Source organism: Schistocerca serialis, chromosome 4, assembly GCF_023864345.2.
Source record: "Schistocerca serialis cubense isolate TAMUIC-IGC-003099 chromosome 4, iqSchSeri2.2, whole genome shotgun sequence".
In the NCBI taxonomy this organism is placed as follows: Eukaryota; Metazoa; Arthropoda; class Insecta; order Orthoptera; family Acrididae; genus Schistocerca; species Schistocerca serialis.
This window is the reverse complement of record NC_064641.1, coordinates 922254747-922326835: the sequence shown is the minus strand read 5'-3', so window position 1 is coordinate 922326835 and position 72089 is coordinate 922254747.

Genomic DNA, 72089 nt, shown 5'->3' with positions numbered 1-72089 from the left:
CATGTGCCGACTATAACACTACTTTCAAACTCCATTAAAACTTGATAACCTGCCATTGTAGCATCAGTAACTGGCCTAACAACTGCGCCAGACACTTGTTGTCCTACATAAGCATTACCGACCGCAGCGCCGTATTGTGCCTGTTTACATATCTCTGTATTTGAATAGGCATGCCTACACCAGTTTCTTTGGCGCTTCAGTGTAGAGAACTACATCGTCTGCGAAGTGTATGAAGTTACTATTAATATTGTCCTTAATGTTATTGATATGCAACTTGCACCAACTTGAACTGTAAGGGCACATTTCCCTAGAAAACGTGTTGCGTCCTCCCTACCAAGAAATGCTCAATCCAGTCACAAATTTCATTCGAGATCCGATACGACTGTACTTTCGATAATAATCGTTGCGTCAAATGCTTTTCGGAAGTAAAGTAATACCACATCTTCGTGACTGCCTCGATACGTGACTTTCTGGATGTCATGTCAGAAAAGAGCAAGTTGGATAGTTTTTTTGTTCAGTGGTGGTCTATTACTATTAAAATGAGAGGCAGCTCAGCTCCAAATTCTGCATAGAGTCTGACAGGGATGGCATTCCTCAGACGAAGAATTTTCAGCTGTTTCTCGACGCCACCAACACCAATGGCGATATGTCTCATCTTCGCAGTCGTGCGTGGAGTAAAGATTAAATGGGAGCAGCACATCTGTATCTCGATACATTTGGAAACGGAGTCCAGTAGTTGAGCTTTTGGTTTGCTACCTTCAGTTTCATTTCTTGTGTCATTCGTTAGTGAACAGAGAGTAATATGGTGCCACTGGCAGCCTTAACGTGTGACCAGAATTTCTTAGCATTTTGTGAGACATTTTTCGATAATATTCTGCAGAACGCATTACCCTCTTGACAGCCATTAGTGCATCACTTGTCTGTCTACAGCCCTTCGCTTTGCTTTGCAGTTATTGCTACGCAGCAGCTGCTGTTAGTGTAGAAGTTTGTATACAGTGACTGTGTACCACAGCGGGTCCCTCCCGCCGTGAAGTGAAGTGCTTCTGTCAGGTAGCCGTGTGTCGAGAGCACAGTGTCGGCCGTGAGCCGCAGCCGCGGTCCTCTCATTCCTCGCCCCTGCTCGCTGAGGCGCTGCCGTGTTTTCACTGCTCCGGCTGCTCGCAGCGAAAGTCGTCGCTCTCCCGGGCTTCCGCCCGAGCTCAGTGAACCTGCGCGTGTTTTGCAGGAAGGAAAGCACAGACACCTACACACTGCTCCCACCCACCTATCTCCCCCAGCTGCGAGCAGTACCGTCACCTGTCTCGTTGGCGGCAGTGACACCTCGAGCACCGAGAGTTTAATTACGAGCACCCTGTGTCTCGGACACGGTACGATGGACGGTCAGACTGTGCGCCACATGATTTGCGTGTTTACTAGTGTCAGTGTCACGACTTGCGGCCCGGCGCCGGTGCATCGTATTAGTATAGCCGAGGATGAGATACGAATCGTGAGGGAATGAATGTTATGAGTGTTCTCACTGCGTATAAACATTCCTCACATTCCAGCGGAAGGGTTTATACCATTTTGGTGTATTTTAGCACGAAAGATTCAACTTAGACTAATGGGCACTCCAGGAAACTATGTAATGTGCCTCGGCATACGGTATTAGAAGACTTGCGTACTGCCTTTTAGTGTGCCTTGGCAGACGTTGGAACAGCTAATTAATCCTTCATTCTATGAGTTGATATTTCAGTAGTTTTGATTAGTTGTGGTTTACAAATTTCGTTTCGTGCAGTGAAAGGACAGAATCTCGGTCCTCGAGATATACTAGGTATGGGTCTTTCACATACTGTACTGCTCTCTCCTCTGTATTTGATACAGAACGTACTGTTGTTCAATTGTGGCTTTGTGTGTGTGCTGACAATTTGATCTGTGTGTCACATCTCGTACAAACGTGATGCATATTTGTAAGTACTGCCTTTAACAAGGGATGTTTTCTTTTAGAGCCTCCAAATAATATTATCAAACTTGGTGAACGTAGATACAGAAGCAGTTGATCAAGAAGGTGTAACTACAGTTGGGAATTTGTTGATGACCTTGTAAATATATGATTGTCATAATTTTTTTAATTTAATTTATTTGTAGAAGACTTACTTTAACATAATTTAGACACACAGAGGAAGTATTGGAAAGTTATATTTACTTTCTGTTAGGTAACCTTTGTATACAGGCAATTACTTTGTTTTGCCTTGGCTAAACTGTCATCTGCTCACATTTATACAGCTATCACAGTGTTTTCCTACAAAATGTCTCTATCAGTTGAAACACACTAATTCCAATATCTCTCAGCTTTGCCATTATGTAGAAAAGCATCATACAAAAAAAAAAAAAAAAAGAAATAAAAAAAATGCATTTGTAGCAGAAGGTAGGAGTGGCACTCAATAAGAAATGCAGCATATTTCTTTTCTCAACCAACGTCAGTTCAAAAAAATGCGCATGAAACACCTTGGAACATGATGAAACTATAGGGGCTGAAGTAGGAATATTCCACCAAGTCCCAATAAGTGGCAGCACTATATGTGACTTCAAAATGGCGTTTGTAACAGAGGTACATTCTAGGGAGGGACCTGTTGAGTTTTGGGTGCAAAACCAGAGCGTTGCAGATGTTCATAGGCACTTGTAGAATATCTACGGAGACCTAGTAGTGGAAAAGAGAAGAGGGCCAGACGAACACATTTGTGACCTCATCAATATTGGAACATGGAGATCCATTGATCATGATAGATGAACCACCTTGCTGCTCAGCTGGATGTGTCTGTTGTTAGTGCAGACACACTTGTCCACCAGTTACGGTACTCAAAGCTGTGCCCCGCTGTGTTCCGCGCCACCTAACTGAAGACCGTAAAGAGCAATGAAGGAACATGTGTGTCAAACTGTCTGCATGTTATGATGCCGACAGTGATAATTTTTGTAGTACTTTGTAAGACGTGGGTTTGTCACCTGAACCAGAAGCAAAATGACAATCTGTGGAGTGGCATCATAACACCACCTCCAAAGAAAAAGTTCAAAGCCAGATCCTCAACCAGTAAAGTCATATTGGTGGTCTTCTGGGACTGTGAAGGTGTTACTGTTTTTGATTACTACCATCATGGTGCAACTGTCAACTCTGAAGTGTATTGCGCTACCATCAAGAAATTGGAGAAGAAAAGGTTCATTCAATTTTTTGTGACAATGAACATGCTGAAGTCGTTTCTTCATGACATCGCATGACCTCGTACAAGTCTGAACAATCGAGAGGAGCATATAAAACTTCAGATTGAAGCCAGCAGGTGCAAGATCCAGGCTGTTGGGTGGATGAGGAAGAATGGTCCAGTGAAGGGTGCACTCTGAAGTCAGCAGGGAATTTATTGATGCAACAAGGAGTTAATGCTGATGTCGACTAGTAGAATGGTATAATATGAGCATACAAGCCCTCCCACTAAGGTGGCAAAAGGCCATTACACTGAATGGATATTATGTTGAAAAGTAGGATTTTGTAACAAAAATCACAGGGAATATTATGGTGCATTGGAATACTAAATAAAACCAACCTGCTTTCAGAAAAATTGTCACATTACTTATTGAATGCCCCTCATAAATTTCAGTCAACACTTTACTAAATTGGAACATTCAGTTGTGTAGTGTGGAATATATTATTTTGTGTATTACAATCAGATCAAACAACCTGCATAGTTACTTTAAGTGTAATAGACATAATGAAATTTCTTTTGACACTTAGAATTTAATGTTAGCTGAGGTTTAGCCTGTAGGGACTACAGAGGCTTGTTAGATGTTTTCTAAAAATTACTGTTGAAATATTTGATAAATGTAACAGCACTTTATGCACTACCATATGCTGTTAGATATTCCATCCATTCAGTTTTGTAATGTTGCACTTTGGTCATGATACAGTTCAACATGGGTACATATACCAAAGAAAGTACTTGTAATGTTAGAGAACATGGTATTGTGTCAACATGTTGGCTCAGCATAAACATGCAAATCTCACGGTATTAAATGTGATATGATCTTTGTTCTGCTTAGCTCAAATAGTGACACACGTATGACTGTTTTTAAATATTGCCAAACACTATCAGTGTTCTAGAAATATCTGACATTGCTTCCACTTACTTGTGTCAGATGTATTGTGTATTCTTTTCTGTCCTTTGTGTCTTGACCAACTATTCATTTTTTTGATCTCAACGATATTAGATTGCGAGGCCAGAGGGTATCTTTCATTTCCTTTATTTAATCTTCTCTCTGATAGGGAGGAGGAACTCCTCGGCCATTGAATAACGAGAACAAGAGGAGATAGTGTCTCCAGATACACTACGGAGATACAAAATAGTATCGCTACTATCAGCAGTGCTTGTGTCTGAACAGAGTGGCAACTTTTTTATGGATGAGCATCATTAAATTTCCGTAAAGTTGTGCAGGAGGCTGGACATTCCTGACAGATGTAAAAGTAATTTGAAGGTGCCATGTGTTTGGAGAAGATTGAAGTGAAAATTAGGGCAGGACACTATGTGGTGGATTGTTGAAAGTATATGAGGTACTGCTGTACCTCCTCCCACATTAGTTTCTTCTTAGTAAACAGTCTCCCAGATGCTTCTGTGTTCAGAGTTTTGTCTTTCATCACAGACCACATGAATGTCTGCCCTGATTATATCATTTGTATTTTGGTGTCCAATACCGCCAGAAAGATCATTGTCAATGTGGAAGAATGTTCTGCAAGTCCACCAACAGGAAGATGACATGAGGTCTAGCCAGCATTGCCAGATGCTCTAGTACCTCCCACCCATAGAGGGCTCCGCGTCCGCGGCGGCTATTCCGCGCAGCGGTTCTCGCTCAGCGAGGACACCACCGCTAAGCCACGTGCAGACAGCGGCCAATAGCCGCCCTCTATGGTTTCATATATAGGGACCCACTCTGCCCTGGTCCAGTCAGTCTGGCACTCGCTCTGGCTTGTGTCTGAATCTCAGCGGTACTGCGTTCTAGTCATTGCTCGTTGTTGACGTTTGCCTGGCTCTGGTTCTGAGTGTATTTACTGTTGGTGTTTGGTGTGGTGGTTTCTACAAGCCGCCATTGTTTATCTCTTCCTTGTTGTGTCAGTCTTTGTCGGTTGTCATTGGTCTGTCGTCCGACTCGTCCTTGTGTTTACCCGGTGGTGCATGCTCCACCGCCGGCGGCTTCCCCGCCTGGCGGCTCCGATCCGCAGCCCAAAGTGTTCCTGCAGTTGATTTTGGTTACTACAGATGCCTGAAGTACCTTTACCTGCAGCCTGTCATTTGGGAAGGCACAAAACTGTCTCACGTCACAAGCCGTAAATGTGGAGCAACACACTTCTTTCAGCCATGTACGTGCCTCACCATCCCAAAAATTTGCATCAGCATTATGAAAGCCAGGGAACAAATATTTTAAGGGTGGTTCATGAGTGTCATCAACTAAAAATCATGGATTCTCCATCACACATTGACATTGTAGCTACTCGCAGCACATCGTGGTATCAGATTAGTATTGGGCCAAATGCAATGTTAAGTAGTAGTGGATATCTCTTTTGTCTGGTGTGCAAGTAGCCGGCTTAGAGAAAATAAAGTGCAAGATACCAGCCTTAGCCCAGCACCTCAGACGTGGAATTCCCTTCCTGATGTTTTAATGTTTTAAGACACAGCCAGTGAGACCTGGTTGAGTTAGTTATGTGTACATGTCACATGAAATGACTCTGGGTTTAGTTTCATTTTAGATGTACTTCACATGGTATTTAAATTTGTTTCTGTTTTGCTGCCTAATTTTTTTCTCCTCATGAACTGTTGTATGTTTAACCAAAGAATACCACTTACGTAAGTAGTTGTGATTTGAGCATCATTTTCTGCTTATATTGTGCAACACTATTGCTTCAGAGAAACTGTAGATTTACAACTGATTCAGGTGGTGCAATATATTTTAAATCAATATGAAAACAATATAGGTACCATCTGAAGTAATGTAACTTGATTGAAAGTAATGTGCCAGTTGAGGTAAATGATGTGGATAAGTGATGCGGTTATTTGTTATATTATAGCTGCCAATTAACTATGAATATTTTACCAATAACAGGTAGGTGGCATAACATGGCTTCAGAATGTAATGTTTTAAAAAAGAACATTAATGTCACTATTTTTACCATGTATTTATTTAGTCACAGATACCACACCATTCATGCTCTTGCTTATTTTCAGTGGTGCTACATACATTTAATATAAATTATGCAGTCCGTTGTAAAATTGCCACACCAAGCTGTTAAGTTTTTTATATAAATGTGCTATTAGCTTGGTGTGGTAATTTTGCAACAACATATATCCATGCAAGCTGAGATGCTATTTTTAATAAGGTTTTAATATAGATTAATTAAGACAGTTACTGTGGTGTTCCCTATCATCATTTTTTGGGTTCCAAACATTGCATTACTCTATGATAAATTGCTAGTTGAATTATGTCACTTCTTTAATCAGTAATTAGCAAAAGATGATTATATGACTGCAGAGATGCTATGGTAATGCTTCTTTATAATGCTGGAATCTAAGCACATAATCATGGAAACTCTGTGAAGCCTAGCTTCCTACTCAATTTTTTTAAAATCACTAAAATTGTTTTGGAATACGAACCTTACCTACTCTATTGCTCTTTTTATTTGTAGCACTGCACTTACATTATTCACTTCAAGATGAATGGCTAGCCACTCACAAATATGAGGAGATACTTGTAATAGTAGATCCATAAATCATTCCAGAGTTCATTGAAGTGTACTGAGAATCTCTGAAATTTTTGAAGAAAAGCCCATTTGGCAGTTTTATCTGGTCATTAAGGATTTCTTATTTTTGTTCACTGTTAGAAATTTCAATCACAATATTTCACTCTCTCTGTACACAGGGCATGTCACAATTCCCATTACAAACATGTAGGGGTTGTAGAAGAAACGCTATACATTTCCAGACATTAGTTCATTAATGGAACCTAGTGGATAAAGTTTGTTCTAGAACCTCTCTGTAATAAGAATTGTGAGACACTCTGGCTTCTTTAGCGACCAGGGGAATGGCATGTGTTGAGTGTAGACTATTGAACCTCAGTAAGTCTACATCCTTTATATCTCGTATGCACATCATTCCACTTGTTACAAAGCAACAGATATTACCAGTATTATTACACAGAAAGAAACTGTATATTAATTTTGTGTGTGAGTTTGTTTCTTGTTATGATGCCAACCAGTCACTTTTATTATTTAGAAGTTTGTTGTTTGCAGTAAAGCTTATTTGGATGCCAGTGTAGAGAACTAAGTTTTTGTAAAGGATTTATAAATTACTGAAACTTTGTTTTGCGGGTAGTTTGTTACCTGGGGGTGAAAAGAAACTTGCTTGCTCTTAAGAAGCTTTGCCTTAGTCTTACTTCATATATGTAAATACGCAATAATATAAATAAGTTGTTATTCTGAGATGACCATACTATTGTCTGTTTAGAAATTTTTGTAGAAATATTACCCCAGTCTGGAGTTGTTGGTCATGTTTCTCTTATAAATTCAATATTGCAATGGTGAAGAATGTGAGTGAAACACATTAGGTAATAGTACAATAGTTCGTTCATAAATGTTTTCAGACTGCTTGTGCCGTTAGTAAGAAAGCATGTATGTTACCCTTATTCTGTCACAAAAGACATATTTTGTTGTTCACAGATTACTATAATGGGCGTAAATATGATTATCATGATGGCTTTGATATTGTGAATACTAAGACAATATTGCAGTGATATTTCCATGTTCCTGTTGTTCAATACCATATCATCAATATCTTATAGCTGTACCAGTAAATTGATGATATTTTACAGCTTCTAACTCGGGTGCATAAAACGGCATCAAAATTCGGACTGCTTTGCAAATGAGCTAATGTGATAAATATTTCATGTAAGGCATAATTTCAAACTTTTGTTTAATATTTTCTTCCTTACATGCTTAAAGTCCATCAAAAGTCTGATCACACATGGAAATATCCAATATTCATTGAGTATTTCAACAATAAACAACTTTGTTTTAGTTCTCCCCTTTTTTGCAGCAGCCTTTCTTTGAACTTATTGTTGTCCACCATCAGTTCCATCTGATGCAGATCCCACACCACATAGTAATACTTCAGAAGAGGTCAGACAAGCTTGATGTAAGCAGTCTCTCTTTTAGACCTGTGGCACTCTCTAAGTGTTCTGCCAAAAAATCACAGTTGTAGGTTTCACTTTGTCTATATGATTGTTCCAGTTTAATTTGTCCATAATTGTAATTTCCAGGTATTAAGCTGAACTGACAACATTTAGACTCATGTATTGTGAAATAGAAATTTAGCGGGTATCCTTTCGTATTCATGTGGATGATCTCACATCTCTTTATTGAGAGACAATCAGCACTCTTTGCACCATACAGATATCTTGCCTAAATAATTTTGCAGTTAGTTTTTATTATCTGTTTACTTTACACAATGGTAAATCATGGCATCATCTGCTAACAATCTAAGAGGAAAGCTGAGATTGCCTCCTAAATTGTTTGTGTAGATCAGAATCAGCAGAGGGCCTATAACACTTCCTTGGAGATCACCAGATATTACTTCTGTTTTAGTTGATTACCTTCTGTAAATTATAATGATCTATGACCTCTCTGATAGAAAATCATGAATCCAATGCACAACTGGGATGATAATACATAGCCATGCAAATTTATTAGAAGTGGCATCTGATGAATAGTGTTGAAAGCTTACTGCAAATCTAAAAATATCAAATCAGTTTTAGATCCCCTATTGATAGCACTCATTATTTTATTAAACTAAAGCACTAGTTGTGTTGTGTTGTTTCATGAGAAAGATGTTTTCTGAATCTGTGCTGACTGGGCATTAACAGATCATTTTTCTTGAGGTAACTCATGATGTACGAACACAGTTTAAGTTCCAACATCCCACTGCAGCTCTGCGTTAGTGATATGTGTCTGTAATTGAGCAAATTACTTCTGTTCCCTTTTTAGGGTATTGATGTGACTTGTGCAACTTTGCTCTTCAAAAGATCCACACCTGAAGACTGTAAACAGTTATATATGATTGCTGAATATGGAATTATTGTATTAGCATATTCTGAAACGAACCTGACTGGTTACAATCTTGACCGAATGCCTTTCTTGTATTAAGTGATGTAAGCTTCTTCTAAACATGGAGGATACCTACTACAACATTAGCTGCCTGTAAACATGGAGGATACCTACTACTACATTAGTAACTATGTAGATATTCCTGTACTCAAATCAAGAATGACTGCCAACATGACTAAGCATGGTTTTTCAAAATTCTTTCAGCAAAGAAATCTAAGCTTTAGAGGTACTTCACCACTGTTATTGTGCAGTGACAGTATTGATTACATCTTGGCACTGTGATACTTTACATATGACCAGAATCTCTTGGGATTCTGTCAGATTTCAGAACAGTTTCACTGTGGAAAGTTTTACAAACCTCTCACACTGAAGTTGGCGCTATATTTCCAGCTTTTGTAAAACTTTTTTTTGCAAGTGTTGGGATTTTACATTCTTTTACATTTGGCATGTGTTTCTTCGTAGCTTCTGTAATAGTCTTGTGACCTGTTTTGTGTACCATGGGGAATCTATTACTAATATATTTGGTATATATCACTCAACTGCCATCGATTTTATGTATATATGAATTCAAAAGACATCTGGTGTAGGCTTACATAGTCAGACTGGAATGAGTTGAGGCTGTCTCAAGTGCTTTTTATCTGCGCGCGCGCGCGCACACACACACACACACACACACACACACACACACACACACACACACACACACACAGTCTCTCTCTCTCTCTCTCTCTCTCTCTCTCTCTCTCTCTACGTTAATTTTTGATGGGTGTGGATCTTACGATATTTAGACTTGCTAAAATGAGCATGTCGACAGTCCGTCATGATGCTCCCTGTTTGCTCAGGATTATTTGTTGATAAGATGTCAATTATGTTTTTGCAACAATTTGTGCTTAAAATGGGCCCCTGAACTAATAATTATTGTTGGGAATAGTTCTCTGAGAATGCTTTTGGTATGATTTCGGATGACGTCTTATGCTTACAATCGACTTGGAGTACATATTTTAGCCAACATGTGGAGGGTAGATTGAAGTAATCTCCATCTGTAATTGTAGGAGGGAGGTACCTATTTGAAAGACTAAGCTCGTCTTTGAGCTGTTCAGCAACTTGTTCACGTGGCTGGTAAAATGAACCAATTATTCATTTGTTCGAGTTGTCAAATATAACCTATCCATACTATTTCGCAGGAACTATCTACATAAATTTCACAACAAGGTAAATTATTACCAACAGCAATAAACATTCCACCACTAACTGTATTTAATCTATCCTTTATGAACACCGTGTGGTCCTCAGTAAAAGTTTCAGCTGAATTTATTTACGGCTTTAGCCAGGTTTACATACCTGCAATGATTTGAGCTTCAGTACTTCCTATTAGTGATTTGAGCTCAGGTTCTTTCCCAACACAGCTTTGACAACTTGGAAGTACAATAGCAACTGCAGCTAGAACTACTTTTGTTCTGTTTTTGCCCTTCACCCTTTTAGACTGATGCCCTTCCTGTAACTTACTGAGACCCCGTAACCTAAGAAGAAGGCCAGTCGCCTCCATGCAGCCCCCACTGCCCAAGTAGTCAACTACTGGGTGTAGTGGACCACTAGTAAGCATAACCCAGGAAAACAACCACCCAATCTTTACCACTTCATCTAGCCACCCAAAACTGGACACACACCGATATCATCGAAAGCAACACACAGTGTTTGTACCGACATGAGTCATCATCTGCAGTTGGCTGCAACCTCTACTCACCATGGTACCCAGAAGCACCTGTTCCCCATCTGGAACAACTACTCCTGGTATGCAAACATACTTCCCTTTCCTTCACAGCCAAATCCCTAAGGAACCCCATTACACACCTACTGTTGGAGCTCCCAACTGCCAGCAATCCCACCGTTGGTGATTCCCAGACCTTAGCAAGTCAAGGGGCTTCCTATAAAACAGTGCAAGTGACAGCATATGACTCAGGATCTTTGTCAGCCACAGATAATGCCCAAAACCTGTCCATCAATGAACTGGGTGCCCCTCCGATTGGTCCCTTGGAAAGTTTTTCTCAGTCTGCCACACCTCAGAATCACTGCCCAAGAGACAACAGCGGTCTCCACTTCCAGCTCCCTGAAATAATATCCATTGACAACAGCAACAAGCTGTGTGACTGAAGCCAACACCTTCCGGATTCTGTGAGAGAAGAAACGCGAACTCTGCTCACATCTGGACGCAGCAATTACAGTTCCTATCCATACTGAAGAAGGTGGACATTTACTCCAGACAGTTAATACAAGATGGACCTGTTCCTGATAAATATATATATACACACACACACACACACACACACACACACACACACACACACACACACACACACACACACACACACACACCAAATATAGGAGATAGAATTTTATTTTATTTTTAAATATAATCTACACTGGTTGAAATTGTTAAATTTTTTACATGCCTTATTTCAGGATTTAATAAAATCAGTAATTTTTTGCATGGAAGGCTGTGGATTGCTGTGTTATCAAGGTTAAATTACGTGTTTGTATTGGTCATGTCCAGAAGAGGATGGGCACCAGGCTAAGGAAGCTGAAACAAAGTTTGAGAGACAAGAAACTTTCTGATGGTAATACCATAAGACGCAGGCTGACAGACTAAATGATTGATGAACTACAGCCATATTGTGGGATGACCATTAGAAATAATACTGAGGATTTGTTGAAAATGAAGCAGACAGTATGGGCTACTTTCTTCCACAGACTGCCAACTGGCGAAAAAACAGTACACCACCTTTGCCCTCTTGGACCTGATTCATGGTGCAATTACTGCAATGCCCAGTACTCAAACAGTTCATACTGCCTTAAACATTCCATCCCAGCAGCAGTCATGGATACCATAAAAACAATTTACAGAGACCTGGAAAATTCTGAATTTCTGAAGAAGTGTGTGCATGGTCAGACTCAAGATCCAAATGAGTCATTCTATAGTCTTATATAGACTCACACACTTCATTGTTAGGATGAATGTGGGGAATTAATCCTGGAGAAAACTGCATCAGAGAACTGGAATAGATGGACAAGGTTTGCATGATAAAACAGAGTATGCAACACAGTTGGCCACTAAAGAGTCTGGAAAGAAGAAAAGAAGAAAAAACTTGGAAAAAGATCAAGATGATATACAGTATGAGGCAGGGTGCATCTGAGTAACTGAAAATTTAAAACATGAAGCATGTATTAAGTGAGTTACAGTCTTTTGAAACTTTAGAAGCCATTCCTGAAAATTTACATTTTCTGTTGCATTTTTCCCTAAATCTCAGAAACCACTTCGAGCAGAGTATCCAAATTTTCAGGTAGTAATAACGCACACACATTCTGAGTCTACTGAAGTAAAAGAAGAACATATTGTTATGTATAATTATGATTATTTAGGATAACATACAAAAAAGGACACAACATTTTAACCATGTAATTAAAAAATTATATTTCCAAAAGCAATAGCTGAAATGCAATTATTGTAGTTCAGTGGACTCAGAACATACAGTTTAATGTCATACATAAGTTTGATGTTGATGGCTAAAGTGGTTTCTGAAATACAGGGAAGTCAATTTGCTGAATTTAACACTGTTGGGATAGGGTGTTCCAATTCCCCTTAACTAAAGAGCACAGAGGATATTTAGAGTGATGCTGCATCAGCTCAGAGAATGAAATGGTGTACTTTAGTGCTCTGCAGCAGTAATAAAAGCTTCCTCATCATACTGAAACGTAACAGTCCAATCAAAACTAATAAAAATGTGTAAATTTTAACCATAAAAAGCAGTTTCTGACGTACAGGTGTATGGAAATATGTACTTGTGAAAAAGTTATGAAGAAAATAATTATGAAGTCTTAATTACACTTACGTATAGAGATCTGTTAATTGGTAGTAACATTTTATATGATGTGAATCTTCTGTAATTAGTAAATATAACAAGTGTATTGTTAACATTTGATACCTAAGTGTTTATACTTGCTTCAACATATGTAGAGATTATAATTCACTGATGTGTTTAATATATAAGACTCTAGGTAACCATTAAATATGTCATTTGTTTTAGGATGAGAGTTTTAATTGTTAATTAATGAAATAATAATTTTAAACAATGTCGAGGATTGTTCGGGATTTTTAAGAAAGTATAAATACTAACAGCCATGTTGGCAAGGGGTCTGACTGGTTTTGGTTTTGAGCAGTGAGCTTGTAGCTGCTCCTTTTGTATTGTAAGTATTGTTTGTCTTTGTAATAATACTTTAATTTTGTTTTGAAAGTATAAGAAAAAACTATGAAACTTAATGCAAGCTTAAACAAAATCAACTGTCCAGTAGTTGTTTTACAGTGACAGTAAATGTTCTGAGGAGCATGACTGCAGCAGATAAAGAGTAACTATGATCAACCCCATTACTATGAGTAGTTAGAGAAATGTTATAATTGGTGGAGGATCTGGGATGAAGTGTAAACCTGTAAACTAATCTTGTATTTTGTTTCAGAGTTAATCCACTTGTAAAAATAATATTCCATTTTTCTGAGAACTGGACAGAGAAGAAAGTGAGTAACACTCAAAGTGTACTTATGTGAATACGCAACTTGGAGAACCAACTGTCTGCAAGTACAATATAATTATTTGAACTTTCACTGTTTGAAATTGTTTTTTGTCTGCATTGTCATTATGGGGGATAATAGAGAGGTTAACAACAATAGGCAAGTTAATCATAATGGGGAGGTTAATGGAAACTGGGAAAACAGTGTAGATATTACTGATAGTAATGTTGTTAATCAGGACAATGAAATCGGAGAGGAAAGTGCCCACAGTAGTGTACTTACACTCTTTCATAGATATGAACCTAATGTATCAGCCTTGGATAGATTAGTTCAGCTGATGGAAGAACAGAAAAAGACAATTGAAAAATCGTTTGAAGAACATAAAACTTTTTTTGACTAGAAGCTTGATTCTATTGATAAAAAGTTAGACAACCATGGAACCCAGATTCACAAGACAAAAGAGAATTTAGAGAAGTGTTGGGAAAAAGTAGATGAGAATACCAAAAATGTGTTGGCTATAGAAGGGGAAATTGTTACCTCAAAACAGGAAAACCAAAAATTTGAAGAGAGACTAGACTCCACAAAAAATTTCAAAAAAGTTGCTACTGTTGAAATGTTACAATTAACAAAGCTCAACAAAGATTTTGTAAAAAAAATCACAGAAACAGACCAAAATATACAAAATTTAACTGAAATTGCAAACGATAAATTTGCGGAGTTAAAAGAAGATGTAGGCACTTGTTTAGGTGAAATTTTGAAGTTCAAATCTAAATTTCAAGAAATCAAAGATTCCATTGCTGTGAAAGCTTTCTGTAGTTACAGTCCATTGTGGAGTAATCTAAACATAAAAACATTTTCAGGAGAGGGCAATTTGATTTCATGTACCAGATTAAAGACAACTTGACTGATAAAATGAGTGATAATTTGAAAATTATATTTTTTTAAAAGTTCTTAGATGGGCGAACCAAGCAATCGAACCCAAAATGTCCTTTAATGCGGTACCATGAGCTTTCAAGAACGTATTATGGTCAGAAACTAATCAAGCTAGAATGAAGTCAGAATTTTTCAATTGGCCAAATTTCAAACCGGGTAGTGGACACATGAAAACTTTTTGTGAACAACAGTTGAGAACTTTAGTACATCTTGATAAATCACTTGATGAAATGATCCAAATAGATGCTCTAAAATGTAGGTTGCTGAATAGGTAACAGTGGAGTCTTGTCTATGGACCTGATGATTCAATTGAACAATTTCTTAGATATTGATTGGATTTAGCATGGGAGAGAAATGACAGATGTAATGACAGACCTGATGATACAGGAATAACAATAACAGAGCTTTCAATGATCATTTCAATAGCAGATTTAGAAATGATGACAGAAGAAATGGGGAGAGGAATGATAGGCAGAGACCTGAGAATAGGAATTTCGAACCAAGAAGTAGGCAGTGAGGGCAAAATCAGGGAAACAATAGTAAAAATTTTGAAAACAGAAGAAATTATCCAGTAAACTGAGACCTGCCTCTTTCGGAGCCTGGCAAAATGGGGCAAATAGACATGGGAATTACAATCGGGTACATTGTAGTAATTTCAGAAGGGGAAGAACAAATAGAACATACCAGAATCTTGTACCAAGAATACAACCTGAAGTGAAGAGAATGAAGTTTGATAGGGAATTTTGGGAAATTTTTTTATCTGAAAACAAAGATGAACAAAAAAGTAAAAAATCCGAATTTGAATTAGAAGAAAACACTTCGACAAATTTCTTTAACAGTAGTAATGCAGTAGTAGCTGTTGATAGTGATGAGAACAAATCTGGTGAGTATGGTTTAGTGAGAATGTTGAGTAACTGTGAAATGAGTGAAAATGCTGGTACTCATGCTGTATGTGTGGAAGCTGATGTTCATGTGGTAGGCAGTGGAAGTGAGAATGACAGATTAATTCCAGATGAAATTATAGTAGATAATAAACAGGAAAATGAGGATGTGGTAGAACAGAGTTGTCACAGTGTTGAGGTTGTTGAAGAAGTGTGTGAAGAGAGAAATGAGTTTGGTGTTGAAGGTAATATTAAATGTGATAATAATGTTTCTAATGAGAATGATTCAGAAGAAGAAGAAGAAGAAGAAGAAGAAGAAGAAGAAGAAGAAGAAGAAGAAGAAGAAGATGATGATGATGATGATGATGATGATGATACTTGCAGAAGTAGATGGATGGTATATGTAGAAGTTAAAGTTGATGATTTGATGCTGAATGATTCTGGATTTTCTGGTGAGTGTTTGAGTAATGAGATAGAAACCAGTAGAGCAGTGCCTGATAGATTAATGTTACCAGTTGATGTTAGTGATGATGTGTCTGAATGTGTTTGTGAAATGGAAAAGATGATCTAATTAGTGATAGATTACTGAGCGTAGTCAATGATTATAGTAGCAAATGTCAGTATGGTGATCAAAAGTGTATGGTCTTAAGTGAAAATTTTCAAAGTGTGCACTCAGATGATAAAATTGCCATAAAAATGTCGAACAGTCTCCTGGTGGTAGTATGTTTAGTAAATCTGTAGAATCTGTAATAAAAGGCATTGATTGTGATAAAGGGGTGAATTTTCGGAACATAGAAGAGGATTTGTTATTTGAAAATGAGATCAATGAAATGGGTAAAGAATTTAGAGGTCCATATATTGTAGTACAGATTAATGACTGGATAGGCAACTGTCTTCTGGATACAGACAGCCCAATTACAGGAATATCGAGAAAGCTAAGAGACAGGATCAAAAATAATGATAATAATTTCACAGAATTTCCAGTAACAGGGATAAGGATAAAAGGGGCAACAGGAAAAAGCAGTAAGTAGATTACCAGACAAGTGTTACTTGAATTTAAGATTAATAATGTACAATTTATACAGGGATGCTTAGTAATTTATGATGTAAATGAAAACTTGATTCTAGGTATGAAGTGGATTGTTAAGGCTAAAGTAAATTTTATCTGGGGTGACATGAAAATAACATTTGTTGAACCAAAAGTGGAATTCATGGGAAAATGAGTATTTTAATGGAAGATCATGGTCTAAGTAGTCACATTAGAGAGACGCAAGAGCCTGACGGTGATAGTTATAGTGAGGAAGGGGAATAATTTGGTACTGATGAGGGTAGTGCTAATTATTATAGTAAACTAGTGTATAAAAAAGTATCTGCAACTGAAAGCCGTAATGCACAGAAAACAGAAGAGAGCTTGAAAATTTTTTGTGGGATTATAATGACATATTTGATGTAAAACCAAGGAGAAGAAAAGGGTATTAGTGTAGTCGAAAGTTGAAAGTTGATAATCTGTTTTTCATAAAACCGTATGCTATCCCTATCTGTAACAGAAAGGTAGTAGAAAGAGAACGTCAGAAAATGGAAAGGTGGATAATAATAGAAAGAAGTTGTAGTTCTTACAATAACCCATTAGTGGTAGTTTCAAAACGAGATGGTGGTATTCGTTTAGTGCTCGACTCTAGACACCTGAATAAATATTTGGAGAGAGAAACTGACCACCCTGAAACTATAGATGAACTACTAAATAAGTCTGAAAATGTAAAATATATGACTAGCCTTGACTTGACTTTTGGATTTCATCAGACTGAATTAAAAAAAGAGATTCTAGAAAATACGCTGCATTTTTGTTTAATGGGAAATATTTTCAATGTTGTGATGTACCATTTCGTTTAAATGTATCTGTAGCAGAATTTATTAGGGGATTCGACTTTGTTTTGGGTAGAGAACTCTTAGAAAAGTTAATTATTTATGTGTATGACATTTTGGTATCAAGTAAGACCTGGGAGGAACATATTCAAATTTTAAAGGGAATTGGAGAGAAAATGAGACAGGGGGGTATGACTTTGAAATTAGCAAAATGTAAGTTTGCCATGAAAGAATTAAAATTTCTTGGCCACTGCGTGAATGAAAATGGGATTTGGCCTAATTGAGAAAAGATTGAGGCCATCGCAAAGTTCCCAAAACTTAGAAATAAAAAAGATTTAAAATCTTATTTTCGAGTAGTAAACTTCTATCAAAAATATGTGAAAACACAGTCACTTAATGCACCATGATTGAACAACTTGTCAAGAAAAAATGCATTGTGGGATTGGTCTGATGAATGGCAGACAGCTTTTGACAGACTTAAGAAAGGATTGGCAGAAAATGAAATCCTCCGTAGACCTGATTTATCTTTAGCATTTTGTTTGATGGCAGACAGTTGTGATTATGGACTGTGGGTAGCCGGCTGCAGTGGCCGAGCGGTTCTAGGCGCTTCAGTCCGGAACCGTGTGACTGCTATGGTCGCAGGTTCGAATCCTGCCTTGGGCATGGCTGTGTTTGATGTCCTGTGGTTAGTTAGCTTTAAGTAGTTCTAAGTTCTAGGGGACTGATGACCTCAAATGTTAAGTCTGATAGTGCTCAGAGCCATTTGAACCATTTGACTGGGGGCACATTTATTCCAAGAGTAGGAAATTAATGGGAAAATTGAACATCATTCTATAGCATTTGCAAGCAGAACCTTACAAAAACATGAGAGAAACTACATGATAACTGAAAAGGAAGTTTTGGCAATTGTATGGGGATTCAAAAAAATTAAAAATTATTTGCTTGGGCATGAAGTCAAAGTTTATACAGACTATAAAGCATTAAGAAACCTACAAGAGTGTAAACTGTATCATGGGAGAATTACCAGGTGGTCACAGTTCATTTTATAAAGGGTAAGGAAAATGTCATTGCTGATGCCCTGCCAAGAATGCCAGTGGGGAATGGAAATGATAATCAAAATAATAGTCAGGAGGTAAAGTTTAAAATAATGTATTTTAAAGACGTCAAATAGGGAAATGAATTTAGAAAAATCTGTAATCAGTTGAGTATATATGAAAATGGTGATGATCATTGGAAGCTTGTTAAAAGTTATTTAGAGAAGAAAGGTCATGAGGAAGTACAAATGTTATATCAGGTTTTGAAAGGTATTCTATTTTATAGACACAGCACAGATAGTGATGCCTGGAAAGTTTGCTGGCCAGATTCTCACATAAATACTTTCATAAAGTACACACATGAAAGCTTCAGACACTGTGGTGCATTGAAAAATACAAGAGTGTATATATTTTCATAATATGTCCAGGAGAGTTAGGACCTTACTTGCCTGCTGTGATACATGTCAAAGAACAAAAGTTAGTAACAAAACAAGGGATTTTTACAAAATGTGGTACCACATAAACAGTTGGATTTGGTAGGGATAGATTTGTATGGTTAACTTCCAAGAGCTAAAGGGGGATTTCAGTATATTTTCATCATTGTAGATTTGTTTTCTAAATATGTGAAATTTTATCCTTTAAAGAAAGCAACTAGTAAGAAAATAGCTTCTACATTTATGAAAGATGACTTTATTAAAGGGGTACACCTAAGGCCATTTTATCTGACAATGGGAGCCAATTTACCTCTAAATTTTGGAAGGAATTTGTAGAAGAACATAACATGAGACATATCTTAATATCATCCGATTCACCTAAATGCAACCCGACTGAACAGTACATGAGGGAAATTGGTAGATTGTGTAGAACTTACTGTCAGAAAGATCACACATATTGGTCATGTTATGTTAAAGAATTTGAAGACATTATGAATAGCCTACAACATCCTACCACAGGATACTCTCCTTATGAGGTCATGTTTGACCCAAAACGACCTTACATAATCAAAGAACTTATAGAGTTTCCAGCTTGTAAAAGTATAACAGCAGCTGAAAGAGAGGAGATAGAAGAACTATGAAAGATTATTATGAAAAAAGAAAGAAATGGCATGACAAACAGATAAAAAACACAGAATTCAAAGTTGGGGAGCTAGTTTTGGTAAAAAGTTACACCAAATCTAAAGCACTAAATAGAGAAATAAAGAAATTTTTGGATATTTACATAGGTCCATTTGAAATTGTTGAAAACCCACACCCAAATATTTTAGACTTGTTTATCCTAAGTCCAAAAGATTATTTGGACTCGGGAATGTTATGCAGCTGCAATTATAAAAACAGCCTTCATCATTCATATAACATCATAAGAATTACCTTTCCTCAGGAGGTTGCAAGCTCTTTTTGCAATTTGGGAGTGGCAAACCCAAGGCTCTGAGCTGGTGTGACTCTTTCTTTTTCAAGTCACATCCTCTCTTCCTTATCTGTACAAACTCATCCCCTTCCACTTTCTGATTCAGATAAATAGTTAGAGACTGGATGACAAAAGAAACTGGTGGACATATTTTATATTGGGCAAGCTGCCTTTTTCTGGTTATCTGAATATGAGTACAAACTTTGGACAGGTTTAGTAATGCGTGGTTTAATAATACAACCAGAGTACGAATTTTGAGGAGAGTTGATGTAATATTTACTTATTTCTGTATAGTCATTATCACTATGCTGATAAAGTTATAATCTCAATTTGTTGATGACTTTACGAAAAGTTGAGAAAATATTTAAAGCTGATGTGAAGTTTACTTAAGATGTCTGTGCTGCTATAGCAACAATTTATTACTTCACAACTGAGATGTGATTACAATTAGGTTAGACTGTTTGTAGCCTTATATATGTGTTCTCATTTGGTTTCACCTGTTACTATACCTATTATGTGAAAGTCACTGGATAGATGTTGATTTACTATCAAGTATGAAATACTTTGTTTTGATCTTGTCCTTAACATGTGTTAGATCTACTGTGTAACAGGAAAAGGAACAATTATCAGAAAAGAAATTATTATGTTTAAATTACTAGAATGGCTCCATCTGTGGAGCATAAAGAAAATGGAATTTTATGTTGGAGATAGTTATTGGGACAGAAGTATTCTGATTCCCAGGATTTAAGACTCACACAGTTTTATTTTCATGTAATTTTATACCACTTAAACGACTAAATATGACAACCAATGGTTTGATTATTCTTTTGCCATCCTAGTACAATAAAATAGGGATGATGTACAGATACCAGACATGTAGCAAACAAGCCATGCTTTCTCTTTAGCATAGATACAAGGTGTTCTTTGTCACAATGTCTACACAAATCTGAACTGTTCAATACTGCTGAAAGTTACAGCAAGTCAATGCTTTTAATATATACAAATTTTAGCTTACAATCTGATTCTTATTGGAGAAATTTAACCAATTTCCATTATCTTATTGAAAATATTCTGATGACAACTAAGGATTAATGTGTAATGAGTACAAATGAAAAACTAAAGATTGAGGATTCGTAATCATGATATAGTTATAGATCTTGCGGACATTTACTTTCAATTGAAGACAATTCATTAATATGTAACTGATGATGGAATATATATTTATCATACCTTTAGAGTGGCCAAACTAACCATTTTACTCCTAGTATTAACCGATTTATATTTAACCACTAGAACTTTGCCCTTGGCCTTAACCTATGTTGGAAGTTGCCTTATCTGTTCCCAGTTTTAATTACTGTCTGATCTGATGTTGCTACATCATGTATAATGTGTTGATGACCAACAAGAAATCTGTCAACTAGTTGTTGAACAGTATGTGTTCTGGAAGTAACTAGCTAGTACTTAATTTGCCAATGTAAATCTGATTCTACAGTAGTATGTGACCATGGTGGCTCTCAGTCTCCACAAGAAGATGCTGAAAAATTTGGGATGATGACTTTCAAGCTACAAGAACAAGGTGCCTTTGACAGTTATTGGGGGCAAATCCCTTTATCTGTCCTTGTGTTTTCCTGACCTGAAATGTACATGTTGGCTCAGTTGTTCTAAAATAGGAGTTTGACTTGTAAAGAGATGAGGACGTTTGCTCCTACAAGTGGTACAGTCATTATGTCTATGTGCATTTCAACAGTTGAAAACTGACATAATTTGTCCATGAAAATATGTGTCTGAAAGGCTAACAATTACTGGTTCTTGTAAATTGCTTGACAACTACCTATACATGATACGATGCATACTATAATCATCTATTTAATGTGGTCTGTCTAGACTCAATACAGTGATATACTGTTACATGCAATATATTCCTTTATAAACACCTATTGTCAATCTAATTACAAACTTTGAGTGTTTATTCATATGCAGTGCTGCTTGTAATATTTTTTGCCTCTACTTAATACAATGATATACTACTCTCAGCAATCACTTATTATCAATGCTCTTTTCTTTTCAAAAGAAATGCACTTACTATAACTATTCTACAACTTACATGCACAAAATTAGAACTACTGATGTACTGACACATACTATGATGTGCTGTCACATGCAACCTAACTCTCTGTAATTATTCATTGTATTTTTAGTAAACTGCTTTCTTGTGGCATATAGCCTACCCCAACAATTATTAACAGCAACATCATAACTATAATTGATCCTATCACTCTGCTAATGACTGCTTATTTATAAGTACTACCATTTAAAAAACTTATATATATCTTTTGTCTTTGGCTTGCATAAAATTTTGTAACATTATAAACACAGTAAACATGTGCTTGAACTTAATGTAAGACTTATAGAAGTTAGTTTTCCAAATATCATGGCTGAGATTCCAGTAACTTTAATTTCATGTCTCAGACCTGCCTCTTGTTTAATTTTGAAAATGTAACAAAAAAGAATTTCTATTGTCATTGTCACACTTTAGCAAATATATTCATGCATATGAAAGTGCTGCACATAATGTGAACATTGTAACACTTGGATGATCTGCCCAATGAGGCAATTGACTTTGTTTATTTTTTTGATATGAGGTATGTGCAATTTGATGCATTTGGCAACCTTATTTCTATTTTTTCATGTTTATGTAATAATTTATCTTTGAACAGCAATAGATATCAGAGGAACACAGTAATTCTGTACCTCACTTTAGTAATTTTCATGTATATGTCTCACATATGACACAGGTTTCAATATTATTTGTTTATGTAATTGTTTATGTTCGATCAAACACAGATACTAGAGGGACTGCTGGTAGGATCTATCACTTGTTACTTGGGTTAACCAATACAGCATTATATACTTCATTTACTTTGTCCTGCAGAATGCTAATTGTTCACCCTTCGCTGACCAGTCAATAGGGAGTGTTGGGGTTAATTTTCAGGGACTGGAAAGGTTAAGCTGTGGAAAGTCCATTCTGCAGGAAATGCTGAACACTCTTCTCCCTCCGGCGCCACAGTGAAGTACTGGAACAGTGGGGGTCCTGGGTATGGGGGTTGGGGGGTTTCCTGTCTTTGGAGTTGAAGAAGAAAAGATGACAGATCTCCAACACTCCGAATCTTCTATTTCATTTCTTACTTCTCATTAGAGTACCAAGCTATCCTTCCCTCTGTCCACATGCATATGTCTCTATTGCTGAGACCCTTCTAATTTACTGTGTCAGCTTCAATAAATGGCTGAAACCTATTCTATAGGTGGATCCGGGGAACAAGCTAGCATTTCTGAATTATTTGATGTAACCATGCTCTGTCATACTATATTATTTATTTATGTCTGGTTTTGTTGTATGTTGTCACCCAAATCATTAACATTTACTTATGTATTTACTTTGCTATATACTAGCATCCAAATCTTCTATTTAATTTATTACTTGTCATTTGAGTACCAAGTTATTCTTGCCTTTATCCACATGTATAAATCTCTGTTGCTGAGACTCATCTCATTTACCCTGTCACCCTATTAAATGACTTAAGTCTGTTTTATAGGATATATATATATAATGCTCAACCATATAACTGTCATGATGTATCTGTCACTTATGTACCAAGTTAACAATATATTATGCTCAAACCAACTTACCAATGTATAAAACCTATTCATATTATTGTCATGACGTATCTGACACTTATAAACCAATTAGCAATATATAAAGTTCAATCACATAATTGTCATGATCTACCAATCATTTATGAATCATTTATTGTGTATTCACACCCAAGTTGTGAACACATACCTGTATATAAGGCCCAACCACATAATTGTTGGTGCTGTTTCAATTACTTATAAAACACAACCAATATGATGTATTAGTCACTTACATTGTCACTCAGAGTTATATGTAACTGCACTCTTATGTATCATTCTGCTTCTTATTGTCTGAATGCTTGTAAAGTGGTGTTGGAAGTGTCTCGACAAATGAAAAAATGGAAAGATGGACATTGGTCAGACATTTTATGCTACATATGTAGACTGAATTATTTTAACTGCTGAGGAACTATGCTCTAAGAATTTACTTGTACTATGTTATAATAATATATTTGTTATTCAATACTATCTGTAAGTGTCAACATAAATTGCAGAGACCTGTGCTGTAGCACTTTAAAAAATTAGTGATATGTTATCAAAGAACAAGTTTAAAGTACATTATGAGTTATAAGGCAGGAAATGTTTAAGTATAAACAGTTGGAATTTTACTGAATTGAACTATTCTATTCAAAACAATAACTTACACAATATATATGATTGTCATAAGGAGTGGAGTATGAGCCACATTTCAGGTTTTTGCAACGACGAACTTCCGACGAGCAGAGATCTACAGTGTAATTCACATTGCTCTTCATTGCACATAGAGGAGACTGAACGCTTTGTTATATTATGGTCAAATACATGGTGTACTTGCCAAAGATAGGAGGTGGTTAGATACAAACTAATATGGATCTTGAGTATTGTAGTATCCGATACTAACTCTCATTCCACAACGTATCGTCAGTATTGAGAAAGAGCTATAAACACCAGTGTCTCCATTGCACTCAGGAGAACCTAGAGGACCTAATGACAGGCATAAATATACGGAAACAAGACCAATTCAGCTACCTTCCAATATGTAATTATCTGATTGAGATAGATCCTCATTTTCATGTTGTAATACATGCTGCAGACAAATTCTGTGAATTAACTTGTTCTTTCTTTGTGTTATTAATTAATATAGTTGAATCTGATACAAAATAATGTATGACAATGTTACATATTTGGTTGTACAAATTTTTCACATATCGCTTGTTCATCCAATTGATTGTAAAATGAGGACTGTTACACAGATTTGTCAGAGAGAGTTTTGTTCAACTTTCAGTTACGCAAATCCTTTTGGGGCTTGTTGAAACGTAACAGTCCAATCAAAACTAGTAAAAACATGTAAATTTTAACCATAAACAGTAGTTTCTGACATAGAAGTGTATGGAAATATGTACTTGTGAAAAAGTTACAAAGAAAATAATTATGGAATCTTAATTACACTTATGTGTAGAAGTCCGTTAAATGGTAGTAACATTTTACATGACATGAACCTTCTGTAATTAGTAAATATAACAAGTGTATTGTTAACATTTGATACCTAAGTGTTTATACTTGCTTCAACTTATATATTAAACACACGAGTGAATTCTAATCTCTGTATCAGACTCTAGGTAACCATTAAAATATGTCATTTGTTTTAGGATGAGAGTTTTAATTGTTAATTAATGCAATAATAATTTTAAACAATGCTGAGGATTGTTCACAATTTTTAAGAAAGTATAAATATTAACTGCCATGTTTGAAAGGGGTCTCAGTCTGGTTTTGGTTTTTGAGCAGTGAGCATGTAGCTGCTCTTGTATTGTAAGTATTGTTTGCCTTTGTAATTATACTTTAATTTTGTTTTGAAAGTATAATAAAAAAACTAAAACTTAATGCAAGGTTAAACTAAATCAACTGTCCAGTAGTTGTTTTACAGTGACGGTAAATGTTCTGAGGACCATGACTGCAGAAGATAAAGAGTAACTATGATCAACCCCATTATTACAATTAGTTAGAGAAATCTTATAATACATGTCCATTAAGTACTAGGCATCATATTGCAATGCAACATGAAATAGAATGAGCATGTAAGTAAACTAATAAAGAATAGGATTGTCTGATTTGGGTTCATTGGGAGAATTTTAGGAAATGTAGTTCATCAATAAAGGAGATTGCATGTAGATTATTCTTGACTGCTGTTAGCATTTGGGGTCCTGACCAGCACAGGTTAAAGGAAGACTATGAAGCAATTTAGAAGCACACTGATGGATTTGTTACCTATCAAGATGCAAAATTAACACACGTGCTTCAGTAAGCGGACAGCGGAATCATTCTGCTACAGCCAACGTAGACCTATGTTTCACATAATCAGCGTGAAGAAATGATAAGAGACATTAGGGCTCTTGCAGAGGCATACAGACACTCTTCTCTTTCTCACTCCATTTGCCACTGGAACAGGAAAGGAAATGATTACTAGGGGTTTAGTGTATTCCTGGCATGCATCATGCGGTTGCTTGTGGAATACGTATGAGGTAGTACGTGAGTGAGATCACTTGTTTAGGATTGTCAAGAAGTGATCCAGTCCACATATTGGAACACTATGGCAGATGCACTTTGATCTGTGACAAATGCTTGTGTAAAATATGTCTGTTGTTAATTGTTAATTACCATTCGCATTTAATGAACAATCAAAGCGTGATGGAGTCAGAAAGGTGAACTCAACATAGAAAGTAAAGTATAAATGACGGAAAATTTTCCCAACTTCAGTAAATATGAAACCAATTTATAGAAAAGAGTGATATCTTAAGTGCAGGGGAAAGGAGGCAATTATGGAAAATTTTTGTTTTGTGGATATAACTCTGCATATATTAATAAATGAGGGTTTTAACATAATTTATTTTAAATTTGTTTGTTTCAATCACTTCACAAATTTACTTACTTCTTTTAATTCTGCTATAAATAACTTCTAGAAAACTGAAAAATGATGATTGTTTTCTGAGACCAAAAAAACTCAGATATTGTGATATTTATCACAACCAGAACTTTCCCCATGTGTTCACATTTGGCACTGTACCCAGGAAAATTTTGCGCCACAAAACATGCATTCTGTGTCTCCACTTGCTATTTCAGAATGCATTCTGACCACCTCATCAGTGGAATCTGCCAAACTACTGACTCCAGTGATTCAGACATAGTGAAGTTGCAACTCTTCCCTCCATTCAAGCTCCTTTGAGATCTTCTTTGTCTTGATCATTTCTGGTACAGATTGATGCAATTCAACACCTTCTTACTGTGTATTATAGGTGATATGTCAATGGACTCCAACTAACCAGGACAGCAGACCAACCTGGCAGAAAGAAAATACTTTGTTTATTTATGAAGTTGCATATTGTTTTGAGCCTTGTCAAAAAGCAAATCAAAGCCTTGTTGCAATAGAGAATTAACAAATTCTACTAACCTGCTTTAGTTCAACCGTCACCTAGCTGCTCCTGATTTTCTTGCTCAAAAGGACATTGGGTAGATTATCTATTCCCAAGACTTCCATCATTTGCAGCAATAAAGTCAAGATTGCTGAAAACATTTCTGTTGGACAGGAAAATGACTGTAATGCTGAACACATTGATGGCAGTTTCACCAGTCAGAAATTTTCATATAGGATCGACAAAAGAATTCTGCAATGTTAGTTGGTCCTAGAGTACTGTTGTGTGCTTCAAGTCATTGCCAGTTCTCTTCACAATAGTCGGTCTTTGGCAGTCTCATAAATATTTGATGTTATCGGTGCAGTGAGAAAGGAGGCTAACTAAACATACATGATGACTCCCAGCCAGTTCAACTACCTGAGTGTTTTAGGTGTGATTGTAATGGCCATCTGAGGTGAGAAATGCAGAAGACTTCATACTCGGATGTTGTTGTTGTTGTGGTCTTGAGCGCTGAGACTGGTTTGATGAAGCTCTCCAGGCTACTCTATCCTGTGCAAGGTTCTTAATCTCCCAGTACCTACTGCAGCCTACATCCTTCTGAATCTGCTTAGTGTATTCATCTCTTGGTCTCCCTCCACAATTTTTACCCTCCACGCTGCCCTCCATTACTAAATTGGTGATCCCTCAATGTCTCAGAACATGTCCTACCAACCGATCCCTCCTTCTAGTCAAGTTGTGCCACAAGCTCCTCTTCTCTCCAATTCTATTCAATACCTCCTCATTAGTTATGTTACCTACCCATCTATACTTCAGCATGCTTCTGTAGCACCACATTCCGAAAGCTTCAATTCTCTTCCTGTCTAAACTATTTATCATCCACATTTCACCTCCATACATGGCTACACTCCATACAAATACTTTCAGAAACGACTTCCTGACATTTAAATCTGTACTCATTGTTAACAAATTTTTCTTCTCCAGAAACACTTTCCTTGCCATTGCCATTCTACATTTTATATCCTTTTACTTCGACCATCATCAGTTATTTTGCTCCCCAAATAGCAAACCTCCTTTACTACTTTAAGTGTCTCATTTCCTAATCTAATTCTGTGGTGTCACCGCCAGACACCACACTTGCTAGATGGTAGACTTTAAATCGGCCGCGGTTCGTTAGTATAGACCCGCGTGTCACCACTATCAGTGATTTCAGACCAAGCACTACCACACGGCAGGTCTAGAGAGATTTCCTAGCACTCCCCCCAGTTGTACAGCCGACTTTGCTAGCGATTGTTCACTGACAAATTACGCTCTCTTTTGCCGAGACAATAGTTAGCATAGCCTTCAGCTACGTCATTTGCTATGACATAACAAGGCGCCATTATCAATTGCTATTTCTCTTGTGATGAATGTACCGTCAGACCGATGTTCACCAATTATGGATTAAAGTTAAGTATTCCAGAAGCTACATACCTTTTTTTACTAGTCTCAACTCCTTTAACTGTTACAGACCTTACGCCAGCCTGCGTGAGATTAAACGCGTGCCTTTCGGCTACCTGTCATAGTGGCTTGGCTGTCTTGCCAAGTCACAACAAATTCATTCAGCATCACCTGACTTAATTCGACTAATTCCATTATCCTCATTTTGTTTTTGTTGGTGTTCATCTTATACCAACCTTTCGAGACACTGTCCATTCAGTTCAACTGCTCTTCCAAGTCCTTTGCTGTCTCTGACAGAATTACAATATCATCGACGAACCTCAAAGTTTTTCTTTCTTCTCCATGGATTTTAATATCTACTCTGAACTTTTCTTTTATTTCCTTTATTGCTTGCTCAATATACAGATTGAATAACATCGGAGAGAGGCTACAACCCTGTCTCACTCCCTTTCCAACCACTGCTTCCCTTTCATGTCCCTCGACTCTTATAACTGCCATCTGGCTTCTGTATAAATTGTTAATAGCCTTTCACTCCCTGTATTTTACCCCTGCCACCTTCACAATTTGAAAGAGAGTATTCCAATTGACACTGTCAAAAGCTTTCTCTAAGTCTACAAATGCTAGAAACGTAAGTTTGCCTTTCCTTAATCTTTCTTCTACGATAAGTCAGAGGGTCAGTATTGCCTCATGTGTTCCAAAATTTCTATGGAATCCTAACTGACCTTCCCCATGGTGGGCTTTTATAAGTTTTTCCATTTGTCTGTAAAGAATTTGCATTAGTATTTTGCAGCTGTGACCTATTAAACTGATAGTTCAGTAATTTTCACATCTGTCAACACCTGCTTTCTTTGGGATTGGAATTATTATATTCTTCTTGAAGTCTGAGGGTATTTTGCCTGGCTCATACATCTTGCTCACCAGGTGGTAGAGTTTTGTCTGGACTGGCTCTACCAAGGCTGTTAGTAGTTCTAATGGAATGTAGTCCACTCCGGGGGCCTTGTTTCGACTCAAGTCTTTCAGTGCTCTGTCAAACTCTTCACGCAGTATCATATCTCCCATTTCATCTTCATCCACACCCTCTTCCAGTTCCATAATATTGTCCTCAAGAACATCGCCCTTGTATAGACCCTCTATATGCTCCTTCCACCTTTCTGCTTTCCCTTCTTTGCATAGAACTGGGTTTCCATCAAAGCTCTTGATATTCATGCAAGTGGTTCTCCTTTCTCGAACGGTCTCTTTAATTTTCCTGTAGGCAGTATCTATCTTACCCCTAGTGAGATAAGCCTCTACATCCTTACCTTTGTCCTCTAGCCATCCCTGCTTAGCCATTTTGCACTTCCTGCCAATATCATTTGTGAGACGTTTGTATTCCTTTTTGCCTGCTTCATTTACTGCATTTTTATATTTTCTCCTTTCATCAATTAAATTCAAAATTTCTTCTGTTACCCAAGGGTTTCTACTAGCCCTCGTCTTTTTACCTATCTGATCCTATGCTGCCTTCACTATTTCATCCCTCAAAGCTACCCATTCTTCTTCTACTGTATTTCTTTCCCCCATTGCTGTCAATTGTTCCCTTATACTCTCCTTGATACTCTGTACAACCTCTGGTTCTTTCATTTTATCCAGGTACTATCTCCTTAAATTCCTACCTTTTTGCAGTTTCTTCAGTTTTAATCTACAGTTCATAACCAGTAGATTGTGGTCAGAGTCCACATCTGTCCCTGGAAATATCTTACAATTTAAAACCTGGTTCCTAAATCTCTCTCTTACCATTATATAATCTATCTGATACCTTTTAGTATCTCTAGGGTTCTTTCATGTATACAACCTTCTTTCATGATTCTTAAACCAAGTGTTAGCTATGATTAAGTTATGCTCTACCAGGCACCTTCCTCTTTCATTTCTTAGCTCCAATCCATATTCACCTACTATGTTCCCTTCTCTCCCTTTTCCTACTCTTGAATTCCAGTCACCCATGACTATTAAATTTTCATCTCCCTTCACTACCTGAATAATTTCATTTATCTCATCATACATTTCATCAATTTCTTCATCATCTGCAGAGCTAGTTGGCATATAAACTTGCACTACTGTAGTAGGCAGTTCCCTTTTTAAATTTTGTAACCTACCTGTCCGATTAAGGGATCTGACATTCCACGCTCCGATCCATAGAATGCCAGTTTTCTTTCTCCTGATAACAACGTCCTCTTGAGTAGTCCCCGCCTGGAGATCCAAATGGGGGACTATTTTACCTCCATAATATTTTACCCAAGAGGACGCCATCATCATTTAATCATACAGTAAAGCTGCATGCCCTCAGGAAATATTATGGCTGTAGTTTCACCTTGCTTTCAGCCGTTCACAGTACCAGAACAGCAAGGCCATTTTGGTTAGTGTTACAAGGTCAGATCAGTCAATCATGCAGACTGTTGCCCCTGCAACTACTGAAACGGCTGCTGCCCCTCTTCAGGAACCACATGTTTGTCTGGCCTCTCAACAGATACCCCTCCATTGTGGTTGCACCTACGGTGCAGCTATCTGTATTGCTGAGGCACGCAAGCTTCCCCACCAACGGGAAGGTCCATGGTTCATGGGAGGGGGGAATAGGTTTTGAAAATGAGATGTTGAAACCCCTGCATCAAGGTTGCTCTGTACCCAACAAGAGGAACAACATGCGGGTAAAGACCCACATGTTGCTAATTTCATTTACTGCTCTTTCATGTTGTTCTTCAGAAAGCTACATGATTGGAGGAATGAAGGAACCACCAGGTCTCAAGCACAGAACGACTGTTATGAATGAGCCTCCTTGTATCACTGTGAGAGCTCCTATTTGACTTTCCCATGCAACTTATGAGGCAGAGATTTTGCTTTGAATGACCGATAAACTGTTTCCACATACACTGAAGAATTTTCACATTATTTTTCAGTTGAATCTAGAGAATCTAGCCTGTGATGTGCCAATTGGATTCTGCTATGATAAAATATTTTTGTGTCTCCTAAAATATAGTCTCAGTCAGACCTTTTGTGCAATCCCAGCCCTACCAAAATGATTGTTGATACTGTTGCTAATAGACAGCTGATAAGCCATCTAGCTAATATCTCTTCTTGTTCACTCACAGAAAAGAGACTCCATCCTTAGGCAGTAGGTAATAAGCACCTCTTGAAGATTCTCTGGTAACACAGTTCTCCATGCCAATTTTGTTGTAACTGCACCCTTCTCATCAGAAGTTTCAGACTTCACCAGCAAAAACGGTGCCATCCAAGGGATATGACACTGTGGGTGCTTTCAAATATCTCTTTCTTTTCTGTACTAATGTAACAGCTTTTGACATTTGTCTTGTGACACAATTTTCTTGTGACTGGGTATTACTGAGCTATCAAAAAACTTGGGACTTTATTAGCAGACTATATTTTGCAGTAATTGTTTAAAATATATGAAACAGTTTGAACACCAGATTTAAGATTTAAACAACCATGTAAACGTTGAAGGGTTGAGGAATACTAGCAAGCCAGACTGGTCCAAACCCCCTCTCAAATATAACCTGACTTTGCCCATTCAGTGAATGAATAACTTCTTGGGCCTTCATGTGGAGTCACAGAATAGATGTACTGTATTAAATTTTCTGACACCATCCTGCACCTGAAAGAGCTTGTACCTATACTTTGCACCTGCAGTAGCACCCTTAAGGACTGCACTCAGTTTTCTGTAACCTCATGAATCTTCCAAATACCCCAACCAAGTTTACAAACGTAAATAGATTTATAATAGAAGATGCCTATATAGAATCTATGAAGAAAGCTGTAGAAGAAGCAGTAATAGAAAACAGTGGTAATGGAGACTTGACTGTAGAATTCTGTGGTACCTGGGATAAACAGGGACACAAATCTCTTCATCCTGTAGTATCTGCCACCATTATTAATACAAGAGAGAGCTTTACATGTAGCAGTAATATCTAAATATTGTAGATGCCCACAAAAAATAGATGTATACATGAAATAATTGCACAGATATATGTTGTGACAGTTGTGGAGGAATGGAAGTGGCTAATGTTGCTAGTCTATTTCAATGTTCTGTTGCGTGTGATATGTGAATTACCTTGGTGGCAGTGATGCTAAGAGTTTCAGACATATTCAAGGACTAAATTCCTATGTGATAATGAAGTAGTGCAGGAATTTGAGTGTATTGGACAGATGCGGAAACAAATGGGATCAAGACTTTGGTGACTGAAAGCTTCATACAAAAAACAAAAACTCAGGGAAGGTAAAGGATTGGATGGGAAGGGAAGGTTAACTGACAGTGTAATTGAAAAATACAAAACTATTATGGAAGGGCTATTAGGCAAAACACACACAGTGTTGATGAAATGGACACTGTTTGGACTCTTTCCTTTCATACTTTTTCAAGCAATGAAAGTCCCCATCATTACTTGTATCCCAAAGGAGAAAGCAGCTAGTGCAAGTACAACAATGGATTGTTGATGAAGAGTACACCCATAAACATAGTCTGCCTGATGTGGCAGTGGAGGTAATGAAACCAATTTTCAGAGACTTAGGAGCACATCAACTGTTGAAAAAGTGTGTTCATGGAAAAACCCAAATGAAAATGTAAATAGTGTTACATGGTCAAGAATCCCCAGGACTGTGTTTGCTGGAATAGAAACACTTCATTTTGGCTTGTATGATGCTGTTGCTACTTTCAATGATGGCAATGTTGTAAGGTGCAAAGTGTTCCTAGGTACGGGAATGAAGATAAATTTCAACAGGATATGTATGACGCTTGCTTTTGACAGGGAACATCTTTGGGCTGCTGAAAGGGTTGTTTATAGCATAGAAATACAAGCCAGGGTAAACAGGAAGAGGACAATGAGAAAGCTGCTGGAGAAGTTTGCAGAAGATGAAGACAATCCAGACTGTGGACCTGGAATGCACTAAGAAAGTAATCCAAACTTATATATATATATATATATATATATATATATATATATATATATATATATATATATATATATATATATATATATATAAAAAAAACAAAGATGATGTGACTTACCAAATGAAAGTGCTGGCAGGTCGACAGACACACAAACAAACACAAACATACACACAAAATTCAAGCTTTCGCAACAAACTGTTGCCTCATCAGGAAAGAGGGAAGGAGAGGGAAAGACGAAAGGATGTGGGTTTTAAGGGAGAGGGTAAGGAGTCATTCCAATCCCGGGAGCGGAAATACTTACCTTAGGGGGAAGCCAGACAAGGCTTGTGTCTGTATATGTGTGGATGGATATATGTGTGTGTGTGCGAGTGTATACCCGTCCTTTTTTCCCCCTAAGGTAAGTCTTTCCGCTCCCAGGATTGGAATGACTCCTTACCCTCTCCCTTAAAACCCACATCCTTACGTCTTTCCCTCTCCTTCCCTCTTTCCTGATGAGGCAACAGTTTGTTGCGAAAGCTTGAATTTTGTGTGTATGTTTGTGTTTGTTTGTGTGTCTGTCGACCTGCCAGCACTTTCATTTGGTAAGTCACATCATCCTTGTTTTTAGATATATATTTCCTACGTGGAATGTTTCCCTCTATTATAACCATATCATTAATTTGAACCCAACAATTACGTTTGTTATTGTCGCTGTTGCATCTCGAAATCTTTCCTGTCGTCTTATTTTCTCTTTCTGTGGCTTGTGTCTGTATATGTGTGGATGGATATGTGTGTGTGTGCGAGTTTATACCCGTCCTTTTTTCCCCCTAAGGTAAGTCTTTCCGCTCCCGGGATTGGAATGACTCCTTACCCTCTCCCTTAAAACCCACATCCTTTCGTCTTTCCCTCTCCTTCCCTCTTTCCTGATGAGGCAACAGTTTTTTGCGAAAGCTTGAATTTTGTGTGTATGTTTGTGTTTGTTTGTGTGTCTGTTGACCTGCCAGCACTTTCATTTGGTAAGTCACATCATCTTTGTTTTTAGATATATATTTCCTATGTGGAATGTTTCCCTCTATTATAACTATATATATATATATATATATATATATATATATATATATATATATATATATATATATATATTTTTTTTTTTTTTTCCCACGTGGAATGTTTCCCTCTATTATATTAATCCAAACTTTGTCGCTCAATTCCAAAAAGTTTTATTTTTTCATATAAATTACCCGTTTTCTCAGGATCTACAAAACAATTTCAGTTCTAATTTTCAGGAAATTCTGCATGGTCCATTATGTGTAAATTAACAAAGACTTTTTCCAAAACCCTGTACATTGTTAAATTTATAAACAAAAAATGGCACAAAAAGTGTGAATTTTTGTTACTGTACAATAGAAAAAATTTAATCTCCAACAACTGCATTGAAATTTTTAAAGTCCCTTTCTCCTCTTAGTACCACTGGTGTCAATATGACCTGATAAGCACATTTCTAACATACATCTCCCTTGTTTTCAAAATGATTATTTTCAAAATTTATGACTTTGTTTCTCTAAGTTGCTTGTATGCAATTACATATTGTTCAGTTTGCCATTTACAACATATTAAAATTTATTCATGGGCTCTGCACAGAGTACCACTGGGGTCAGCATGACCCCAGTCTAAGTTTTTGTGTTGGTTCTTGAATGTAACATTATGAAAACAGAATGTTGACTATTATGTTGAATACATGTTATACAAAACACCTGCAACAATGAAACTAACATTTCCCACTTAATATTTATATTGAGACAATATGGCACCGAGTGAGAATCACAAGTGTGTAAAGTCCAGAAAAGGTGTAAAAATAGCGAAGAAAAGTGTTTATCGTGCAATATAGTCAGTGTGTATTGTGAAAACTTATGCATACCATGCTACATAATGAAAAAAGTCACTGAAAAAAACTGTGGAACTACAAGAAGTAAGAAGGAGAATTACACATTTGGAGCATCTACATTGTCTTTTGGGGAACACAATGGGCATAAGTAAATTGCTCAGTGAATTTCACTCATGAATCATAAACTGTAGTAGCAAAAATACAAGACATAACATGGGTAAAAAGTACGGGAGAGTAGGCAGTAATGACATATGCAAAACAAAGTTCCATTCTCGGTGTGCAAAAGTTGATCCATTGCCGAAAACACATGAAAAATCATTTGCAGAATGGAAATATGATACCACTGTTTACAGGGTCAGACTAAACCCACCTATTCAACTACAAAAAAGGTACAAAGTGCTAAGCGAAATAAGTGTATTTTCAAAAATATTTTCTGAAGCACCATTCAAAGGTACATGTTTCGGCCATTGCTGCTGTCCTGAGTAGGCCTACATGCAATCCATATCAACATATGCCTAGGTCACAGCAAAAACACATAATCACATGGGAAAACTGCACATTTTACCTGATAGCCATGGACGCGGAATAGCCTCTCTTGTTGATGAGGCATCACTTATGAAATCCACGAGTTATGTCAAGCCTGGGGCTTCCCTTATGGAGATAATTAAGAATGATTACACTGATGAAATTATCAAATGACTTCAAAAGACTTTGTGGCTTTGTTTGGTGGCTCTAACAATGTATATAAAAATTAAACCTATACAGCCTGCTCAGAATTGAGAAAGCATCTGGCTCACATACAAACATTCTCTTGGTCAACATTCCATATCACTATGATCTGCCATCCTGGTCTTGTGTGAACAAAGAGATTAGTACTGCTAATGAGATTTCTTCCAGTATATGCAGTCAATTCGAAAATGTTTGTAGTGTTGATATTAATGGCATTGGTTGGAGATTCCACACTTCTCATGGCCTTCATTTGAATGGCCTAGGGAAGAAAATTGTAACTCAGAAAGTATTAGACGAAATAAAAAGGTACCAGCAAACATCTACAGCACCATCAACAACAGTAACAGTAACATCACAAAAATCAATAAAAGCAGGTTCATCATAAGTAGCAACATGAACAGAAGCAACAGCAACATCAAAATCATCACCAATAGCAGCAGAAAAATTATCACAAATGGTCAAACCACCACTAGTAACAGCAACAAAACCAACAGCAGAAACAACAGCAAAACCAACAGATACTACCACAACAGATCAACCATCAACAGAAATAGTGCCAATAAAAGAAACAAAGGCAGCAACCGGAAAAAGAATCCTGTCAGTACCACAACCACAACCACAACCACCTCCGGCTGCAGAAACAGCAGCAGCAGTAGCAGCAGCAACAACAGAACCAACAACAACAGTAACAGTAACAGTAGCAACAGAACCAACATTAACAGAAGCAGCGGCAACTACACCAACAACAACAGTAACAGCAGCAACTAAACCGTCAACAACAGTTGCAGCAACACAACACTACTTAAGGAGGAGTCAAAGACAAGGTACATCTACATAATTAAATCAGAATTTTTTGTGGCTTCAAACAAAGAAAAAGAAAAGATTGTGACAAACCAGGAAGAAAATTTGCAGGTAAGTGACAACTACTACGGAAAAAGCAGCACAGTAACAGGTAATGACAAAAGAAAAAATACTTGGCAACCAGTCAGGATAATGTGTCAGAATATTCAGTGCCTCACAAACAAAGTGCTAGATCCAAAAGTGGCTTTAAACAATCTTGATGATGTCTCTTGTATTTTTTTACCTGAACACTGGTGCAAGGCTAGTGTATTAAGTCTCATAAATATAAGCAACTTTAATTTAGCACCACATTATTGCCAAAGTGTTTTTAAAAATGGTGGGGTATGCATTTACTCTAGAGTATGACTGCAGTTCAAAGTGAAAGCAGAATTGTGCCATCTAAATACAGAAACACATCTAGAATCATGTGCCATAGAGTTAAAAACTGAGGAGAAGAGTGAAAAACTAGTTGTCATAACAATATGAAGATCATCCCTGGGTGACAAAAACATATCCTTAAAAAAAATAGAAACAGCATTAAACACTAAACACTAAAACATTTCAGTCAACTCAAAAAAGACAACAAAGATGAACACTTCACAGATTTTGTTAAGACATAAGAAAATATACAGGAATGTGATCATAAAAGCCAAGACAATGCACAACGACAGTGTAATTGCTGGGTCAGTAAACAAATCGAAAGTTATATGGAATGTAGTAAAAAAAGAAATAGGTCCAAGCAAAAATGTTAGAAATCTAGATGACTTTGTTTTAAAAGATGATCAAGGTGTGCTTGTCAGGAATCTTACTTTAGCAAATTATGTTAATGACTGCTTCATAAATAGTCCAATCAATCTGAGTAAAAATTGTTCTAGGATTAGTAGAACATCAATCCCAGGAGAAAAAAGTGTTAATTCAATATTGCTACCTCCCACAAACAAATTGGAAGTTATTCGAATAATAAGAACAATGAAGAATAAAATGCCCTCGGGGATTGATGTGGTACCTTGTTCAGTCAGGATGAGATGTGCTAGTGTCAGATCAGAACCACTCTCACACATCATAAACATATCATTGTCAGAAGGAGTCTTTCCACAATGATTAAAAATTGCAAAAATAAAACCATTGTATAAAAATGGCAATATACATGAAGTGGGAAACTATAGACCAATAGCTTTATTATCAGTGTTTTCAAAAGTAATAGAGACAGTCTTAAAAAACATAATTACAAATTATCTCGGAGAAATTCAATCTATTGTCTGTAAACCAAAACGGCTTTCACAAAGGAGTGAGTACAGAGTCAGCCATCACCCGATTCATTGAAATATTGTATTGGGGCTGGATAGGAACAACTGTACACTAGGAATAAACTTGGACTTATCAAAGTCATTTGATACTTTCCAACTTGATATCCTGCTAGACAAATTAAAATATGTTGGTATAGGAGGAGTGGCAAAAAAGTGGTTTCAGTCAGTGGGTAGTAGAAATTGGAACAACAAACAGTAAAAACCAAAGTACTGTTTACAGATCAGATATTCAGACTATGCCAATTGGGGTACTGCAGGGGAGTGTTCTAGGACCTCTCCTATTTCTTCTTTACACAAATGATATCAAGATTCCAATAAATGGTACTCACATAACCCTGTTTGCAGATGACACAAACATTGCAGTAACTGACATAAACCGGGTATTGCCAACATCTGCAACCAGAGGTATAGAATATTGGTAAAATTGTTTTCCTGTAATGGATATAATTAGTTTTAGAGATATTTATGATTAATTTGTTCATTTCAAACCAAAGTCACACTCTGATCTGGATTTCAGAATACAAAATACAGAAATTGTGAGTGTTGCTACCACAAAATTCTTAGGTGTACACATAGACGAAAATTTAGACTGGAAATCCCACATTCCGTATCTCTCTCATAAGTTAAGCTCTGCTTGCTTTTCATTACATGGTATTAGCTTTGTATGTAGTAGGGAATGTAGCAGAACTGTTTACTTTGCTTATATACATTGTGCTATTACCTATGGCCTCACGTTCTGGGGTCATAATAAGAAAAATCTCAAAACCATCTTCACTCTACAAAAACAAGCAGTTAGAATAATTACCAACAGTTCAAGGCTAACTCCTTCAAAGTAATTATTTCAACAGCTAAATATTCTACCCCTACTGTGCCTCTATACACAAAAAAGCATAATTAATGTAAAAAGAAATATTGACAATTTCTAATCCAACTCTGATCTACATACTTACAACACAAGAAAGTGCAATGACATTCATATTAAAAGAGATAACAAGGCTTTGGTACAGAAGCAAACAAACATACAAGGAAGCAGATTGTATAACAAACTACTGGTAAAGGTAAAAGAAATAAAAAAATTGTCTTCATTTAAAGAAGCAGTGATCAAATTTTTAATGACCAACTGCTATTATAGTGTAAACGAATACCTGGAATAGCTTCATACAAAACAATTAGATTTATGTACTCTGTGCCAATAGTAATTTTTATCTTACTGTTGCTATGATCTAACTAAATAATATATACAAAAGTAATAAAATTATAAACAGCCGACCAGTTGCAATGGATAAATAATTCTTTACCTAGGCTTCAACAAATTTAAATTTGTCTTCTTCAGGAGGTGGCAATTTTACATTAGTATGGACTGATGTATCATCGCCGTTCTTACAAATGTCTGCATAGATCCATTTGTCAAAATTAAAATATAGCCCTAAAAATAGGGTTTGTCACGTAAATATAAATTAGTACACGGATGTTGCAGAGCTCACAACCGACCTAGGTAAAGAATTCTTTATCCATTGCAACTGGTTGGCTGTTTATAATTTTATTACGTGGAACCGTTGCTGTTGTGCAGCTATGTTTAAAATACTGATATACAAAAGTGTTAGAATTATTATGTGTTATATCTAAATATCAACTGCGTATTTCATGTAAAAAGTCTTTATGTATTTTTTGACAAAATCCATGCAATGTACATTGTCTCTGGATGTATAAACTACTACTACTACTACTACTACTACTACTACTACCACTACCACTACCACCACCACCACCACCACCACCACCACCACCACCCTTTGTTTCCGTTTCTTGCCTCAGATGTTGATGTGTATTGCCTCAGCGTGTGCAAGAACTACATTATGACTAGGAAAACATTTGAATAGTGCGGAAATACAAGCAATTTTGAATGAAGAAGAGGAAATAGGAGATACATCTGATGATGATGATATGATGAGATTGATGCTATTATTTCTGGAGGTAATGAATCAACTGAAGATTCTGATGAAGATGATCTGGAAACTCCGTTTCCTGAAGGTGCGATAGATAAAATCAGATTGTTTGCAAGTAAGTATAGATAATCTACCATATGTTTGCAAAAACTTCAATGATAATGCTAATAATAATAATAATAATAATAACAGTAATAATAGTTTGTAAATACATATGTAAAATAATAACCCATTGTTTTTCAGGTTGAGAAATGGAAATGAAACATGGGGAAAGTATCCTGTTAGATTACATGGGAGACAGCCAGTACGAAATGTATGAAGACAGTTCCAGGTCCCATGAGGCATACTGTAAGGAATGTAAGTACTTTGCAGTCAGCATCTGAATTATTTATGAAGCCCAGCATTTTCCAGATTATTTTGAAGCCGACCAACAAAGAAGGTAACATTACTTTCAGTACCAAATGAACAGATATTGATAGAGAAGACTTCGTACATTCCTGCAAGAATAGGCAGGCTAAGAAAGAATTCAAAGGTCACAGTGAGGGCATGGTGAATTCATGGAATGAAGAGCAAGGACGACCTATTTTCAATAGTTATATGGCTAGGAACCACTTTACAGAAATATCACACTGTATTCGGTTTGATGATTTTCAGCACTGGTGACAGAATCATAGCCCTGATAAATTGGCTCCTATAAGGGATTTATTGAACACTGGGTAAGCCCATGACAGGGTGCATACAAGAGAATATTACAGCTGATGAACAACTGGTAACGTTTAGGGGTAGGGGTCCATTCCGCCAGTACATCCCCTCAAAAAATGGAAAGTATGGTATAAAGATATGGGCTGCATGTGACAGCACTAATAATTCTGTCACACACCTGCAGATGTATACAGGAAAGGGCAAAGGCCATCTGAGAGAAATAAATTGGGGAAAAAGAGTAGTGTCAGAACTGACAGATCATTTAGCCAGGAGTGGAAAAAATATCACAATAGACAATTTCTTTACAAGTTTGGAGTTGGCAAAGGAATTAGAGCAAAAACAAATGACTCTGCTAGGAACGCTAAGAAAAAGTTGTTGTAAGATATCTGCAGAGTTTATTGAAGCAAGGGGAAGAACTGCAGCTTCATGTCTCTTTGGATACCAGGAATCAGCTACAATAGTCTCCTATTTCCCAAGAAATGATAAGATAATGGCATTTCAGAGAGGAAATAGCTGACAGGGAAGCAGTAAAACCTTTTTTAATCCAACTATAATGCAACTAAATCAGGTGTAGACACAATGGACAAGTTAGTCAGGACCTACACCACTAAACGTATGACAAGAAATTGGCCTATGGTTATTTTTTGTAATATTTTGGATATTAGTGCCCTAAATGCTTTCATAATTTGGCTGGTATAAAAACAAAATCTGCAAAGGAAGAGAACTTATTCTGGAAATGGGAACACGTCTAGTACAGAAAAACAGAAGTTGACACAGCAAAGCTCTCTTCCTCATCCTCCTCCTTCAGCAGAAGTGCATATGGGGGCAAAACATGGATGGTGCTCTCTGTGTGAACATTCAGTGGATAGACAACAGTCAGAAACATGTAGAAGATGCTTTTCATTCATCTGTAACCAACATTCAAAGATTATGTTAAATGGAGAGTGTTTGTTTGTTTTAAATATAAGGATCTATAAGACCAAGGATTAAGACAAGATCTGTAAGTGCTTATATACATTATTTACCTGTTCTCAGTCAGTAATGTATGCTTTTATGTCAGTTCATTGAAATAGGTAAAATACTGCCAAAACATGCTGTGTTAATTACTTTGGGTCATATTGACCCCAGTGGTACTCAATGTAACAAAAAAATTCTGGTAGTAGGAGGGTTGAGTTGCAGCCAGTACTTCAATAAATAGCCTGTAAAAATTTCAACTTCCAAGCTCAAATACTTTCTGAAAAAACATTTAATTTATAAGCATGATTCCAACATTGGAAAGATAGGGCTTTTCAGAGCCCCTTAACCTGGTTGTGACATTAGTAACTCAGTTGATTCCTGATGCCATTAGTGGTAGCTGCACCAAAGCCTGCAAATATTTAAATGAAAATGTAGAGTGATGTATGAAATAAAAAAGTACATAGATCAAGCATTTAACACTGCGATTAGGAAAAATCGTAATTTGGTGCAAAATATGAACTTAAATTCAGCCTGGTGTAACACCATAAATATCAGATTGCAGCAGATGGCAGCAGTCAGTCATGAAAATTACAGACTTTTACCAATATCTATTAAGGTGAACTATTGGGTTGAGCAATAAGTCGCAAGAGAGACCACTACCACCTATGTTGGAGGCAACTGTGGGTGGAGAATGCCGCCTTTATTATAATTTATTCCTCATGTGAGCAAATATACACTTGACAGATGATCAGTGATAGACAGAAAGTTTGCTTTCTGCCCATCTCTCTTCTTCTTCTTCTTCTTCTTCTCCTCCTTCTTTTTCAGGTGGCGAGTTGGTTTGGTGGGAGGGAGGGGGGGCGGGAGGGGGGGGGGAATGCCTCTGGAAGAGGTGCCGACATCATGGCAGACACCTGCCCCCTTCCCCCAGGTATGCCACTGGCTGAATCATCTGCTAATTAAATTTCTGTTTATTGTAGACAGGGAAATTATTTACCATATGGGTGCCCAACATTGTAGGGATAACATTAAGACTGTGCACCATAGGGTTTATATTGCTGGTAGTGTATGATGACGTGCTGTTAGGCATGGTACTGCTGCAATGGTATACTGTTGGAACACGAGCGTCAGTGTTCATCACAGGTGCAGACAGTAAACATAAGTCAGGACAAGGTGAAGAGGGCATCACTTGATATTTCATCAAAACATTTCTGAATTGCTCGTGGAAGAGGCCAACAGGCAACTGGACCACAAACTGTTGAAAAAGTTACTCTTCCTATGGCTGAGAATGTTGGATGCATTGTGTGTGATCTTGAAGCTGTGTACAAGCTATTGAAGACGAGTAGAGTAGGGGAGATAGCCAACATCACACCCGAGATGTTTTGTGCTGCAGTAAAGCAATCTGTAGTTCAGTTACAGACTGTCGTGGATGCAGATGGTTGTTAGTTGAGCAAAGTTTGTGCCTTGTAATATAAACATGGTATGCTATTAAACAATGTCACCCTCTTGTGGTGACAATAAATTTGGTTTTTGCAATGGTTTAACCATTATTTTCCCTACATATGTGGTTTAAAATGATTCAACAAAATATTTGTCCTATGATCCACCATTTTTCATGAGGGTCCCCTCAGGTAACGGGAGTTTAATTATAACCATTGTGCACAGTATAAAAAAGTAGAGTCCCAGCCTACTTCCATGGTGTAAACATGAACTTGCTCCTACACCTGTCAATAGGTCTCCATGAGAGGTAATTTCCTGCATCCTCCTTACTGTGAAATACTCAATCTAGTAACAAATTTTGTTCATAAGAAATGCTGCATCCACATCATTTCTTCAATTGGTGGCTTTCATATTTTCTGTGAGAAAAGCTTAATATAATTTTTGTATGACTGATGGTTTTGCAGGCCATGTCAGTTAGAGTCTAGGACATAATTCTGTTTGATGGACTTCATTATGTTTGATTTTAGAATACAGGGTGTAACTAAAATAATCATAGGAGTTCAAAAAGTATCACAAGCGTTACATTATCCAAAATATGTCCATGAACAACATACTGTTGGAAAGAGCAAACTGTCAAGTTTCACATGGTTCCTACTAGGTAGCACCAGTGTGTGTCCACATCAGTTCTATTAAAAATGGTGTTGGGACAACAGGAAGTGTTTTGTGTTCTATGTTAAGCACAGCGCAGGTCAGTAATAACTGTTCAGCATGACTTTTGTACTAAGTATGGTGGGAATTCTCCTACAGCACGGAGCATTAGACAATGTCATGAACAATTCCAAGAAAAAGGTTGTTTGTGTAGAGGCAAATCACTGTGTCATCCTTGAGTGTCTGACACAGATGTCGAATGCTGCCACCATACTTTCGTAAGGAGTCTACAGAAATCAGTTTACCATATAGCTCGACAACTCAACATGACCCCGATGTCATCATGAAGGTGCAAACAACGTTTTAATCTTGGCAGAATGGAGGATGACGGTTCACCTTTCCATTTAAATGGAATGTTGCCCTGTCACCGAACACTGAGCATGGAAGGAAAATATCATAACGATACTGTTACAGGAAGCACATATCTTGATATGCTTGACAACTTTCCTTTCCCTCAGTTGGAGACTGCTTTGAATGACTTTTTTTAGCAACAGGATGGTAAGAATCCCCACTGGTGCTGTGCTGTGCTTTGCGGTAGTGGTGGTGTTGGTGATGGTGGATGTTTAACGGTCACATTGTGGTTTTCAAGATATTTGAGAAAACATTTAATTTCTACTAAACACAATTCCCAGTACACAATTAATGTACATTAAATACCCCATAATGATGTACTTGAATGGAATGGACAGTGTCTTGAAAGGAGGATATAAGATGAACATCAACAAAAGCAAAACGAGGATAATGGAATGTAGTCAAATTAAATCGGGTGATGCTGAGGGGTTCAGATTAGGAAATGAGACACTTAAAGTAGTAAAGGAGTTTTGCTATTTAGGGAGTAAAATAACTGATGATGGTTGAAGTAGAGAGGATATAAAATGTAGACTGGCAATGGCAAGGAAATCGTTTCTGAAGAAGAGAAATTTGTTAACATCAAGTATAGATTTAAGTGTCAGGAAGTCGTTTCTGAAAGTATTTGTATGGAGTGTAGCCATGTATGGAAGTGAAACATGGACGATAACCAGTTTGGACAAGAAGAGAGTAGAAGCTTTCAAAATGTGGTGCTGCAGAAGAATGCTGAAGATAAGGTGGGTAGATCACGTAACTAATTAGGAGGTATTGAATAGGATTGGGGAGAAGAGAAGTTTGTGGCACAACTTGACTAGAAGAAGGGATAGGTTGGTAGGACATGTTTTGAGGCATCAAGGGATCACAAATTTAGCATTGGAGGGCAGCGTGGAGGGTAAAAATCGTAGAGGGAGACCAAGAGATGAATAGACTAAGCAGATTCAGAAGGACGTAGGTTGCAGTAGGTACTGGGAGATGAAGAAGCTTGCACAGGATAGAGTAGCATGGAGAGCTGCATCAAACCAGTCTCAGGACTGAAGACCACAACATCAACAACAATGATGTACTCCCTTGGAACTACTACTTTTTACATTTAAGGCATTAGAAAAATAGCAAATTATTAAAAATTGCATTTCAGAAGTATAAAATTGGTAACTATTAAATGAAGTGGTTTAGGAACAAATATTAAATATGCATACCAGTGCAGTGAAGTCATATTCAGGGAGAAAATGTGTTCTGGGGGGGAACAGGGTGAAGTGGCAGTGTCAGAATGTAGTAGTGAGAGGGGAAGCATGTTGCCATATTGGGGGAGTGCAGTTCCCTCTTCCATAGGCCTGCATGTGGACAAAATCTATACAAATCTCTGCACTGCCAGAGGAAAATCTATTATCAGTCATCCCGTATGGCACCCGTAATGTTCCTCCAGGAAATGCAACTTCCCCCGTTTAAAAATGTTGCCCTTTTATGTCTACAGACAGACCATACCTCCCAAGAATTTGCTCTCGATTTCTCATTTGCAGTTGCTAAGTGAGATGTCATGTAAAATAGCTCAAAAGCTGGAGCTGTCAACTGTCTACTACAATGGAGAACCTGCACCCAGTGTCAACATGCCATCTCTACGTATTACACAGTGTCAATTTTGTGCCTCCTACCACTGCCTGGAGTACTTTTTGCTGTGTGGGGGAGGGGGGTTAAATGCATCACACAAGCTTTAACTTTCCCAACAAATGAGGAGTTCCAGAAGCTTAGATTCTCCCCCTCTACATTAGGTTGCCTAGATGGTATAAAACTTCACATATTTTGACATAATTCAAACAACACATTACAGCAGATTGCTGTTCTCAACTCATTCTGTGAGTGCCAGCAATTCCTGAATGGAAGAAATTTGTGTGTAAGAGAACTGTAGAGGAAGTGCTGGGAAGGTATATCTACCTGTAAACTGAAAAGAGCAGCACTTGCCATACAGGATGACGAAGAATCAATTTCCCTCATGGCAGTGCAGAACAGTGTGCAGAGATGTATGTAGATCCTGCCATAGTATTTATTGTTTTGCTATTAAAAAATTCAGTCCCATATACCATGTAGTGTCAATGTACTATGTGGGAAACAGACAACTCCAGACACCTCTGCACACAGTGTCACTGGTGATTTGTAAATTGGGCTGTGGAGTGTAGATACAGCTTTCTGAAATGACCTGGAGTTGCTTCTTGTGATGTAGTGAGGTACCTAAATTGGGGAATCACCTGCTTGGCCTTAAATATGTAGGCTTGCGAATGAGCAAACTGTACACTCACAATCTGGTAGTGTACATCTTCTCACACTACCACCTTCACACTTTTCCATCTCCACCCTGATACACGCTGAAACCCAATACATTTCCCTTAACCCTTTCACTGCTGTGGGCACATATACACATCCTGCTATGCCATTTCCTAGTTTCTGTGGAATCGTGTACTTGCACACTCAGCTTCTCCTACAGTGCTGTGGATCACTGAACGTGCCCTAAGCTGCTGTCATCTCACTGCTGTGGATGAGTTACTTCTGTATCTTGCAAAATAAAGAAGTTACAATTATTTACTGTACAACATATGTGTCTCATTGTGTGTGATCATTTGCAAAAAACCTTGCCTCAATATATCGAACCATTTGAGATAAAATAACTGTTAGGACCACACAGTTTGTGATGTACAAGGATATGAATGGGCATATTGCATGTGAAGATCTTCCAGATATAAAACTTAATAACTAGAGAACAAAATGAGATACAATTCTCCCCTGAATTTTAAATAAAATCTCAGTATCTTAGCCCATCCACTGCAGTGAATGCAATGTTGATAAGATCAACAACGCGCAAAATTATGCAGTGCAATTCTACTTCTGTTAACTCTTTAAAATTCATGCAATGTTTTACTTACTTAATTTGTTGCAACACAGAATGATGAATAATGAAAAGGAACACAGTTCTTTTTGGAGTGAAGATATCAGACTGTAAGATGTACAAAAGTCAATTTTTTTCACCTAATATTTTACAAAAGGTTGGATAAGTATTTCATTTCAGCCAGAATGCTGTCTCTCAGTACAGACACCAGCATTTGGTGAGCAGTGCAGCCAAAACACAAGCTGTCTCATCACAGAATACAAAGAGTACGTCTCTAGCAGTGAAAGGATTAATAATGCTCCACTGCACTTAGATGGCATATGGCATATACACATTAAATATTTGTTCCTAAATCCACTTCATTTAATGCTAATGTATGTGTGCTAACTTCATTGCCACTATTGTCATTGGCATATGAACAGAATTTGTGTCTTCGTAAGAAATCATTAAGTATATTCTGCTACAGTGGTCACTGAAGGCCCTCCACGTCATGATCCGTGGTCCTTATCTAGGTGGTGTGGCTTAGGTACCTCAACAATAGAAAGAGGTCAGATTAATCCATGGTTGCTGAAGGAGGAGAGTGCCCTTTCAAGTAGTTGCAGGGGCAACAGTCTACATAACCAGATCATTCAATCATGTGAAATCAGCCTGCATGCCCTTGATGTTCTGGTACTGCAAGTGTGTGAAAGTGAGGGAAAATTAGAGCCAATACTTCTCCTGTAAGCATGCAGGTCTACTGCATGACTTAATCACAGGGTATCCTATTGATAAAATATTCTGCAGGTAAAATAGCCCCCCCCCCCCCCCCACCCTCCTTCCCTCCCTCAAAAAAATTTAAAAAAATTTAAAAAAAATTGTATTTTTAGGTAGGGACTGCTAATGAGAATGTCATGTTGAGGAAAAAGGAAGCTGTCACTCTAAGAGTTGATGTATGGATTGTTTGGGCCTTAATTCAGGCTGTGACATTACAGAATTTAAAAATGTAAATAAAGGGGTATGTTAAACTCTAGAAGTAATGGGAATTCGTGAAGTGCTATGGCAAGGAGGACATGACTAACTTTTGGTCGGGTTGGTTCAGAGTTTATGAACACACAATTAAATAAGGATAGTCCAAAAGTAGGCTTAAAGCCTTCTCCACTAGCAGAAAGATACCTTTATTCATCTTCAGTAATATATCTGTTATTTTGAATCAGTTGACCAACAATTTTAATGAAATGTTATCTTAAAAAGTTAATGGCTAGATTTCTGAAAAGAACGTTGTAAATGGAACAGTGCCATATGAGGCAACCAGATGATAAAAATGGAAGTTTATGATGCACAGGTTTTATATTTTGTAAACTAGTAATGAAAAGGAAACTGGTACAGTATTTAACTACAGCATGGTACAAGGAAAAGTTGTTATCCTTTCATATAGTGGATAATGTGTTCTCTTTAGGATACTGAAGACAAGACATCTTAATAGGTATTCTAAAAAATACATGTAATTTTTCAGCTGTGGTGTTTAATGAGTTCGCTGTATGTACGAATCACATCTTCTTCATACAGACAGAGATGAGTTCAGACATCTGTGTGCTGATGTATTTGAAGAATTACTGGTGCGGCTAATTGAGTCCTCACCACCTGCTCTAACTCTCAAAGAAGCACATGAGAAAGAAGGAACAAACACATCTGTATGGCAGCAAGGAGTAAGTAATTGAAGAAATTGTGGATCCATCACATCTGAGTCACCATCAGATGAGAAAACTACAGACCGTGGTTAGGTAGATGGGACAAAAGCCTCATCATCCATTGGCGTTTCATTATGTTGATGGTTCTATGAGATTGATTCAAATGAAAACCTTAAAAGCCTTATAATATTTTTAATTGGAACAGTGAACAAAACATTTATGTGTATTTTTTTATGTAGGCTCCCCGCTGTTGAAAACATGTATTCCACAAATGTGGAAGTGTATAAATATTATGATGAAATAATTATTTGGGTCATGTGTGTAGCCAGTTGTGCACTATGGTTTTGATCTCTTCGTCATTTCTTAAATACTTGCCTGCCATTGCTTGTGAGAGTGCATCAAACAGATGAGTCTCTAGGAGTGATGTCTGGTGAATGAGGAGCATGTATCGGAGCTTCAAATTCTATTTCCCTAATAGTCTCAACTTCATTATGGGCTGTCTGCAAATGGGTATTGTCATGCTGTAGCGGTATTCCTGAAGACAAAAATCTTCATCATTTACTACTGATTGCAGAGTGAAGTTAATTTTTCAGCATGTCTGAATAAGTAGTTCTGGTTAACGTCACTCCACTACCCAAATAATGCTCTAAAATTACTCCATTTTCATTCCAGAAGAGAATGAGCAAGACTTTTCCAGCAGACAGCTGAGTATGGATTTCTTTTAGTTTTGGGGATGAGCTATGACATGGTTCCTTGTTTGAATTTTTTGTTTCTGACTTGCAAAAGTGGACCCAAGTGTCATTGCCTGTCACATTTTCTCCCAGAAATGAGTCACCTTCAAAGTAGAAATGATGAAAAAGTTCTTCATAGGCACTGATGTGATACTCTTTTGATTCAGCAGTCAGCTGACATGGCATCCATCTTGAAAACATCTTATCAAAGTGCAGTACATTGTGAACAACATTCTGTGCTGAGCCAATATTAATCTCCAAACTTGTAGCTATTATTTTCAGAGTTAGGTGTCCATTATACTTTGCAAGCTCCTCCTCTAATGAAATGTTCCTGCCCATTACTACATGGTAAGTGAGCACTGGTATGGGGCATCTTCAACAGAAATTAGACCACTTTTAAACATCCTACATCATTCGTACACAAACACAAACACAAACCACTGTACTGTAGTGTCATTGTGCATGAATTTCAATTGATTTAACACCTTCTCTACAGAAAATGTGCATCACGGATTGCTGCTCATTTGCAGTGAATGTTGACAGTGGGGTGGCCATCTTGTTGTGGATGGTGCTGTCTTCTGTCAGTCTTTCTGAATCCCAAGGAATACTACTGCCACCTACCAACCCCATCACACACCTTCCCAAAATTTTGTTGAACTTCTAAGGTTTCCCTTTCAATCACCCTAATATTTTGTATCCATAAAGATTGTTACAACCATTTATCCATACACATTCCAACTGCCACTCATTTATACTATAGTCAGCGGATGCTACATATTTTCATTCTGTGAAGTGCACAATTTTTACATTGCAAAAATTTAAAACAAGTTGCCGGCTATATACTACTTTTAGATATTTTAAAGGTCTGACTGAATATTTGAGCAGCTTCTTGTAGACAATACTTCATTACAGATAACTGCATCATCCATGAGAAGCCTGAGGTTACTCATGTCAATGCGGTCATTAATATACAATATTAACAATGAGGGTCCCAAAATATCTTCCTAGCTCACACCTGAATTCACTTCTACATATTTCAATAACTCTGCATCAGAGTAACTTGCTGTGTGCTTCCTATCAAAGAATCCTCAATCTAGTCATAAATTTTGCCTTATTCTCCAATGATCGTACTTCTGATACCAAGTGTAGATATGGTACGGAGTCTTACAGGTTTCTGAAATGGACAAGTACTGCATCATTGACTTGTGGCTTTCAGTATGTCAAGTAAGAAACATGTGAGTTGGATATCATTTGATCAATGCTACTGATTATCATGGAGGAAGTAATTATGTTATAGATACTTCCTTACATTTGAGATCAGAATATGTTCTAAGATTCTACAACAAAAAGATAAAAGTTGAGCAAGCTGTGATGGAGACTGAGGAGAAAATTGGAAAGGGGATGGGTGAATAAATACAAACTTTGAGGTTTACAGGTGACATTATAGTCATCAGATGGCAACGCACTTGGGGGTGCAATTGAGTGCAGTGAACAGTATCCCGAGAGGATGAACATCAACAAAAGCAAGACAAGGTAATGGAATATAGGCAAATTAAATCAGGGGATTATGTTAGGATATGACACTACAAGTATTGTGAGTTTTGCTATTTGGGCAGTGAAATGGTTTTCAAAGTAGAGGGGTGATCAAATGCAGACTGCTAATAGCAGGAATAATGTTTATGAAAGAGGGGAATAGATTAACATCCAGTACAAGTTTAAATGCCAGGCACTTTCCTTGATGTATTTTTCTGTAGTACATGAAATGTGGACGATTAGCAGTTTACAAAGAGAAGAGACTAAAAGATTTTGAAATGTGGTACTATGTAAGAATGGGGTAGATCAAATTACAAGTTAGCAGATACTGAATTGAACTGGGTAAAAAGAAAATTTATGGCATAACTTGATTTAAAAAAGTGTTCAGTTGAAAGGACCCAATGAGAGCCATCATTGAGTATTTAGTTTGGTAATGGAGGGCAATACGAGGGACAAATATAACTGATGGAGATGACATCTTCAGTGAAGAAAAGGTTCAGATACATGTATGTGGTAGTTTTGCAGATATGAAGAAGCTTGCACTGGTTGGACTCACAAGGAGAGCTGCATGAGACTAGTCTTGAAGAAATGAACAACTACAATGGTAATAGTCACCCAAGGATTCATGTTTTGACCTCTTGAGAATCAAACATAATTCCTTCAGTATTTCTCTAAGTACTATGCAGCAGTCCATGTTTCCATCAAAGTTGCTGTACAGTGGCTGTGTATGCTGGAGGATCCATCCCATCACAAACTCTTCTTCTAGGATTTGAAGAACAAATATCTTGAGCTGGAAAGAGAATTTACAAAGGAAAAGTGAAATATCAGGCAATGAAAACTCATAACTACATTTTGTTAAATTTTGCAGTTTAAACAAATATGGAATCTTAAAAATACTATAAAGTGATACAGAAAGTTGCTATATGTGTAACTATATAGTATAAGTCTAGTTATTGACAGAGGAGAGAAATCCTTGCAGTTTTAAATCTCTCTTTGATTATGGAGTTACTGGTTACTGGAATTAAGAGTTTTCACAGATAGATGGCGTTAAGAGGTTTTCATTGCCTAAAATTGATACATGAAATGTTACTTTGACTTTGATGACATGAAAAAGTGCTAAATATAGGCCCTGTTGCCTTGGGAACACTAAACATGGCAGGTGAGAGAGTTTGATTGCAAGGAAGCTGTTTGCACAATGCTGAATCAGTTGAATACTTCACTTTTGGATGTCCATAAAAGGGCAGTTGCAATAAAAAACAGAAAGAAAATAAAACAGCTAGCAGTGATGTAACGATAACTTCTGTGATGTTTGGAAGGTAGGAGATGAGGTACTAGTGGAAATGAAGCTGTGAGGGCAAGTCATAAGATTAGTTTGGATCCCTTAATCAGTGGCACTTGTCTGTGAAAAGTGAAGCTCCCATCTTTGATTCCTGGTCTGGGACACAGTTCTGAACTGCCAGGAAGTTTTGTATTTATAATTTGTACAAATACAGTGATGAGTTTGAAAATCATTGCATAATTTGTATTGTGATAGTGATTAAGTGTCTCTTATTAGACATTGCTTTGTGTAATGTTCACGTTGAAACTGAGGTCACTGACAGTGAGGCACTTATGCCAATAATGATTACCAAAGGTCTAAGGGCATCAGAAACTACACACATGCTCATAAATTAAGAATAATGGTGTGAAACAATGCTCTAGTGGGTGGTTTGCTGGTTTAAATTACCTCAGGGTATGACCGTGCGGTGCATTTGACCTGTGGTCATCACACGGTGGCACTGGCAGCAGTCCAGATATGCAGAAGTGTGTTGGTGCATGTCAGAGTATGGTGCAGTGAGTAAGTGTGCAGACGTTTTCAAACGTGCTAATGGTGACTGTATGTGGAAAATGGCTCAAAGAACACATATTGGGGACATTATGAGGGGTAGAATACTAGGGTGACTGTGGCTGGTCAAACACAGCAGGTCGTAGCATGGGCCCTCCGTGTGCAACAAAGGGTGATCTCAAGATTATGGCAATGATTCCAGTAGACAGGAAATGCGTCCAGGCGTTACAGTACAGTGTACAACACCACAAGAAGACGGATATCTCACCATCAGTTCCTGCAGACAGCCACAAAGTACTTCAGGTATCCTTGCTTGGGTCTCCAGACACACAGTCTACAGACAACTAAACAGACACAGTTTATTCGCCTGCAGATCTGAAAGGTGAATTCCACTGATCCCCGGTCACAGCAGAGCCCATAAAACCTGGTGTCAAGAACACAGTACATAGTCATTGGAACGGTGATCCCAGGTTATGTTCACGGATCAGTCCAGGTATAGTCTGAACAGTGATTCATCTAGCACATACCAGGAACCAGATACCAAACCCTTAATGTCCCTGAAAGGGACGTGTATGGAAGTTGTGGTTTGATAGTGTAGGGTGAGATTATGATTGGTGCATGTACACTCCTGCATGTCTTTGACAGAGGAACTGTAACACGTCAGGTGTATTGGGACGTCATTTTGCACCAGTATGTCTGCCTTTTCAGGGGTGCAGTGGGTCCTACCTTCCTCCTGATGGATGATAAAACACGGCCCCACTGAGCTGCCATTGTGGAGGAGTACCTTGAAACAGAAGATATCAGGCGAATGGAGTGCCCTGCCTGTTCTCCATACCGAAACCCCATTGAGCACATTTGGGATGCTCTCGGTCGACGTATCACTGGACGTCTTCACACCCCTAGGACACTTCAGAAGCTCAGACAGGCACAGAGGCAGATGTTTCCCATTTCTGGAATAGGACAACCACACTATCAACAGCGTTGTTGCGGTGGTAACAACAGTCTCCATCAGCTCGTCGAAGTGTAGCCTTGGTTAGCACTTGGATGGGGGACCATTCATGTCTATTGAGCGATGTTGGCAAGTGGGATGCACTCAGCCCTTGTGAGGCCAGTTGAGGAGCTACTTCATTCAAAAGTTCTGGCGTGGGTCAAGAAAACTGATGACAGCTGGAAAGGTGGTGTGCTGATCACATGCCCCTCAAAATATGCTTCCAGTGACTCCTGTCGGCCCAGGATGACACGGTGGTCGGTCGGTACGACTGGACCTTCGGAGACTTGTTTTGATGGAGTAGCTTACAATAGATTTATACCATCACATTTAATGTCACTGACACGAAATGAATGGAATTGATACAAACTGATAGAATGAAATGCAGTGACATGAAAGAGTAACAGAGAAATATGTGCAGAAAATGATGAAATTGAATGTGAAAAATATTTTGTGATTATTTAAAAATTAGTGCCAAGCTGATATACGAACCCAGAATCCCCCCTCACTTTTTGCACTGCCTTGAGTTCACCAAAATGTGCTTTCATAGACTTGGCTTCGTACCCATTGTCTATGTTGATGCTTGCTCTTTACATTGATAAGCGAATAATAAAATAAAGGAACCTCTCCTTGGTTTTCTGTATATGATGTCCCATCTCCTAGTAATTCTTCATTATTAAGACCACAGAAAGCACAAGATGCAGGGGTCAGCTCCCAACCCGGCTCAAATTTTCATGATATCACTTGCGAAATACTTGACTGACATCATTCCATTTTCGTTAGTTCCATTTAGAGTACCTCCACCCACTTCTGGATTATTTTTTAACTCTCGCAAAATAAGAACGCGAGAATCAATATTATGTTTTGAAATTTATTTCCATTGTCTTTTAAGATAACCACCGCCTTTCCTTGAGAACGGAAGAGATTCTTTGCAAGGCAGTTGTGTCGTTTCTACATCAGTGTTTAGTTTCACTGATGGTGAGCATCAAAGGTGCACAAGGAAAAACATTTCAAATACATCATATACTAGTTTAATTGACGATACAGAGTAAAAATCGGCACCAAGTGACATGACAGGCAACAGGTAAATTATATGAACCCATTGAAACAGTTTGAAGTAAGTATCGTTGTAGGGGTGGACTGGTGGTCCGATGACAGGACATACCGTGAGCCTGTACAGCTTATCATATGGCGATGGCAGATCCACGCTGAAGGACCTGGTGTCTGGAGCACAGCTGCAGGCAGCGCTGGTTGCCTCCGACGGTGATGACGGCGCCCCGTGGTGGTCGCGAGCTGGAGGTGGCGACGCTGGGGGACGCTCGCCAGCCACATGCTGGCGTAGCGCGTTCGACTTCTGCCACAGACATCAGCACCCATCACAACTCTGCCCCAGGTGTTCCAGTGCAGCCCTACTCACTCTAGATGCCAGCTGAGAGAGGGGGGCAGAGCGGCTTCCAAATGAAGCTCCTATCGGAGTTCCACTGATTCTGATTGTATTTCGCAAATCATTTCATCTGAGTACTGGGATGTTAACTGAACAACGACGCTGCTGAATGCATTTGTTTTCAATTTTTGTTGACGCACAAGAAGGAAACGTACAACGAGCAAACGTAGACACTGTGAACCAAAAAAACGAAGACCAGAACTAGGAGAGTGCACTGACCATAGCGTGACCCAGTCCTCTCCATGTTGCATGAGACTGGGCATAGTATGCACCACTAGAAGGCGCTAGAGTTGAGGCCCGCATTCACAGAACATAGACACCACAGTGACAAACGATGTCTGGTCTTAATTGTTGGGCCTTGTCACACAAGAATGGACACAGCTCAGTGACTTACAGGTAGTCCATTCTCCTGCTGTCTGGTCACAAGGTCATCTCGTGGTGTAGGATTTGGGCAAAAATATGGAAATACCGTGAGGAATGCATGCTTGAACATATATGCAGATGGCAGCCAAACCTGTACCGAGCGAGGTGGCACAGTGGTCAGCACACTGGACTCGCCATCGGCGGGAGGACGATGGTTAAAACCCATGTTCAGCCACACTGATTTAGGTTTTCTGTGTTTTTCCTAAATTTCTTCAGGCAAATCCTGGGATGGGTCCTTGGAAAGGGCATGGCTGACTTCCTTTTCAATCGCTTCCCTAATCCGATGGGACCAACGACCTCAATGTTTAATCCCCCCTCCCCCCCCCCCCCCCCAAATTAACTCACTAACAAGCTAAACCTATAGATTGTGCTGTTGGGTTGGAGACAAATGGCACATGTGTAATGTACTTAATACTTCGCAAGTGGTCATAACTGTTTTGCGAGTACATTTTATCAGAGCTAAGTGAATTAGAAGGAATTGTTGGTGCCCGTATGGTGCATGCTTCTGTAATTAAGATGGATGAAGTGTTTGGTGTTCCAAGAGGCACCATCTCGAAGGTTTATACCACTTACAGGGAAAAGCGGAAAACCATCATCTACTAAAGTATAATGGAGGCGAAAGTGTGTGTTGAGTGATGTTGAGAAATGGTCGTTGCAGAGAATTGTGACAAAGAATAGAAGATGAGAACTGCAGAAGTCACTGCAGGACAGAATTCGCACTCATGAACACTGTGAGCACCAAAAAGACCCAAAGGAAGCTCCTTATGCATGGAATTACAGGCGAACTGGAATACCAGTGATGTAAGTATCCACAACAGAAAAAAGTGTTGCTGAAACCATAAAACCTTGGCTTTGGGCCGGCCGGGGTGGCCGAGCGGTTCTAGGCGCTTTAGTCTGGAACCGCGTGACCGCTACGCTCGCAGGTTCGAAACCTGCCTCGGGCGTGGATGTGTGTGATGTCCTTAAGTTTGTTACGTTTAAGGAGATCTAAGTTCTAGGGGACTGATGACCTCGGAAGTAAAGTCCCATAGTGCTCAGAGCCATTTGAACCTTGGCTTTGGAACAATTGAAGAAAGCCATTTGGTCGGATACTTTTTGTTTCGCGCTGCTTCCAACTTCCCAAGGCGTTTATGTGCCAAGGCTGAAGCATGGTAAGGGTACTGTGATGATTCAGCCAGCCATATCGTACTGTTTCTGGGGGGGGGGGGGGGGGGGGGAGGGGCATGTTACTCTGTGAGGCCCCATTAGTGCCAAGAACTATATGACGATTTAGGCTGATCAGGTCTATTTCATGGTACAATGTTTATTGCCCAATGGTGACACTGTGTTCCAAGATGACACGGCTTCTTTTCACACAGCTCTCATTGTCGAAGATTGGTTTTGTGAGCACGAGGATAGAATGTCGCATCTCTGCTGACTACCACAGTGACCAGATCACAGTATCATCGAGCGTTTGGAGAGAAGGTTGCGTGAACGCCATTCACCTCCATCATCTATAACTGAACTTGCAAGTATTCTGCAAGAAGAATATTACAAGATCCACCAGAGAAGCACATAGGACCGTACTTATCCATTTAGAGAAGAGTGGATGCTGTTCTGAATGCCAACGATATGTCTACACCGTTTTGTGCATGGTAATGTGTTGTGTTTTTTTGAGTTTCCTAATTTTTGTCCATTCCCTCTGTCACCAGTAAACCAAGATACTTTCTCATAGAAAGCCATGTCTTTGATCTCTTCTGCTGTGTCACAGCTGTGAATGCCTCGACTGCTTTAAAGAAACTCATTCTCAGTTTCAGTCGTGAACTTGTTAGCTGTTAACTAAACTGAGAGTCTTACTTTCCTAAGCATTAATCCCGACTTGCGGGGTCTGCTGCTTAATCGTATGTGGCATGTTAATTTGAAGGGGTGGCTGGATGCCCTTCCTGTGGCCACCCCGTACCCCCAGGAAGGTATTAGTGTACCCCAGCTGTCTGCATCTAGTGTATTCCATAGAATAATGCGAATGTGTTCACATGTCTGCGAGCCGTCTAATTGAGGCGGAAACGTGGTGACCAGCCCAGTATTCACCTGGCACGATGTGGAAAACAGCCCAAAAAAACACATCCTGGCTGGCCGGCACACTGACCCTCGTCGTTAATCCGCCGGGCGGATTCGATCTGGGGCTGGCGCGCCTACCCGAGTCCACGAAGCAGCGTGTTAGCGCTCTCTGCTACCCTGGTGGGTAGTTAACTAAACTGAGAGTGAATTTCAGAATTTACTTCTCTTCGAATGACAGGAATTTTAGCAACACAGCATAGCTTTTCTGGATGAATGAGCCTTACACACATTCTCTAATGACACAGCCGTCTCAATGATAACTTCTTACAATGTTTTTTTGTGGTGGGTTCTGTATGATACAGCACGTGCCTGTTCGGCTGTATAATGAAGCAAGTTCTAAAGTTCTCCCTTTTATGATTGTGCTCAAGGGTTGTAACTTTCAATTTATGCGAAACATTATTTTTGCAGCAACTTTTTAGCTTGATTGTACTAATTAGAAGACAAGGCGTAAATGTCGGAGTTCGACAGAATTCCATTTAATGCACCATCGAAAAACGAATTACATCTTTTGTCCTACGGTAACATATTGGTAATGATATTTATTATTATGATGGTGATAGGATTCAGAGAGTATGATACCAGAGTTTTCGCAACCTTAAGCCCGTTTTACACGAGCGACTTTCTGGTCAAAATCGACTGCTCGAAGTGCGTGCGCTTTTCTTGCCTGCATTTAAATCAGCAACAAAAAAAAAAAAAAAAAAAAAAAAATCGACGCCTTTAGTGTTTCTATGGTATCACTGATCTGTAGGTCGGGCTGAGTCTGTTTTAAATTAACGTGTGTGCCGCACACTACGCATGTGCGGATACAGAGGAATATGGCGGCATCTGGTAATACGGAAGTTAACCTATTCTGGCAGAGTTCATAAAGGTAAGATTTTTTTAATTTTTTCGTGTCTTATTAGTATTTGTTATGTTGTTAGCTTTGTCTTCATGACGTATTGTGAGGTTACACAACGTGCTGGTACTTTTTTCCTATTAGTGTTCCTCTTGAACAACCATGAAATATTTGAGAGCAAAAAGACATCTGCGTGTTACAGCGAAAAAACCTAGACTATGCGTAAATTAGAGCGTAAATCGATAAACGTGTCTGAACAAAAATTATCTTGACAGTGAAAACGTCAGAATTATTTGACGAGAAAAAAATGTTCGACGTTATTTGGCATTTAGCAAGAAAACTGTACACACAAGATACAAAAATTTTCCAAAGAATTACGAGTTTATGTATATGTTCTGAAATGTTTGGATTATGCTTTCCCTATTTTACAGTTCTCAGTGGTGTAACGAAATTACCGCATGACATATCAGAGGAACTGCATGACATGTATTTGCGGTCTTGAATGTGGACAACCAATAGCATCATAATGTAATGATGACACTGAAAATTTGTTGCGAACCAGACTCGAACCCGAATTTCCCGCTTATCGCTAGCTGTCGCATTAACCTTTAGCTGTCCGGCTCATGGCCAGATCGAAACTGCCATATCTCGTCAATCATGCGTCTACGAATTGTTCTTGTGCATCCGTTGTGTATACTCCAGTATATGGGAGACACATTACCTAGAAGTCGCTCGCCCGGTGTCGACGGATAAATATGACACTGCAATGCCTGTGTTATTCCTAATTACGACGCAAAGGTCGTTCGGACATGCATGCATTGCGTCTGGCAGGGAGTCATCCTCGGATATCCATATGGCAAGATGACCGCTTACTATGAGCTCGTAATGGTGTCGTCGTAACTGCCGTCTGCTTCACGTCTGCTGTGCAGCAAGCTACGTTAATTTAAGTATTAACTGTATTTTTCTTACTTGTCACTTCTTCTTCCGTGTGTTTTTGCTTTTAGGAAGCTTTAATTTTCGAGTGCTAGTAATAGTGTTCCATAGATTTCGTGTTTGTTGTGAATACATTCAGAGAGAGTCCCTTTAGTCAGCTGTAGTGCCAGTAGTGCCAGTGTTTGTTTTCAATACAGTCCAGAGACAGGTAGTGCTTATTTTCATTGTTTCCAACAAGAAGTGTCTAGTAACCACAGTTTAGTCAGCTATCAGCCGCCTTTAATGAATTAGCTGACTAGTTAAAAGTGAACTAACTCTCTACAGTAAATTGATTTCTTAGGATGGACAGGATGTGTGACTGCTGTGTTCGGACGCAGGAGGAGCTGGTCACTGTTCGCGAGCTGCTGAGCGTGTTGATGACCGCGGTCAGTCGTCTCCAGGCTGCTGCCTCGGAGTGTAGCGGCAGTGGGGAGTCTGGTGCGTCACACTGTACACCCCAGGTGTTACATGCTTCACCCACTGTCCCTGCTGTCGAGACATCTTCGCGTGTACTGGGCGCGGTTGGGCCACCCTCTCCCCAAGGGGAGTGGCGGGTTCAGCGGCGTTCGCGGCGCACGAGGTGGAGGGCCAATGTGGAGGCTGGCCGTGTGGCATCGCCCGCTCTGCCTGTGAGTGGACATGTGGCCGCTCCTTCAGCAGGGTCCGAGCAGGCACACTGGGGGGAGGGGTTTGTTAGTGATTGGGAGCTCCAACGTTAAGCGGGTGATCGAGCCCCGTAGGGAAATAGCGGAAAGGTCAGGGAAGAAGGCCAGTGTTCATTCAGTCTGCTTGCCGGGGGGGTCTCATCCGAGATGTGGAGGAGGCCATGCAGGCGGCGATAGAGAGCACTGGGTGCATCCGACTGCAAATTGTTGCTCATGTCGGCACCAATGACTCCTGCCGTCTGGGTTCAGAGGTCATCCTCAGTTCATACAGCCGGTTGGCAGAGTTGGTGAAGGCGGAAAGCCTCGCTTACGGTGTGTAATCTGAGCTAACTATTTGTAGTATCGTTCGCAGAACCGATCGTGGTCCTCTGGTTTGGAGCCGAGTGGAAGGCTTAAACCAGAGACTCATACGATTCTGCGGAGATCTGGGATGCAAATTTCTCGACCTCCGCTAACGGGTGGAGAAATGTAGGGTCCCCCTGAATAGGTTAGGCGTGCACTACACGCCGGAAGCGGCTACAAGGGTAGCGGAGTACGTGTGGAGTGCACATTTGGGTTTTTTAGGTTAGAGAATTCCCTCCATAGGTCCGACAAGACGCCTCCTGAGACGCGGCAAGGTAGTAGTAGGCAAAATGCAACAGGGAATAACAATATTAATGTGGTAATAGTAAACTGCAGGAGCGTCTATAGAAAGGTCCCAGAACTACTCTCATTAATAAACGGTCGCCATGCCCACATATTACTAGGGACAGAAAGTTGGCTGAAACCAGATGTAAACAGTAACGAAATTCTAAACTCAGATTGGAATGTATACCGCAGAGAGAGGCTGGACAGTGAAGTGGGAGGCGTGTTTATAGCGATAATAAGTGCAATAGTTTCGAAGGAAATTGACGGAGATCCCAAATGTGAAATAATTTGGGTGAAGGTCACGGTTAAAGCAGTCTCAAAAATGCTAATTGGATGTATCTATAGGCCCCCTGGTTCAGCAGCTGTTGTGGTAGAACACCTGATGAAAAATTTGGAAAATATTTCGAGTAGCTTTCCCCACCATGTTATAGTTCTGGGTGGAGATCTTAATTTGCCGGATATAGACTGGGAGACTCAAACGTTTATAACGGGTGGCAGGGACAAAGAATCCAGTGACATTTTTTTAAGTGCATTATCTGAAAACTACCTTGAGCAGTTAAACAGAGAACCGACTCGTGGCGATAACATATTAGACCTTCTGGTGACAAACAGACCTGAACTATTTGAAACAATTAACGCAGAACAGGGAATCAGCGATCACAAAGCGGTTACTGCATCGATGATTTCAGCCGCAAATAGAAATATTAAAAAAGGTAGGAAGATTCTTCTGTTTAGCAAAAGTGACAAAAAGCAGATTTCAGAGTACTTGACTGCTCAACACAAAAGTTTTGTCTCAAGTACAGATAGTGTTGAGGATCAGTGGACAAAGTTCAAGACCGTCGTACAATATGCGTTAGATGAGTATGTGCCAAGCAAGATCGTAAGAGATAGACAAGAGCGACCTTGGTACAACAAACGAGTTAGAAAACTGCTGCGGAAGCAAAGGGAACTTCACAGCAAACATAAATATAGCCAAATCCTTGCAGACCAACAAAAATTACGCGAAGCGAAGTGTAGTGTGAGGAGGGCTATGCGAGAAGCGTTCAATGAATTCGAAAGTAAAGTTCTATGTACTGACTTGGCAGAAAATCCTAAGAAATTTTGGTATTATGTCAAAGCGGCAGGTGGATCAAAACAAAATGTCCAGACACTCTGTGACCAAAATTGTACTGAAACATAGGATGACAGACTAAAGGCCAAAATACTAAATGTCTTTTTCCAAAGCTGTTTCACAGAGGAAGACTGCACTGTAGTTCCTTCTCTAGATTGTCGCACAGATGACAGAATGGTAGATATCAAAACAGACGACAGAGGGATAGAGAAATAATTAAAGTCGCTCAAAAGAGGAAAGGCCGCTGGACCTGATGGTATACGAGTTCGATTTTATACAGAGTACGCGAAGGAACTTGGCCCCCTTCTTGCAGCGGTGTACCGTAGGGGTGTCGAACAGATGTGCAGAACTATAGACCTATATCTCTAAAGTCGATCAGTTGTAGAATTTTGGAACACGTATTACGTTCAAATATAATGACTTTTCTGGAGAATAGAAATCTACTCTGTAGGAATGAGCATGGGTCTCGAAAAAGACGATCGTGTGAAACCCAGCTCGCGCTATTCGTCCACGAGACTCAGATGGCCATAGACACGGGTTCCCATGTAGATGCCGTGTTTCTTGACTTCCGCAAGGCGTCCGATACAGTTCCCCACAGTCGTTTAATAAACAAAGTAAGAGCATATGGACTATCAGACCAATTGTGTGATTGGATTGAAGAGTTCCTAGATAACAGAAAGCAGCACATCATTCTCAATGGAGAGAAGTCTTCCGAAGTAAGTGTGATGATAACAGAAAGCAGCATGTCATTCACAATGGAGAGAAGTCTTCCGATGTAAGAGTGATTTCAGGTGTGCCGCAGGGGAGTGTCGTAGGGCCGATGCTATTCACAATATACATAAATGACCTTCTGGACAACATCGGAAGTTCACTGAGGCTTTTTGCGGATGATGCTGTGGTATATCGAGAGGTTGTAACAATGGAAAATTGTACTGAAATGCAGGATGATCTGCCGCGAATTGACGCATGGTGCAGGGAATGGCAATTGAATCTCAATGTAGAAAAGTGTAATGTGCTGCGAATACATAGAAAGCAAGATCCCTTACCATTTAGCTACAATATAGCAGGTCAGCAACTCGAAGCAGTTAATTCCATAAATTATCTGGGAGTACGCATTAGGAGTGATTTAAAATGGAATGATCATATGAAGTTGATCGTCGGTAAAGCAGATGCCAGACTGAGATTAATTGGAAGAATCCTAATGAAATGCAATCCGAAAACAAAGGAAGTAGGTTACAGTACACTTGTTCGCCCACTACTTGAATACTGCTCACCAGTGTGGTCTCCGTACCAGATAGGGTTGGTGTCCAGCAACTTTACGCCATCATCCTCTCTCCCCTCCAGCGTAAAGCAAAGAGAAAACAGCCAACGGGTTGTGGTCTACCTGGGCAATTACCCATCCAAGTGAGCCTCACGCCGAGCGTTGCTTGACGTTGGTGGTCTGACGGGAGCCGCAGTATTAAGTGCGTGGAGGTAACTGGCATATAAGAACTGATCAATGAGAATCTTGCAAAATTAATACAAACCAACTGTATTAAGACCAAATCAGTTGTTTGTTTGCGTATTGTTTTATGCGTTACATGAGTTGCCTTTAAGAGAAAAAAAGTAAAATTCTGTTTTGAGTCCGCAGCTCGTGGTCGTGTGGTAGTGTTCTCGCTTCCCACGCCCGGGTTCCCTGGTTCGATTTCCGGCGGGGTCGGGGATTTTCTCTACCTCGTCATGACTGAGTGTTGTGTGCTGTCCTTGGGTTAGTTAGGCTTAAGTAGTTCTAGGTTCTATGGGACTGATGACCATAGATGTTAAGTCCCACAGTGCGCAGAGCCATTTTCTGCTTTTGATGATTTATTGCAGCCAGGTGACGTAACATTCTGGAACGACTCCAAAGCGCCCCTAAAACCACCACGTATATTTCTCGTAGAGCCGAAAACTTTTAAGATTGTAAAACAAACTTTACAGCTTTACACTCAGCTGACAAAAGTACCGGGATACTTCCTAATAACTTGTTGGACCTCCTTTTGCCCGAAACAGTGCATCAAATGCAGAATTATTGAGCGATGCTATCCCTACAGCCGTCCATAATTGCGAAAGCGTTGCCAGTCCAGGATTTTGTGCACGAACTGGCCTCTCTGTTATGTCCCATAAAGGTTCGATGGGACTCATGTCGAGCCCCCTGGGTGGCCTAATCAGTCTCTCGAATTGTTCAGAATATTCTCCAAACGAATCGTGAAGAGTTGTCCCCGGTGACGAGGCGCATGTCGTCCATAAAAATTCTATCGTTGTTTAGGAACATTAAATCGACGAATGTCTGCAAATGTTCTCCAAGTACTGAATGATGGGTGCAGTTGGACGGGAGGACGCAGTCCATCCCGTGTTAACGCAGCCCACGTGATCGTGGAGCCACAGTCAGCCTGCACACTGCCTTTTGACGACTTTGGCCCACGGCTGCGTGGGGTCAGCGCTACACTCGAACACTACCATCAGCTCTCACCAACTGCAGTCGGGACTCACGTGACCAGGCCACGGATTCCCAGTAGTCTAGGACCCAAGAGACACGGCCACGAGGGCAGGAGAGGCACTGCAGACGAAATCGTGGTGTTATCAGAGGCACTCGCCTCGGTGGTCTGCTACCATAGCCCAGTGACGCCAAATCTCGGCGCTCTGTCGTAACGGATACGTTCGTCGAACGTCCTACATCTTCTGTTGGCACTGACAACTCTTCACAAACGCCGCTGCTCTCTGAGTGAAGGCCGTCAGCCACTGTGTTGCCCGTGGTGAGAGGTAATGCCTGAAATTTAGTATCCTCGGCACACTCTTGGCACTATGGGTCTCGGAATATTGAATATCACCGCCATCTGTATATACACGTATCGCTAACCCATGACTTTTAACTCATTATATGTTATCGGTTAACCTTCAGCTTCAGTGTGAGAGGGGACACGAGGTAATTTTCACGTGAATCAATTTGAAAGTTGATGTTCAAGTTAGTGAAAGTGTTTCAAAAGCACTTAAGACAAGACTAAATGAAATTAACGTAGATGGTGGGAAAACGTAATATCAAGAAATGTAAACACAGGTATTACTATTATTATACTGTTAGCTTGTTTATGTTTATAAAACTGAGCAGGTACTAACCAACAGGAGAAAATAACAACGTCCTCAAATTTACTAAGTAACATTTATGGGGAAATATTTTGCCTCATCTACAATGAAAGTCCGCGCACATCCTCGTTTCGAGCTATGTGTTGTTTCATATTTTGAACCGAAACGTATACAAGATAATGAAATGGATAGCTCTTACTTCGTTGTAAACTCATGTTGACATCAATAAAGGAATAAACCGGCGCAAACTGCGTCTAACATACGCCATGTTTCCAAGGAAAGAAGCCAGTGCAGCTATGGAAGCTAAACGAGTTTTCTTTTGATTTAAGTTTTAATTTATATTCGTGTAGTAAGAGTATAGTCACGAATGTTGAGTTAAAAGAAGAACTGAGTTCGCATGCAAACACATTTTCATAGGTCTAAAGGTATTATAACGTTGTGTATGCAATTAAATTTTACTATGTAGCCTTGTGTGAGAGCATAAATAATTCTATTTCTTACTGATAACGTAGAATACAGTATCTAACTAACCGTTAGTGGCGGGGAATATAAAGTAACCTTTGTTGTTCTTGTTGTCGTTGTTGTAGTTGTTATTGTTGTAATCTTCTGTTCAATAACTGATTTCACACACTTTTGCATGCTACTCTATATTGTGTAACTCTCTTCGTCTCTTCATACCAGCTGAATCTAATCGATCTGGACAAGCTTGCTGTATTTATGCCTTGGCCTCCCTCTACAACTTTTACGAACCCGGCCCCCTTCACTCACTCCCACGCTTCCCTCCATTTCGAAATTGACTGTTCCTTGATGATTCAAGATGTGCAATATCAAACAAGCCTTTTGTTTAGTCCGATTGGGCCGAACATTTAATTTTTTCCCAGTTAGATTTAGAACATCCTCATTATTTATTCGATCTAGGCATCTTATCTTCGGTATTCTTCTGTTGCACCGCTTTTCAAAATATTCTATTCTCTTATCCTCTGAACTCTTTATCGTCCTTATTTCGCTTCCGTTAAAGGCTACACACCAGGACTCCACATACACACCTTAACAACGCACTTCATAGACCTTAAACGTATATTCTATAATTAATCTTACGTTTTTATACATCGGTTCATCGAAATTTCGAAACTTGTCACTTCAGACGGTTTGTTTGGTTACGAGGTTGAAACTGGAAGTATGGCGACTTTTTGTTGAAATGGGTAGCAAAAGTCTCCCTGAGCTGAAGTTACTCTTGCCCAAACTGCTTAAAAATTAAAGAAAATTGTGTAATTTGCTGTTTCTCTTTATCGAAACATTCTAATACAGCAAACTACCAAGGAGTAGTCGGACGAGGATTAGACAGGAATGGGAATAACCTGGCATAAGGGCATGGGAGGGGAGGAGCACAGTATCGAAATTTGTCCTGGGCGTCACTGAGCCCCTGATTCCAATCCATGGCTTCCCTAACGGCGAAGGTGGCGTTAAGTGACATTACACGCCACTCTGATTGCTTTGGGCTAAAAACTTCCCTTGTATCTGAAGGAGAAACACAGGAATGTCACAAACTGCGAAGAATAAACAATCACAGCATGTGACTATATGCAATTCAGAAAATATTTATACCCAAAATAAAATCAAAACCATGGAGTTAGTAAGAAATTTATTCAAGTGTATGACAAACAAGCTCTCCTAAAGAACACAGACAAAGTACAGGTTCCTTTCTCCTTTTTAACATGAAATAAAACAGCTCATGAATTTCAGACACACTCCTCACTGAATTACAAACTGTGGCCTGCTCCTGATAATCATTTTTCCCACAAGCGAAAGCGAAACAAGTCAGTGAAGCTGTGAGAAATGCTGAACTATGGTTAAACGTAATGTGTAAAATTGCTAAACTCGTGTTTGTAGAGAGTTTCAGTGCAGGGCAATAGAACTGTGTTAAAATTAAATTTTGAACGGAATGATGTGGAGCATACGCCACACGATGCGAAATCCTGTCTAGTCGGTACGTAAAACAGTTTGTCTGCGAGAAAACAATAAGTTTTCAATGAAATTTACGTCTGCTGTTTCACTGTATAACAGAATGATACAGATTACAATGTTGGTCGTGAATGTTGCTAATCATTATTTTTTGTCTAGTAGACAATCACTTTACCAGAACTGTTATACCTAATACACAGCAGATGAAAATAAAATTTAAAAATAAAATTTAATGCATCTGACTTTCTGATAAAACTACTTGAAAACTCACAAAATACCACTTTTCTGAAACCTATGAAATGATATGATATTTTAAGATACATTCCGACAGTCACTGTGCCTTACAGTGGACATGAATTTTCATGATAATTAAATTTGTTGGTCTAACTGTGCGCACGGAACGTTTGTCTGTTGTGCAACCTGTTACAATTAGGAATATTGTTCTAACTATCCAAAACTAAATTCCGTTTGCCGCACTTGTGATGTGCAATGAATTACGGTAACTGACCGGTTTTCACAAAAATTCTTCTGCAGCATACAAATCGCGATGTGCAAGGCAAGTATAAAAACACATTCATAAAGGTAAAGAATGAAAGATGAGGAACCAAACTTAACGGCTGAAAAATGAGACCAAAGACTCCAAGTATAACTATGCTTCATAAAATCGTAACAACAATACACCCTTTCATAAAATTCTCACAACTAGACATGCTAGGAAAAAATTTCTTAATAACTTTCTTGTGTGTTATTACTTTCCTTGACACTTGTTTCTATTATAAGACAAATCCATGTGCTCCACTATAAAATTTCTATTGTAAACTTTAATCATACACAACGTTCTAACAATAAGAAATTAGACAATTACGAATATATATAAGAATCTAGACTACCTTTGAAAATATCCCTTCTGACATTCTTGCATTCACATCATCTCAGTTCCATAAAATTTTTTCATCAGAGTATGTTATTACAAAATTCTCTTTAACTAATGTTGCTTCCACTATACGGCGGGCCAGCTACCATCCCTTTCAAATCATCACGAGACGGTCTAACACACTGTTCCTCCTACTCTCTTCAAAAGAAATAACCTGTGTGACCAACATCTGCCGTCTCAAGAACAGACTTACAAATGACCTGGATCTCGCCACCTCCTCAGAAACGATGGATGTTGAGACGTCAGACACTGAGTCGGTAGCAGCATGTGATCCTGCGATGTAATTTGCCTTTTCAGCGCCTTCATGCCCCTACAGGACACACTTTGTACAATCCTCCAGTGGAATTGCGGCGGTTATTTTAGCCATCTACCTGAGCTACGCCAGCTTCTAAGCTGCTTTCTGCATTGCCCTCCAGGAAACCTGGTTCCCAGCAATGCGGACCCCTGTCCTTTGTGGGTACAGAGTGCTATTGCCGTAACCGTAGCGCTTACAAGAAGTGCTCCTGTACCCCTTCAAACACAATTGCAAGCTGTGGCTGTCAGAGTAAGGACTACCCAGGACATAACCGTCTGCAGTGTCTATCTCCCTCCAAATGGTACATTCCCCATGACTGAATTGGCTGCACTTGTCACCAAACTCCCCTCGCTTTTTCTTCTCCTGGGGGATTTTAACGCCCACAATCCCCTGTGGGGTGGAACGTTGATTACTGGCCTGGACAGAGATGTCGAGAATCTCATCTCCCAACTCGACCTCTGCCTCTTGAACACTGACGCTGCCACACATTTCAGTGTGTTTCATGGCACGTTCTCGGCCATAGATCTGTCGTTGTGCAGCCCAGGGCTTGTACCATCGGTCCACTGTAGAGTCCATGACGACTTGCGTGGTAGTGACCATTTTCCCGTCTTCCTTTCACTACCCCAGCGTCGCTTCCGCGAACGCTTGCCCAGATGGGCATTCAGCATGGCAAACTGGGAAGTGTTCTCCTCTGCTGCCATTGTTGAATCTCTCCCCCACGGTAACATCGATGTGGCGGTTGAGACACTGACTACAGCGATTGCTTCCGTTGCGGAACGTACCATTCCCCGTTCGTTAGGGTGCACCCGGCGAAAGTCAGTGCCTTGGTGATCGCCGGAGGTCGCTGAAGCCATTAAAGAGCGTCGGCAGGCTCTTCGGCGTGATAAGCGGCACCCGTCTTTGGAGAACGTCATTTTATTCAAACGTATCCGTGCTCAGGTCCGGAGGCTCATCAAAAGGCGGAAACAAGAGTGCTGGGAGAGGTACGTTTCCACCATTGGTTCCCGTAATTCGCCCTCCCAGGTATGTATGAAGATTCGGCGCATCTTCGGATTGCAACACTCTACAGGTGTCCCAGGGCTTTCCATCAACGAAGCGCTATGCACCGATGCCGATGCAATCGCCGAGCATTTCGCTCAGCACTATGTTCGGGCCTCTGCATCGGGGAATTACCCGCCCGTATTTCGTGCGCTAAAACGCTGGGAGGAAGGCAAACGATTTTCTTTTGCTTCTCGCCACCCTGAGTCGTATAACGCCCCATGTAGTTCGTGGGAACTCCAAAGCGCCCTGGCACAGTGCCCCGATAAAGCCTCTGTACCAGATGGCATCCACAATCAGATGCCTAAACACCTGTCCCCAGACTGTCAGCAATGTGTTCTTGTCATCTTTAACCACATATGGGGCGATGGTTGTCTTTCCGTCGCAGTGGCGAGGAAGTACCATCGTTCTGGTGTAGAACCCTGGTAAGGACCCGCTTAATGTGGATAGCTATCGGCCTATCAGCTTAAGAAACACTCTGTGCACGCTACTGGAACGTATGGTGAGTCGACGGCTGTGTTGGCTGCTCGAGTCTTGAGGTCTCCTGGCCCCGTACCAGAGCGGCTTTAGTCCAGGCCGTTCCACCACCGATACTTTGGTCTTCCTTGAGTCTGCAATCCGCACTACGTTTTCCAGGCGCCAACTCCTCGTCTCTGTCTTCTTCGACCACTCCAGAGCATATGACACGACGTGGCGGCACCATATTCTCGCCACGTTGCACGGGAGGGGTCTCCAGGGCTCTCTCCCCATTTTTATTCAGAATTTTTTATCTGTTCGGACATTCCGCGTTTTACTTGGCACACCCCATAGTTCCCTTCATGTCCAGGAAAACGGGGTTCCACAGGGCTCTATACTGAGCTTGCCACTTTTCCTTGTGGCCATTAATGGCCTTGCAGCGGCAGTAAGGTCGTCTCTCTTCCACGTTATATGCTGACGATTTCTGCATCTTTTTCAGCTCCTCCACCATTAGTGTTGCTGAACGTAGGTTGCAGGGAGCCACACACAAGGCGCAGGCGTGGGCTCTCGCCCATGGGTTTCACTTTTCTCCTGCGAAGACTTGTGTTATGCACTTTTGTCGGCGTCGGACTGTCCATCCCCACTCTGAGTTCTATCTTCAGGATGCCATGCTGAGGGTCGTTGACAGTTACCGTTTTCTGGGATTGCTGTTCGATGCCCGGCTTACTTGGCTTCTACATATTCGTCAGCTCAAGTGTCAGTGCTGGCAGCATAGGAATGCACTCCGCTGCCTCAGCAACACAACTTGGGGTGCAGATCGTAATACGCTGCTGCAGCTCTACAAATACCTCGTACTGTCCCGACTCGATTATGGGAGTGTGGCGTATGGCTCAGCGCCGCCCTCAGTGTTGGAACTGCTGGACCTCGTTCACCACTGTGGGGTTCGGCAGGCGACAAAATCATTCCGCACCAGCCCTGTTAATAGCCTACTTGCTGAGGCTGGGGTTCCTCTACTTCGCGTCTGGCGTCAACAACTCTTAGCTAACTATGCTGCACACATCCATTGTTCCTCCCGTCACCCTAACTACCGTCTCCTTTTCGCTAATGCAGCTGTCCATATCCCACACCGGCGGCCGCGATCAGGACACGCAATTGGGATCCGTGCTTGGTCACTCCTTAGTGAACTCGAGTCTTTGCCTCTTCCATATGCTTTCCAGGTCCACCCACATACACCACCTTGGTGTATTCGTCGGCCGCAGCTTCAGCTGGACCTCTCACGATGGCAAAAATATTCAGTTCCTCCTGCAGTCTTGCGCCGCCAATTTCTTGATCTCCTGGACGCATCCCGTGACTTGGAGGTTATCTATACCGATGGCTCGATGGTTAATGGCCATGTGGGGTACGCTTATGCTCATGCGGACTATGTAGACTAGCGCTCCTTGCCGGAAGGCTGCAGTGTTTACACTGCAGAGCTAACAGCCATTTTTCGTGCCTTTGAGCGTATTCTTACCAGCCCTGGAGAGTCCTTCGCTATTTTCAGTGACTCTCTCAGTAGTCTGCAGGCTCTTGACCAGTGCTACCCGCGCCATCCCATTGTTGTTGCCATCCAGGAGTCCGTTCACGCTCTTGAACAGCGTGGACGTTCGGTGATGTTCATATGGACCAAGGGACCCGTTGGGATAGCAGGAAACGAACTCGCCGACAAGTTCGCCAAAGAGGCTACCCGCAAACTGACACTGGAGATCGGCCTACTGGCTAGTGATCTCCGATTGGAGTTGCGACGTCGGGTCTTGGGATGTGGGGCGACGAATGGCGCACTATGTCTGCACCCAACATGCTGCAGCGAGTAAAGGAGACCACAACTGTGTGGTGGTGCTCCATGCGGGCGTCTCGCAGGGATTCTGTTGTTCTCTGTAGGCTCCGCATTGGTCACTCTTGGCTGAAGCATGGTCATCTGCTGCGTCGATAGGACCCCCCTAATTTTCGCTGTGGTGCAAACATGACGGTGGACCATATGTTGTTGGAATGTCCTCTTTTAACCGCTCTCAGGCGAACTTTTAATCTCCTAAGTGATTTATCATCACTTTTAGGTGACAATGTCTCTATGGCAGATCGGGTTTTAAGTTTTATTCGCGCAAGTGGCTTTTATAGGTCCATCTAATTTTATTGCGTCGCCCTCTTTTGTGCTGTATATCTTACTTAGTTTTGTGTTGTAATTCGACTCCACCATAATCTTTTAGGCTGGAGGTTTTAACGTGTTGCAGAGTGGCTGGCTCATCCTTTTATTTCCGTGATCAACCAGCCATGGTTCTCTGCCTTTCTTCTGTATGTTGTTTTTGTCGCTGTGCTCCATTTTCCATGTTGCTTTACCGTTGACCTTGGG